This window comes from Carassius gibelio, chromosome B16, assembly GCF_023724105.1.
Source record: "Carassius gibelio isolate Cgi1373 ecotype wild population from Czech Republic chromosome B16, carGib1.2-hapl.c, whole genome shotgun sequence".
NCBI classification, from domain to species: Eukaryota; Metazoa; Chordata; class Actinopteri; order Cypriniformes; family Cyprinidae; genus Carassius; species Carassius gibelio.
This window is the reverse complement of record NC_068411.1, coordinates 2504281-2576369: the sequence shown is the minus strand read 5'-3', so window position 1 is coordinate 2576369 and position 72089 is coordinate 2504281.

Here is a 72089-nt window from a genome sequence, read left to right as displayed (position 1 = left end):
CTGAAACAAGCTTATGTCTTATGAAGTACAATGTTTTCTGCAATGCTGTAAGACAGTTTTTAATGTGTTAGAAGTTATATGCACAAAAACTTATGTTAGGACTTCAATGATCAAGATTGTCAGTTTACAGCTTTCTGAGTCCAGTAATGCTGAAATAGTGTTTCTGTTGAAATGAAGTGAAATCAAGCCCAAATCTGCTCAAAAGCTTTTCTCTCTATTAGATAAAGCTGTTTCATTCAGTATTCAGTGCAAATCTTGCCAAACTGAAACAAGCTTATGTCTTATGAAGTACAATGTTTTCTGCAATGCTGTAAGACAGTTTTTAATGTGTTAGAAGTTATATGCACAAAAACTTATGTTAGGACTTCAATGATCAAGATTGTCAGTTTACAGCTTTCTGAGTCCAGTAATGCTGAAATAGTGTTTCTGTTGAAATGAAGTGAAATCAAGCCCAAATCTGCTCAAAAGCTTTTCTCTCTATTAGATAAAGCTGTTTCATTCAGTATTCAGTGCAAATCTTGCCAAACTGAAACAAGCTTATGCCTTATGAAGTACAATGTTTTCTGCAATGCTGTAAGACAGTTTTTAATGTGTTAGAAGTTATATGCACAAAAACTTATGTTAGGACTTCAATGATCAAGATTGTCAGTTTACAGCTTTCTGAGTCCAGTAATGCTGAAATAGTGTTTCTGTTCAAATGAAGTGAAATCAAGCCCAAATCTGCTCAAAAGCTTTTCTCTCTAATAGAGAATGCGGTTTCATTGAGTATTCAGTGCAAATCTTGCCAAACTGAAACAAGCTTATGTCTTATGAAATGAAATGTTTTTTGCAATGCTGTAAGACAGTTTTTAATGTGTTAGAAGTTATATGCACAAAAACTAATGTTAGGACTTCAATGATCAAGATTGTCAGTTTACAGCTTTCTGAGTCCAGTAATGCTGAAATAGTGTTTCTGTTGAAATGAAGTAAAATCAAGCCCAAATCTGCTCAAAAGCTTTTCTCTCTATTAGATAAAGCTGTTTCATTCAGTATTCAGTGCAAATCTTGCCAAACTGAAACAAGCTTATGTCTTATGAAGTACAATGTTTTCTGCAATGCTGTAAGACAGTTTTTAATGTGTTAGAAGTTATATGCACAAAAACTAATGTTAGGACTTCAATGATCAGGATTGTCAGTTTACAGCTTTCTGAGTCCAGTAATGCTGAAATAGTGTTTCTGTTGAAATGAAGTGAAATCAAGCCCAAATCTGCTCAAAAGCTTTTCTCTCTATTAGATAAAGCTGTTTCATTCAGTATTCAGTGCAAATCTTGCCAAACTGAAACAAGCTTATGTCTTATGAAGTACAATGTTTTCTGCAATGCTGTAAGACAGCTTTTAATGTGTTAGAAGTTATATGCACAAAAACTTATGTTAGGACTTCAATGATCAAGATTGTCAGTTTACAGCTTTCTGAGTCCAGTAATGCTGAAATAGTGTTTCTGTTGAAATGAAGTGAAATCAAGCCCAAATCTGCTCAAAAGCTTTTCTCTCTATTAGATAAAGCTGTTTCATTCAGTATTCAGTGCAAATCTTGCCAAACTGAAACAAGCTTATGCCTTATGAAGTACAATGTTTTCTGCAATGCTGTAAGACAGTTTTTAATGTGTTAGAAGTTATATGCACAAAAACTAATGTTAGGACTTCAATGATCAAGATTGTCAGTTTACAGCTTTCTGAGTCCAGTAATGCTGAAATAGTGTTTCTGTTCAAATGAAGTGAAATCAAGCCCAAATCTGCTCAAAAGCTTTTCTCTCTATTAGAGAAAGCTGTTTCATTCAGTATTCAGTGCAAATCTTGCCAAACTGAAACATGCTTATGTCTTATGAAATAAAATGTTTTCTGCAATGCTGTAAGACAGTTTTTAATGTGTTAGAAGTTATATACACAAAAACTAATGTTAGGACTGCAATGATCAAGATTGTCAGTTTACAGCTTTCTGAGTCCAGTAATGTTGAAATAGTGTTTCTGTTCAAATGAAGTGAAATCAAGCCCAAATCTGCTCAAAAGCTTTTCTCTCTATTAGAGAAAGCTGTTTCATTCAGTATTCAGTGCAAATCTTGCCAAACTGAAACATGCTTATGTCTTATGAAATAAAATGTTTTCTGCAATGCTGTAAGACAGTTTTTAATGTGTTAGAAGTTATATACACAAAAACTAATGTTAGGACTGCAATGATCAAGATTGTCAGTTTACAGCTTTCTGAGTCCAGTAATGTTGAAATAGTGTTTCTGTTCAAATGAAGTGAAATCAAGCCCAAATCTGCTCAAAAGCTTTTCTCTCTATTAGATAAAGCTGTTTCATTCAGTATTCAGTGCAAATCTTGCCAAACTGAAACAAGCTTATGTCTTATGAAGTACAATGTTTTCTGCAATGCTGTTAGACAGTTTTTAATGTGTTAGAAGTTATATGCACAAAAACTTATGTTAGGACTTCAATGATCAAGATTGTCAGTTTACAGCTTTCTGAGTCCAGTAATGCTGAAATAGTGTTTCTGTTGAAATGAAGTGAAATCAAGCCCAAATCTGCTCAAAAGCTTTTCTCTCTATTAGATAAAGCTGTTTCATTCAGTATTCAGTGCAAATCTTGCCAAACTGAAACAAGCTTATGTCTTATGAAGTACAATGTTTTCTGCAATGCTGTAAGACAGTTTTTAATGTGTTAGAAGTTATATGCACAAAAACTAATGTTAGGACTTCAATGATCAAGATTGTCAGTTTACAGCTTTCTGAGTCCAGTAATGCTGAAATAGTGTTTCTGTTGAAATGAAGTGAAATCAAGCCCAAATCTGCTCAAAAGCTTTTCTCTCTATTAGATAAAGCTGTTTCATTCAGTATTCAGTGCAAATCTTGCCAAACTGAAACAAGCTTATGTCTTATGAAGTACAATGTTTTCTGCAATGCTGTAAGACAGTTTTTAATGTGTTAGAAGTTATATGCACAAAAACTTATGTTAGGACTTCAATGATCAAGATTGTCAGTTTACAGCTTTCTGAGTCCAGTAATGCTGAAATAGTGTTTCTGTTGAAATGAAGTGAAATCAAGCCCAAATCTGCTCAAAAGCTTTTCTCTCTATTAGATAAAGCTGTTTCATTCAGTATTCAGTGCAAATCTTGCCAAACTGAAACAAGCTTATGTCTTATGAAGTACAATGTTTTCTGCAATGCTGTAAGACAGTTTTTAATGTGTTAGAAGTTATATGCACAAAAACTAATGTTAGGACTTCAATGATCAAGATTGTCAGTTTACAGCTTTCTGAGTCCAGTAATGCTGAAATAGTGTTTCTGTTGAAATGAAGTGAAATCAAGCCCAAATCTGCTCAAAAGCTTTTCTCTCTATTAGATAAAGCTGTTTCATTCAGTATTCAGTGCAAATCTTGCCAAACTGAAACTAGCTTATGCCTTATGAAGTACAATGTTTTCTGCAATGCTGTAAGACAGTTTTTAATGTGTTAGAAGTTATATGCACAAAAACTTATGTTAGGACTTCAATGATCAAGATTGTCAGTTTACAGCTTTCTGAGTCCAGTAATGCTGAAATAGTGTTTCTGTTCAAATGAAGTGAAATCAAGCCCAAATCTGCTCAAAAGCTTTTCTCTCTAATAGAGAATGCGGTTTCATTGAGTATTCAGTGCAAATCTTGCCAAACTGAAACAAGCTTATGTCTTATGAAATGAAATGTTTTTTGCAATGCTGTAAGACAGTTTTTAATGTGTTAGAAGTTATATGCACAAAAACTAATGTTAGGACTTCAATGATCAAGATTGTCAGTTTACAGCTTTCTGAGTCCAGTAATGCTGAAATAGTGTTTCTGTTGAAATGAAGTGAAATCAAGCCCAAATCTGCTCAAAAGCTTTTCTCTCTATTAGATAAAGCTGTTTCATTCAGTATTCAGTGCAAATCTTGCCAAACTGAAACAAGCTTATGTCTTATGAAGTACAATGTTTTCTGCAATGCTGTAAGACAGTTTTTAATGTGTTAGAAGTTATATGCACAAAATCTTATGTTAGGACTTCAATGATCAAGATTGTCAGTTTACAGCTTTCTGAGTCCAGTAATGCTGAAATAGTGTTTCTGTTGAAATGAAGTGAAATCAAGCCCAAATCTGCTCAAAAGCTTTTCTCTCTATTAGATAAAGCTGTTTCATTCAGTATTCAGTGCAAATCTTGCCAAACTGAAACAAGCTTATGTCTTATGAAGTACAATGTTTTCTGCAATGCTGTAAGACAGTTTTTAATGTGTTAGAAGTTATATGCACAAAAACTTATGTTAGGACTTCAATGATCAAGATTGTCAGTTTACAGCTTTCTGAGTCCAGTAATGCTGAAATAGTGTTTCTGTTGAAATGAAGTGAAATCAAGCCCAAATCTGCTCAAAAGCTTTTCTCTCTATTAGATAAAGCTGTTTCATTCAGTATTCAGTGCAAATCTTGCCAAACTGAAACAAGCTTATGTCTTATGAAGTACAATGTTTTCTGCAATGCTGTAAGACAGTTTTTAATGTGTTAGAAGTTATATGCACAAAAACTTATGTTAGGACTTCAATGATCAAGATTGTCAGTTTACAGCTTTCTGAGTCCAGTAATGCTGAAATAGTGTTTCTGTTGAAATGAAGTGAAATCAAGCCCAAATCTGCTCAAAAGCTTTTCTCTCTATTAGATAAAGCTGTTTCATTCAGTATTCAGTGCAAATCTTGCCAAACTGAAACAAGCTTATGTCTTATGAAGTACAATGTTTTCTGCAATGCTGTAAGACAGTTTTTAATGTGTTAGAAGTTATATGCACAAAAACTAATGTTAGGACTTCAATGATCAAGATTGTCAGTTTACAGCTTTCTGAGTCCAGTAATGCTGAAATAGTGTTTCTGTTGAAATGAAGTGAAATCAAGCCCAAATCTGCTCAAAAGCTTTTCTCTCTATTAGATAAAGCTGTTTCATTCAGTATTCAGTGCAAATCTTGCCAAACTGAAACAAGCTTATGTCTTATGAAGTACAATGTTTTCTGCAATGCTGTAAGACAGTTTTTAATGTGTTAGAAGTTATATGCACAAAATCTTATGTTAGGACTTCAATGATCAAGATTGTCAGTTTACAGCTTTCTGAGTCCAGTAATGCTGAAATAGTGTTTCTGTTGAAATGAAGTGAAATCAAGCCCAAATCTGCTCAAAAGCTTTTCTCTCTATTAGATAAAGCTGTTTCATTCAGTATTCAGTGCAAATCTTGCCAAACTGAAACAAGCTTATGTCTTATGAAGTACAATGTTTTCTGCAATGCTGTAAGACAGTTTTTAATGTGTTAGAAGTTATATGCACAAAAACTAATGTTAGGACTTCAATGATCAAGATTGTCAGTTTACAGCTTTCTGAGTCCAGTAATGCTGAAATAGTGTTTCTGTTGAAATGAAGTGAAATCAAGCCCAAATCTGCTCAAAAGCTTTTCTCTCTATTAGATAAAGCTGTTTCATTCAGTATTCAGTGCAAATCTTGCCAAACTGAAACAAGCTTATGTCTCATGAAGTACAATGTTTTCTGCAATGCTGTAAGACAGTTTTTAATGTGTTAGAAGTTATATGCACAAAATCTTATGTTAGGACTTCAATGATCAAGATTGTCAGTTTACAGCTTTCTGAGTCCAGTAATGCTGAAATAGTGTTTCTGTTGAAATGAAGTGAAATCAAGCCCAAATCTGCTCAAAAGCTTTTCTCTCTATTAGATAAAGCTGTTTCATTCAGTATTCAGTGCAAATCTTGCCAAACTGAAACAAGCTTATGTCTTATGAAGTACAATGTTTTCTGCAATGCTGTAAGACAGTTTTTAATGTGTTAGAAGTTATATGCACAAAAACTAATGTTAGGACTTCAATGATCAAGATTGTCAGTTTACAGCTTTCTGAGTCCAGTAATGCTGAAATAGTGTTTCTGTTGAAATGAAGTGAAATCAAGCCCAAATCTGCTCAAAAGCTTTTCTCTCTATTAGATAAAGCTGTTTCATTCAGTATTCAGTGCAAATCTTGCCAAACTGAAACAAGCTTATGTCTTATGAAATGAAATGTTTTTTGCAATGCTGTAAGACAGTTTTTAATGTGTTAGAAGTTATATGCACAAAAACTAATGTTAGGACTGCAATGATCAAGATTGTCAGTTTACAGCTTTCTGAGTCCAGTAATGCTGAAATAGTGTTTCTGTTGAAATGAAGTGAAATCAAGCCCAAATCTGCTCAAAAGCTTTTCTCTCTATTAGAGAAAGCTGTTTCATTCAATATTCAGTGCAAATCTTGCCAAACTGAAACAAGCTTATGTCTTATGAAGTACAATGTTTTCTGCAATGCTGTAAGACAGTTTTTAATGTGTTAGAAGTTATATGCACAAAATCTTATGTTAGGACTTCAATGATCAAGATTGTCAGTTTACAGCTTTCTGAGTCCAGTAATGCTGAAATAGTGTTTCTGTTGAAATGAAGTGAAATCAAGCCCAAATCTGCTCAAAAGCTTTTCTCTCTATTAGATAAAGCTGTTTCATTCAGTATTCAGTGCAAATCTTGCCAAACTGAAACAAGCTTATGTCTTATGAAGTACAATGTTTTCTGCAATGCTGTAAGACAGTTTTTAATGTGTTAGAAGTTATATGCACAAAAACTTATGTTAGGACTTCAATGATCAAGATTGTCAGTTTACAGCTTTCTGAGTCCAGTAATGCTGAAATAGTGTTTCTGTTGAAATGAAGTGAAATCAAGCCCAAATCTGCTCAAAAGCTTTTCTCTCTATTAGATAAAGCTGTTTCATTCAGTATTCAGTGCAAATCTTGCCAAACTGAAACAAGCTTATGTCTTATGAAGTACAATGTTTTCTGCAATGCTGTAAGACAGCTTTTAATGTGTTAGAAGTTATATGCACAAAAACTTATGTTAGGACTTCAATGATCAAGATTGTCAGTTTACAGCTTTCTGAGTCCAGTAATGCTGAAATAGTGTTTCTGTTGAAATGAAGTGAAATCAAGCCCAAATCTGCTCAAAAGCTTTTCTCTCTATTAGATAAAGCTGTTTCATTCAGTATTCAGTGCAAATCTTGCCAAACTGAAACAAGCTTATGCCTTATGAAGTACAATGTTTTCTGCAATGCTGTAAGACAGTTTTTAATGTGTTAGAAGTTATATGCACAAAAACTAATGTTAGGACTTCAATGATCAAGATTGTCAGTTTACAGCTTTCTGAGTCCAGTAATGCTGAAATAGTGTTTCTGTTCAAATGAAGTGAAATCAAGCCCAAATCTGCTCAAAAGCTTTTCTCTCTATTAGAGAAAGCTGTTTCATTCAGTATTCAGTGCAAATCTTGCCAAACTGAAACATGCTTATGTCTTATGAAATAAAATGTTTTCTGCAATGCTGTAAGACAGTTTTTAATGTGTTAGAAGTTATATACACAAAAACTAATGTTAGGACTGCAATGATCAAGATTGTCAGTTTACAGCTTTCTGAGTCCAGTAATGTTGAAATAGTGTTTCTGTTCAAATGAAGTGAAATCAAGCCCAAATCTGCTCAAAAGCTTTTCTCTCCATTAGAGAAAGCTGTTTCATTCAGTATTCAGTGCAAATCTTGCCAAACTGAAACATGCTTATGTCTTATGAAATAAAATGTTTTCTGCAATGCTGTAAGACAGTTTTTAATGTGTTAGAAGTTATATACACAAAAACTAATGTTAGGACTGCAATGATCAAGATTGTCAGTTTACAGCTTTCTGAGTCCAGTAATGTTGAAATAGTGTTTCTGTTCAAATGAAGTGAAATCAAGCCCAAATCTGCTCAAAAGCTTTTCTCTCTATTAGAGAAAGCTGTTTCATTCAATATTCAGTGCAAATCTTGCCAAACTGAAACAAGCGTATGCCTTATGAAGTACAATGTTTTCTGCAATGCTGTAAGACAGTTTTTAATGTGTTAGAAGTTATATGCACAAAAACTAATGTTAGGACTGCAATGATCAAGATTGTCAGTTTACAGCTTTCTGAGTCCAGTAATGTTGAAATAGTGTTTCTGTTGAAATGAAGTGAAATCAAGCCCAAATCTGCTCAAAAGCTTTTCTCTCTATTAGAGAAAGCTGTTTCATTCAATATTCAGTGCAAATCTTGCCAAACTGAAACAAGCTTATACCTTATGAAGTACAATGTTTTCTGCAATGCTGTAAGACAGTTTTTAATGTGTTAGATGTTATATGCACAAAAACTAATGTTAGGACTTCAATGATCAAGATTGTCAGTTTACAGCTTTCTGAGTCCAGTAATGCTGAAATAGTGTTTCTTTTCAAATGAAGTGAAATCAAGCCCAAATCTGCTCAAAAGCTTTTCTCTCTATTAGATAAAGCTGTTTCATTCAGTATTCAGTGCAAATCTTGCCAAACTGAAACAAGCTTATGTCTTATGAAGTACAATGTTTTCTGCAATGCTGTTAGGCAGTTTTTAATGTGTTAGAAGTTATATGCACAAAAACTTATGTTAGGACTTCAATGATCAAGATTGTCAGTTTACAGCTTTCTGAGTCCAGTAATGCTGAAATAGTGTTTCTGTTGAAATGAAGTGAAATCAAGCCCAAATCTGCTCAAAAGCTTTTCTCTCTATTAGATAAAGCTGTTTCATTCAGTATTCAGTGCAAATCTTGCCAAACTGAAACAAGCTTATGTCTTATGAAGTACAATGTTTTCTGCAATGCTGTAAGACAGTTTTTAATGTGTTAGAAGTTATATACACAAAAACTAATGTTAGGACTGCAATGATCAAGATTGTCAGTTTACAGCTTTCTGAGTCCAGTAATGTTGAAATAGTGTTTCTGTTCAAATGAAGTGAAATCAAGCCCAAATCTGCTCAAAAGCTTTTCTCTCTATTAGAGAAAGCTGTTTCATTCAATATTCAGTGCAAATCTTGCCAAACTGAAACAAGCGTATGCCTTATGAAGTACAATGTTTTCTGCAATGCTGTAAGACAGTTTTTAATGTGTTAGAAGTTATATGCACAAAAACTAATGTTAGGACTGCAATGATCAAGATTGTCAGTTTACAGCTTTCTGAGTCCAGTAATGTTGAAATAGTGTTTCTGTTGAAATGAAGTGAAATCAAGCCCAAATCTGCTCAAAAGCTTTTCTCTCTATTAGAGAAAGCTGTTTCATTCAATATTCAGTGCAAATCTTGCCAAACTGAAACAAGCTTATACCTTATGAAGTACAATGTTTTCTGCAATGCTGTAAGACAGTTTTTAATGTGTTAGATGTTATATGCACAAAAACTAATGTTAGGACTTCAATGATCAAGATTGTCAGTTTACAGCTTTCTGAGTCCAGTAATGCTGAAATAGTGTTTCTTTTCAAATGAAGTGAAATCAAGCCCAAATCTGCTCAAAAGCTTTTCTCTCTATTAGATAAAGCTGTTTCATTCAGTATTCAGTGCAAATCTTGCCAAACTGAAACAAGCTTATGTCTTATGAAGTACAATGTTTTCTGCAATGCTGTTAGGCAGTTTTTAATGTGTTAGAAGTTATATGCACAAAAACTTATGTTAGGACTTCAATGATCAAGATTGTCAGTTTACAGCTTTCTGAGTCCAGTAATGCTGAAATAGTGTTTCTGTTGAAATGAAGTGAAATCAAGCCCAAATCTGCTCAAAAGCTTTTCTCTCTATTAGATAAAGCTGTTTCATTCAGTATTCAGTGCAAATCTTGCCAAACTGAAACAAGCTTATGTCTTATGAAGTACAATGTTTTCTGCAATGCTGTAAGACAGTTTTTAATGTGTTAGAAGTTATATGCACAAAAACTAATGTTAGGACTTCAATGATCAAGATTGTCAGTTTACAGCTTTCTGAGTCCAGTAATGCTGAAATAGTGTTTCTGTTGAAATGAAGTGAAATCAAGCCCAAATCTGCTCAAAAGCTTTTCTCTCTATTAGATAAAGCTGTTTCATTCAGTATTCAGTGCAAATCTTGCCAAACTGAAACAAGCTTATGTCTTATGAAGTACAATGTTTTCTGCAATGCTGTAAGACAGTTTTTAATGTGTTAGAAGTTATATGCACAAAAACTTATGTTAGGACTTCAATGATCAAGATTGTCAGTTTACAGCTTTCTGAGTCCAGTAATGCTGAAATAGTGTTTCTGTTGAAATGAAGTAAAATCAAGCCCAAATCTGCTCAAAAGCTTTTCTCTCTATTAGATAAAGCTGTTTCATTCAGTATTCAGTGCAAATCTTGCCAAACTGAAACAAGCTTATGTCTTATGAAGTACAATGTTTTCTGCAATGCTGTAAGACAGTTTTTAATGTGTTAGAAGTTATATGCACAAAAACTAATGTTAGGACTTCAATGATCAAGATTGTCAGTTTACAGCTTTCTGAGTCCAGTAATGCTGAAATAGTGTTTCTGTTGAAATGAAGTGAAATCAAGCCCAAATCTGCTCAAAAGCTTTTCTCTCTATTAGATAAAGCTGTTTCATTCAGTATTCAGTGCAAATCTTGCCAAACTGAAACAAGCTTATGCCTTATGAAGTACAATGTTTTCTGCAATGCTGTAAGACAGTTTTTAATGTGTTAGAAGTTATATGCACAAAAACTTATGTTAGGACTTCAATGATCAAGATTGTCAGTTTACAGCTTTCTGAGTCCAGTAATGCTGAAATAGTGTTTCTGTTCAAATGAAGTGAAATCAAGCCCAAATCTGCTCAAAAGCTTTTCTCTCTAATAGAGAATGCGGTTTCATTGAGTATTCAGTGCAAATCTTGCCAAACTGAAACAAGCTTATGTCTTATGAAATGAAATGTTTTTTGCAATGCTGTAAGACAGTTTTTAATGTGTTAGAAGTTATATGCACAAAAACTAATGTTAGGACTTCAATGATCAAGATTGTCAGTTTACAGCTTTCTGAGTCCAGTAATGCTGAAATAGTGTTTCTGTTGAAATGAAGTGAAATCAAGCCCAAATCTGCTCAAAAGCTTTTCTCTCTATTAGATAAAGCTGTTTCATTCAGTATTCAGTGCAAATCTTGCCAAACTGAAACAAGCTTATGTCTTATGAAGTACAATGTTTTCTGCAATGCTGTAAGACAGTTTTTAATGTGTTAGAAGTTATATGCACAAAAACTTATGTTAGGACTTCAATGATCAAGATTGTCAGTTTACAGCTTTCTGAGTCCAGTAATGCTGAAATAGTGTTTCTGTTGAAATGAAGTAAAATCAAGCCCAAATCTGCTCAAAAGCTTTTCTCTCTATTAGATAAAGCTGTTTCATTCAGTATTCAGTGCAAATCTTGCCAAACTGAAACAAGCTTATGTCTTATGAAGTACAATGTTTTCTGCAATGCTGTAAGACAGTTTTTAATGTGTTAGAAGTTATATGCACAAAAACTAATGTTAGGACTTCAATGATCAAGATTGTCAGTTTACAGCTTTCTGAGTCTAGTAATGCTGAAATAGTGTTTCTGTTGAAATGAAGTGAAATCAAGCCCAAATCTGCTCAAAAGCTTTTCTCTCTATTAGATAAAGCTGTTTCATTCAGTATTCAGTGCAAATCTTGCCAAACTGAAACAAGCTTATGCCTTATGAAGTACAATGTTTTCTGCAATGCTGTAAGACAGTTTTTAATGTGTTAGAAGTTATATGCACAAAAACTTATGTTAGGACTTCAATGATCAAGATTGTCAGTTTACAGCTTTCTGAGTCCAGTAATGCTGAAATAGTGTTTCTGTTCAAATGAAGTGAAATCAAGCCCAAATCTGCTCAAAAGCTTTTCTCTCTAATAGAGAATGCGGTTTCATTGAGTATTCAGTGCAAATCTTGCCAAACTGAAACAAGCTTATGTCTTATGAAATGAAATGTTTTTTGCAATGCTGTAAGACAGTTTTTAATGTGTTAGAAGTTATATGCACAAAAACTAATGTTAGGACTGCAATGATCAAGATTGTCAGTTTACAGCTTTCTGAGTCCAGTAATGCTGAAATAGTGTTTCTGTTGAAATGAAGTGAAATCAAGCCCAAATCTGCTCAAAAGCTTTTCTCTCTATTAGAGAAAGCTGTTTCATTCAATATTCAGTGCAAATCTTGCCAAACTGAAACAAGCTTATGTCTTATGAAGTACAATGTTTTCTGCAATGCTGTAAGACAGTTTTTAATGTGTTAGAAGTTATATGCACAAAATCTTATGTTAGGACTTCAATGATCAAGATTGTCAGTTTACAGCTTTCTGAGTCCAGTAATGCTGAAATAGTGTTTCTGTTGAAATGAAGTGAAATCAAGCCCAAATCTGCTCAAAAGCTTTTCTCTCTATTAGATAAAGCTGTTTCATTCAGTATTCAGTGCAAATCTTGCCAAACTGAAACAAGCTTATGTCTTATGAAGTACAATGTTTTCTGCAATGCTGTAAGACAGTTTTTAATGTGTTAGAAGTTATATGCACAAAAACTTATGTTAGGACTTCAATGATCAAGATTGTCAGTTTACAGCTTTCTGAGTCCAGTAATGCTGAAATAGTGTTTCTGTTGAAATGAAGTGAAATCAAGCCCAAATCTGCTCAAAAGCTTTTCTCTCTATTAGATAAAGCTGTTTCATTCAGTATTCAGTGCAAATCTTGCCAAACTGAAACAAGCTTATGCCTTATGAAGTACAATGTTTTCTGCAATGCTGTAAGACAGTTTTTAATGTGTTAGAAGTTATATGCACAAAAACTAATGTTAGGACTTCAATGATCAAGATTGTCAGTTTACAGCTTTCTGAGTCCAGTAATGCTGAAATAGTGTTTCTGTTCAAATGAAGTGAAATCAAGCCCAAATCTGCTCAAAAGCTTTTCTCTCTATTAGAGAAAGCTGTTTCATTCAGTATTCAGTGCAAATCTTGCCAAACTGAAACATGCTTATGTCTTATGAAATAAAATGTTTTCTGCAATGCTGTAAGACAGTTTTTAATGTGTTAGAAGTTATATACACAAAAACTAATGTTAGGACTGCAATGATCAAGATTGTCAGTTTACAGCTTTCTGAGTCCAGTAATGTTGAAATAGTGTTTCTGTTCAAATGAAGTGAAATCAAGCCCAAATCTGCTCAAAAGCTTTTCTCTCTATTAGAGAAAGCTGTTTCATTCAGTATTCAGTGCAAATCTTGCCAAACTGAAACATGCTTATGTCTTATGAAATAAAATGTTTTCTGCAATGCTGTAAGACAGTTTTTAATGTGTTAGAAGTTATATACACAAAAACTAATGTTAGGACTGCAATGATCAAGATTGTCAGTTTACAGCTTTCTGAGTCCAGTAATGTTGAAATAGTGTTTCTGTTCAAATGAAGTGAAATCAAGCCCAAATCTGCTCAAAAGCTTTTCTCTCTATTAGAGAAAGCTGTTTCATTCAATATTCAGTGCAAATCTTGCCAAACTGAAACAAGCGTATGCCTTATGAAGTACAATGTTTTCTGCAATGCTGTAAGACAGTTTTTAATGTGTTAGAAGTTATATGCACAAAAACTAATGTTAGGACTGCAATGATCAAGATTGTCAGTTTACAGCTTTCTGAGTCCAGTAATGTTGAAATAGTGTTTCTGTTCAAATGAAGTGAAATCATGCCCAAATCTGCTCAAAAGCTTTTCTCTCTATTAGAGAAAGCTGTTTCATTCAATATTCAGTGCAAATCTTGCCAAACTGAAACAAGCTTATGCCTTATGAAGTACAATGTTTTCTGCAATGCTGTAAGACAGTTTTTAATGTGTTAGATGTTATATGCACAAAAACTAATGTTAGGACTTCAATGATCAAGATTGTCAGTTTACAGCTTTCTGAGTCCAGTAATGCTGAAATAGTGTTTCTGTTGAAATGAAGTGAAATCAAGCCCAAATCTGCTCAAAAGCTTTTCTCTCTATTAGATAAAGCTGTTTCATTCAGTATTCAGTGCAAATCTTGCCAAACTGAAACAAGCTTATGTCTTATGAAGTACAATGTTTTCTGCAATGCTGTTAGACAGTTTTTAATGTGTTAGAAGTTATATGCACAAAAACTTATGTTAGGACTTCAATGATCAAGATTGTCAGTTTACAGCTTTCTGAGTCCAGTAATGCTGAAATAGTGTTTCTGTTGAAATGAAGTGAAATCAAGCCCAAATCTGCTCAAAAGCTTTTCTCTCTATTAGATAAAGCTGTTTCATTCAGTATTCAGTGCAAATCTTGCCAAACTGAAACAAGCTTATGCCTTATGAAGTACAATGTTTTCTGCAATGCTGTAAGACAGTTTTTAATGTGTTAGAAGTTATATGCACAAAAACTTATGTTAGGACTTCAATGATCAAGATTGTCAGTTTACAGCTTTCTGAGTCCAGTAATGCTGAAATAGTGTTTCTGTTCAAATGAAGTGAAATCAAGCCCAAATCTGCTCAAAAGCTTTTCTCTCTAATAGAGAATGCGGTTTCATTGAGTATTCAGTGCAAATCTTGCCAAACTGAAACAAGCTTATGTCTTATGAAATGAAATGTTTTTTGCAATGCTGTAAGACAGTTTTTAATGTGTTAGAAGTTATATGCACAAAAACTAATGTTAGGACTTCAATGATCAAGATTGTCAGTTTACAGCTTTCTGAGTCCAGTAATGCTGAAATAGTGTTTCTGTTGAAATGAAGTGAAATCAAGACCAAATCTGCTCAAAAGCTTTTCTCTCTATTAGATAAAGCTGTTTCATTCAGTATTCAGTGCAAATCTTGCCAAACTGAAACAAGCTTATGTCTTATGAAGTACAATGTTTTCTGCAATGCTGTAAGACAGTTTTTAATGTGTTAGAAGTTATATGCACAAAAACTAATGTTAGGACTTCAATGATCAAGATTGTCAGTTTACAGCTTTCTGAGTCCAGTAATGCTGAAATAGTGTTTCTGTTGAAATGAAGTGAAATCAAGCCCAAATCTGCTCAAAAGCTTTTCTCTCTATTAGATAAAGCTGTTTCATTCAGTATTCAGTGCAAATCTTGCCAAACTGAAACAAGCTTATGTCTTATGAAGTACAATGTTTTCTGCAATGCTGTAAGACAGTTTTTAATGTGTTAGAAGTTATATGCACAAAAACTTATGTTAGGACTTCAATGATCAAGATTGTCAGTTTACAGCTTTCTGAGTCCAGTAATGCTGAAATAGTGTTTCTGTTGAAATGAAGTGAAATCAAGCCCAAATCTGCTCAAAAGCTTTTCTCTCTATTAGATAAAGCTGTTTCATTCAGTATTCAGTGCAAATCTTGCCAAACTGAAACAAGCTTATGTCTTATGAAGTACAATGTTTTCTGCAATGCTGTAAGACAGTTTTTAATGTGTTAGAAGTTATATGCACAAAAACTAATGTTAGGACTTCAATGATCAAGATTGTCAGTTTACAGCTTTCTGAGTCCAGTAATGCTGAAATAGTGTTTCTGTTGAAATGAAGTGAAATCAAGCCCAAATCTGCTCAAAAGCTTTTCTCTCTATTAGATAAAGCTGTTTCATTCAGTATTCAGTGCAAATCTTGCCAAACTGAAACAAGCTTATGCCTTATGAAGTACAATGTTTTCTGCAATGCTGTAAGACAGTTTTTAATGTGTTAGAAGTTATATGCACAAAAACTTATGTTAGGACTTCAATGATCAAGATTGTCAGTTTACAGCTTTCTGAGTCCAGTAATGCTGAAATAGTGTTTCTGTTCAAATGAAGTGAAATCAAGCCCAAATCTGCTCAAAAGCTTTTCTCTCTAATAGAGAATGCGGTTTCATTGAGTATTCAGTGCAAATCTTGCCAAACTGAAACAAGCTTATGTCTTATGAAATGAAATGTTTTTTGCAATGCTGTAAGACAGTTTTTAATGTGTTAGAAGTTATATGCACAAAAACTAATGTTAGGACTTCAATGATCAAGATTGTCAGTTTACAGCTTTCTGAGTCCAGTAATGCTGAAATAGTGTTTCTGTTGAAATGAAGTGATATCAAGCCCAAATCTGCTCAAAAGCTTTTCTCTCTATTAGATAAAGCTGTTTCATTCAGTATTCAGTGCAAATCTTGCCAAACTGAAACAAGCTTATGTCTTATGAAGTACAATGTTTTCTGCAATGCTGTAAGACAGTTTTTAATGTGTTAGAAGTTATATGCACAAAATCTTATGTTAGGACTTCAATGATCAAGATTGTCAGTTTACAGCTTTCTGAGTCCAGTAATGCTGAAATAGTGTTTCTGTTGAAATGAAGTGAAATCAAGCCCAAATCTGCTCAAAAGCTTTTCTCTCTATTAGATAAAGCTGTTTCATTCAGTATTCAGTGCAAATCTTGCCAAACTGAAACAAGCTTATGTCTTATGAAGTACAATGTTTTCTCCAATGCTGTAAGACAGTTTTTAATGTGTTAGAAGTTATATGCACAAAAACTAATGTTAGGACTTCAATGATCAAGATTGTCAGTTTACAGCTTTCTGAGTCCAGTAATGCTGAAATAGTGTTTCTGTTGAAATGAAGTGAAATCAAGCCCAAATCTGCTCAAAAGCTTTTCTCTCTATTAGATAAAGCTGTTTCATTCAGTATTCAGTGCAAATCTTGCCAAACTGAAACAAGCTTATGTCTTATGAAGTACAATGTTTTCTGCAATGCTGTAAGACAGTTTTTAATGTGTTAGAAGTTATATGCACAAAAACTTATGTTAGGACTTCAATGATCAAGATTGTCAGTTTACAGCTTTCTGAGTCCAGTAATGCTGAAATAGTGTTTCTGTTGAAATGAAGTGAAATCAAGCCCAAATCTGCTCAAAAGCTTTTCTCTCTATTAGATAAAGCTGTTTCATTCAGTATTCAGTGCAAATCTTGCCAAACTGAAACAAGCTTATGTCTTATGAAGTACAATGTTTTCTGCAATGCTGTAAGACAGTTTTTAATGTGTTAGAAGTTATATGCACAAAAACTAATGTTAGGACTTCAATGATCAAGATTGTCAGTTTACAGCTTTCTGAGTCCAGTAATGCTGAAATAGTGTTTCTGTTGAAATGAAGTGAAATCAAGCCCAAATCTGCTCAAAAGCTTTTCTCTCTATTAGATAAAGCTGTTTCATTCAGTATTCAGTGCAAATCTTGCCAAACTGAAACAAGCTTATGTCATATGAAGTACAATGTTTTCTGCAATGCTGTAAGACAGTTTTTAATGTGTTAGAAGTTATATGCACAAAATCTTATGTTAGGACTTCAATGATCAAGATTGTCAGTTTACAGCTTTCTGAGTCCAGTAATGCTGAAATAGTGTTTCTGTTGAAATGAAGTGAAATCAAGCCCAAATCTGCTCAAAAGCTTTTCTCTCTATTAGATAAAGCTGTTTCATTCAGTATTCAGTGCAAATCTTGCCAAACTGAAACAAGCTTATGTCTTATGAAGTACAATGTTTTCTGCAATGCTGTAAGACAGTTTTTAATGTGTTAGAAGTTATATGCACAAAAACTAATGTTAGGACTTCAATGATCAAGATTGTCAGTTTACAGCTTTCTGAGTCCAGTAATGCTGAAATAGTGTTTCTGTTGAAATGAAGTGAAATCAAGCCCAAATCTGCTCAAAAGCTTTTCTCTCTATTAGATAAAGCTGTTTCATTCAGTATTCAGTGCAAATCTTGCCAAACTGAAACAAGCTTATGTCTTATGAAGTACAATGTTTTCTGCAATGCTGTAAGACAGTTTTTAATGTGTTAGAAGTTATATGCACAAAAACTTATGTTAGGACTTCAATGATCAAGATTGTCAGTTTACAGCTTTCTGAGTCCAGTAATGCTGAAATAGTGTTTCTGTTGAAATGAAGTGAAATCAAGCCCAAATCTGCTCAAAAGCTTTTCTCTCTATTAGATAAAGCTGTTTCATTCAGTATTCAGTGCAAATCTTGCCAAACTGAAACAAGCTTATGTCTTATGAAGTACAATGTTTTCTGCAATGCTGTAAGACAGTTTTTAATGTGTTAGAAGTTATATGCACAAAAACTTATGTTAGGACTTCAATGATCAAGATTGTCAGTTTACAGCTTTCTGAGTCCAGTAATGCTGAAATAGTGTTTCTGTTGAAATGAAGTGAAATCAAGCCCAAATCTGCTCAAAAGCTTTTCTCTCTATTAGATAAAGCTGTTTCATTCAGTATTCAGTGCAAATCTTGCCAAACTGAAACAAGCTTATGTCTTATGAAGTACAATGTTTTCTGCAATGCTGTAAGACAGTTTTTAATGTGTTAGAAGTTATATGCACAAAAACTAATGTTAGGACTTCAATGATCAAGATTGTCAGTTTACAGCTTTCTGAGTCCAGTAATGCTGAAATAGTGTTTCTGTTGAAATGAAGTGAAATCAAGCCCAAATCTGCTCAAAAGCTTTTCTCTCTATTAGATAAAGCTGTTTCATTCAGTATTCAGTGCAAATCTTGCCAAACTGAAACAAGCTTATGTCTTATGAAGTACAATGTTTTCTGCAATGCTGTAAGACAGTTTTTAATGTGTTAGAAGTTATATGCACAAAAACTAATGTTAGGACTTCAATGATCAAGATTGTCAGTTTACAGCTTTCTGAGTCCAGTAATGCTGAAATAGTGTTTCTGTTGAAATGAAGTGAAATCAAGCCCAAATCTGCTCAAAAGCTTTTCTCTCTATTAGATAAAGCTGTTTCATTCAGTATTCAGTGCAAATCTTGCCAAACTGAAACAAGCTTATGTCTTATGAAGTACAATGTTTTCTGCAATGCTGTAAGACAGTTTTTAATGTGTTAGAAGTTATATGCACAAAAACTTATGTTAGGACTTCAATGATCAAGATTGTCAGTTTACAGCTTTCTGAGTCCAGTAATGCTGAAATAGTGTTTCTGTTGAAATGAAGTAAAATCAAGCCCAAATCTGCTCAAAAGCTTTTCTCTCTATTAGATAAAGCTGTTTCATTCAGTATTCAGTGCAAATCTTGCCAAACTGAAACAAGCTTATGTCTTATGAAGTACAATGTTTTCTGCAATGCTGTAAGACAGTTTTTAATGTGTTAGAAGTTATGTGCACAAAAACTAATGTTAGGACTTCAATGATCAAGATTGTCAGTTTACAGCTTTCTGAGTCCAGTAATGCTGAAATAGTGTTTCTGTTGAAATGAAGTGAAATCAAGCCCAAATCTGCTCAAAAGCTTTTCTCTCTATTAGATAAAGCTGTTTCATTCAGTATTCAGTGCAAATCTTGCCAAACTGAAACAAGCTTATGCCTTATGAAGTACAATGTTTTCTGCAATGCTGTAAGACAGTTTTTAATGTGTTAGAAGTTATATGCACAAAAACTTATGTTAGGACTTCAATGATCAAGATTGTCAGTTTACAGCTTTCTGAGTCCAGTAATGCTGAAATAGTGTTTCTGTTCAAATGAAGTGAAATCAAGCCCAAATCTGCTCAAAAGCTTTTCTCTCTAATAGAGAATGCGGTTTCATTGAGTATTCAGTGCAAATCTTGCCAAACTAAAACAAGCTTATGTCTTATGAAATGAAATGTTTTTTGCAATGCTGTAAGACAGTTTTTAATGTGTTAGAAGTTATATGCACAAAAACTAATGTTAGGACTGCAATGATCAAGATTGTCAGTTTACAGCTTTCTGAGTCCAGTAATGCTGAAATAGTGTTTCTGTTGAAATGAAGTGAAATCAAGCCCAAATCTGCTCAAAAGCTTTTCTCTCTATTAGAGAAAGCTGTTTCATTCAATATTCAGTGCAAATCTTGCCAAACTGAAACAAGCTTATGTCTTATGAAGTACAATGTTTTCTGCAATGCTGTAAGACAGTTTTTAATGTGTTAGAAGTTATATGCACAAAATCTTATGTTAGGACTTCAATGATCAAGATTGTCAGTTTACAGCTTTCTGAGTCCAGTAATGCTGAAATAGTGTTTCTGTTGAAATGAAGTGAAATCAAGCCCAAATCTGCTCAAAAGCTTTTCTCTCTATTAGATAAAGCTGTTTCATTCAGTATTCAGTGCAAATCTTGCCAAACTGAAACAAGCTTATGTCTTATGAAGTACAATGTTTTCTGCAATGCTGTAAGACAGTTTTTAATGTGTTAGAAGTTATATGCACAAAAACTTATGTTAGGACTTCAATGATCAAGATTGTCAGTTTACAGCTTTCTGAGTCCAGTAATGCTGAAATAGTGTTTCTGTTGAAATGAAGTGAAATCAAGCCCAAATCTGCTCAAAAGCTTTTCTCTCTATTAGATAAAGCTGTTTCATTCAGTATTCAGTGCAAATCTTGCCAAACTGAAACAAGCTTATGTCTTATGAAGTACAATGTTTTCTGCAATGCTGTAAGACAGCTTTTAATGTGTTAGAAGTTATATGCACAAAAACTTATGTTAGGACTTCAATGATCAAGATTGTCAGTTTACAGCTTTCTGAGTCCAGTAATGCTGAAATAGTGTTTCTGTTGAAATGAAGTGAAATCAAGCCCAAATCTGCTCAAAAGCTTTTCTCTCTATTAGATAAAGCTGTTTCATTCAGTATTCAGTGCAAATCTTGCCAAACTGAAACAAGCTTATGCCTTATGAAGTACAATGTTTTCTGCAATGCTGTAAGACAGTTTTTAATGTGTTAGAAGTTATATGCACAAAAACTAATGTTAGGACTTCAATGATCAAGATTGTCAGTTTACAGCTTTCTGAGTCCAGTAATGCTGAAATAGTGTTTCTGTTGAAATGAAGTGAAATCAAGCCCAAATCTGCTCAAAAGCTTTTCTCTCTATTAGAGAAAGCTGTTTCATTCAGTATTCAGTGCAAATCTTGCCAAACTGAAACATGCTTATGTCTTATGAAATAAAATGTTTTCTGCAATGCTGTAAGACAGTTTTTAATGTGTTAGAAGTTATATACACAAAAACTAATGTTAGGACTGCAATGATCAAGATTGTCAGTTTACAGCTTTCTGAGTCCAGTAATGTTGAAATAGTGTTTCTGTTCAAATGAAGTGAAATCAAGCCCAAATCTGCTCAAAAGCTTTTCTCTCTATTAGAGAAAGCTGTTTCATTCAGTATTCAGTGCAAATCTTGCCAAACTGAAACATGCTTATGTCTTATGAAATAAAATGTTTTCTGCAATGCTGTAAGACAGTTTTTAATGTGTTAGAAGTTATATACACAAAAACTAATGTTAGGACTGCAATGATCAAGATTGTCAGTTTACAGCTTTCTGAGTCCAGTAATGTTGAAATAGTGTTTCTGTTCAAATGAAGTGAAATCAAGCCCAAATCTGCTCAAAAGCTTTTCTCTCTATTAGAGAAAGCTGTTTCATTCAATATTCAGTGCAAATATTGCCAAACTGAAACAAGCGTATGCCTTATGAAGTACAATGTTTTCTGCAATGCTGTAAGACAGTTTTTAATGTGTTAGAAGTTATATGCACAAAAACTAATGTTAGGACTGCAATGATCAAGATTGTCAGTTTACAGCTTTCTGAGTCCAGTAATGTTGAAATAGTGTTTCTGTTCAAATGAAGTGAAATCATGCCCAAATCTGCTCAAAAGCTTTTCTCTCTATTAGAGAAAGCTGTTTCATTCAATATTCAGTGCAAATCTTGCCAAACTGAAACAAGCTTATGCCTTATGAAGTACAATGTTTTCTGCAATGCTGTAAGACAGTTTTTAATGTGTTAGATGTTATATGCACAAAAACTAATGTTAGGACTTCAATGATCAAGATTGTCAGTTTACAGCTTTCTGAGTCCAGTAATGCTGAAATAGTGTTTCTGTTGAAATGAAGTGAAATCAAGCCCAAATCTGCTCAAAAGCTTTTCTCTCTATTAGATAAAGCTGTTTCATTCAGTATTCAGTGCAAATCTTGCCAAACTGAAACAAGCTTATGTCTTATGAAGTACAATGTTTTCTGCAATGCTGTTAGACAGTTTTTAATGTGTTAGAAGTTATATGCACAAAAACTTATGTTAGGACTTCAATGATCAAGATTGTCAGTTTACAGCTTTCTGAGTCCAGTAATGCTGAAATAGTGTTTCTGTTGAAATGAAGTGAAATCAAGCCCAAATCTGCTCAAAAGCTTTTCTCTCTATTAGATAAAGCTGTTTCATTCAGTATTCAGTGCAAATCTTGCCAAACTGAAACAAGCTTATGCCTTATGAAGTACAATGTTTTCTGCAATGCTGTAAGACAGTTTTTAATGTGTTAGAAGTTATATGCACAAAAACTTATGTTAGGACTTCAATGATCAAGATTGTCAGTTTACAGCTTTCTGAGTCCAGTAATGCTGAAATAGTGTTTCTGTTCAAATGAAGTGAAATCAAGCCCAAATCTGCTCAAAAGCTTTTCTCTCTAATAGAGAATGCGGTTTCATTGAGTATTCAGTGCAAATCTTGCCAAACTGAAACAAGCTTATGTCTTATGAAATGAAATGTTTTTTGCAATGCTGTAAGACAGTTTTTAATGTGTTAGAAGTTATATGCACAAAAACTAATGTTAGGACTTCAATGATCAAGATTGTCAGTTTACAGCTTTCTGAGTCCAGTAATGCTGAAATAGTGTTTCTGTTGAAATGAAGTGAAATCAAGACCAAATCTGCTCAAAAGCTTTTCTCTCTATTAGATAAAGCTGTTTCATTCAGTATTCAGTGCAAATCTTGCCAAACTGAAACAAGCTTATGTCTTATGAAGTACAATGTTTTCTGCAATGCTGTAAGACAGTTTTTAATGTGTTAGAAGTTATATGCACAAAAACTAATGTTAGGACTTCAATGATCAAGATTGTCAGTTTACAGCTTTCTGAGTCCAGTAATGCTGAAATAGTGTTTCTGTTGAAATGAAGTGAAATCAAGCCCAAATCTGCTCAAAAGCTTTTCTCTCTATTAGATAAAGCTGTTTCATTCAGTATTCAGTGCAAATCTTGCCAAACTGAAACAAGCTTATGTCTTATGAAGTACAATGTTTTCTGCAATGCTGTAAGACAGTTTTTAATGTGTTAGAAGTTATATGCACAAAAACTTATGTTAGGACTTCAATGATCAAGATTGTCAGTTTACAGCTTTCTGAGTCCAGTAATGCTGAAATAGTGTTTCTGTTGAAATGAAGTGAAATCAAGCCCAAATCTGCTCAAAAGCTTTTCTCTCTATTAGATAAAGCTGTTTCATTCAGTATTCAGTGCAAATCTTGCCAAACTGAAACAAGCTTATGTCTTATGAAGTACAATGTTTTCTGCAATGCTGTAAGACAGTTTTTAATGTGTTAGAAGTTATATGCACAAAAACTAATGTTAGGACTTCAATGATCAAGATTGTCAGTTTACAGCTTTCTGAGTCCAGTAATGCTGAAATAGTGTTTCTGTTGAAATGAAGTGAAATCAAGCCCAAATCTGCTCAAAAGCTTTTCTCTCTATTAGATAAAGCTGTTTCATTCAGTATTCAGTGCAAATCTTGCCAAACTGAAACAAGCTTATGCCTTATGAAGTACAATGTTTTCTGCAATGCTGTAAGACAGTTTTTAATGTGTTAGAAGTTATATGCACAAAAACTTATGTTAGGACTTCAATGATCAAGATTGTCAGTTTACAGCTTTCTGAGTCCAGTAATGCTGAAATAGTGTTTCTGTTCAAATGAAGTGAAATCAAGCCCAAATCTGCTCAAAAGCTTTTCTCTCTAATAGAGAATGCGGTTTCATTGAGTATTCAGTGCAAATCTTGCCAAACTGAAACAAGCTTATGTCTTATGAAATGAAATGTTTTTTGCAATGCTGTAAGACAGTTTTTAATGTGTTAGAAGTTATATGCACAAAAACTAATGTTAGGACTTCAATGATCAAGATTGTCAGTTTACAGCTTTCTGAGTCCAGTAATGCTGAAATAGTGTTTCTGTTGAAATGAAGTGATATCAAGCCCAAATCTGCTCAAAAGCTTTTCTCTCTATTAGATAAAGCTGTTTCATTCAGTATTCAGTGCAAATCTTGCCAAACTGAAACAAGCTTATGTCTTATGAAGTACAATGTTTTCTGCAATGCTGTAAGACAGTTTTTAATGTGTTAGAAGTTATATGCACAAAATCTTATGTTAGGACTTCAATGATCAAGATTGTCAGTTTACAGCTTTCTGAGTCCAGTAATGCTGAAATAGTGTTTCTGTTGAAATGAAGTGAAATCAAGCCCAAATCTGCTCAAAAGCTTTTCTCTCTATTAGATAAAGCTGTTTCATTCAGTATTCAGTGCAAATCTTGCCAAACTGAAACAAGCTTATGTCTTATGAAGTACAATGTTTTCTGCAATGCTGTAAGACAGTTTTTAATGTGTTAGAAGTTATATGCACAAAATCTTATGTTAGGACTTCAATGATCAAGATTGTCAGTTTACAGCTTTCTGAGTCCAGTAATGCTGAAATAGTGTTTCTGTTTAAATGAAGTGAAATCAAGCCCAAATCTGCTCAAAAGCTTTTCTCTCTATTAGATAAAGCTGTTTCATTCAGTATTCAGTGCAAATCTTGCCAAACTGAAACAAGCTTATGTCTTATGAAGTACAATGTTTTCTCCAATGCTGTAAGACAGTTTTTAATGTGTTAGAAGTTATATGCACAAAAACTAATGTTAGGACTTCAATGATCAAGATTGTCAGTTTACAGCTTTCTGAGTCCAGTAATGCTGAAATAGTGTTTCTGTTGAAATGAAGTGAAATCAAGCCCAAATCTGCTCAAAAGCTTTTCTCTCTATTAGATAAAGCTGTTTCATTCAGTATTCAGTGCAAATCTTGCCAAACTGAAACAAGCTTATGTCTTATGAAGTACAATGTTTTCTGCAATGCTGTAAGACAGTTTTTAATGTGTTAGAAGTTATATGCACAAAAACTTATGTTAGGACTTCAATGATCAAGATTGTCAGTTTACAGCTTTCTGAGTCCAGTAATGCTGAAATAGTGTTTCTGTTGAAATGAAGTGAAATCAAGCCCAAATCTGCTCAAAAGCTTTTCTCTCTATTAGATAAAGCTGTTTCATTCAGTATTCAGTGCAAATCTTGCCAAACTGAAACAAGCTTATGTCTTATGAAGTACAATGTTTTCTGCAATGCTGTAAGACAGTTTTTAATGTGTTAGAAGTTATATGCACAAAAACTTATGTTAGGACTTCAATGATCAAGATTGTCAGTTTACAGCTTTCTGAGTCCAGTAATGCTGAAATAGTGTTTCTGTTGAAATGAAGTGAAATCAAGCCCAAATCTGCTCAAAAGCTTTTCTCTCTATTAGATAAAGCTGTTTCATTCAGTATTCAGTGCAAATCTTGCCAAACTGAAACAAGCTTATGTCTTATGAAGTACAATGTTTTCTGCAATGCTGTAAGACAGTTTTTAATGTGTTAGAAGTTATATGCACAAAAACTAATGTTAGGACTTCAATGATCAAGATTGTCAGTTTACAGCTTTCTGAGTCCAGTAATGCTGAAATAGTGTTTCTGTTGAAATGAAGTGAAATCAAGCCCAAATCTGCTCAAAAGCTTTTCTCTCTATTAGATAAAGCTGTTTCATTCAGTATTCAGTGCAAATCTTGCCAAACTGAAACAAGCTTATGTCTTATGAAGTACAATGTTTTCTGCAATGCTGTAAGACAGTTTTTAATGTGTTAGAAGTTATATGCACAAAAACTAATGTTAGGACTTCAATGATCAAGATTGTCAGTTTACAGCTTTCTGAGTCCAGTAATGCTGAAATAGTGTTTCTGTTGAAATGAAGTGAAATCAAGCCCAAATCTGCTCAAAAGCTTTTCTCTCTATTAGATAAAGCTGTTTCATTCAGTATTCAGTGCAAATCTTGCCAAACTGAAACAAGCTTATGTCTTATGAAGTACAATGTTTTCTGCAATGCTGTAAGACAGTTTTTAATGTGTTAGAAGTTATATGCACAAAAACTAATGTTAGGACTTCAATGATCAAGATTGTCAGTTTACAGCTTTCTGAGTCCAGTAATGCTGAAATAGTGTTTCTGTTGAAATGAAGTGAAATCAAGCCCAAATCTGCTCAAAAGCTTTTCTCTCTATTAGATAAAGCTGTTTCATTCAGTATTCAGTGCAAATCTTGCCAAACTGAAACAAGCTTATGTCTTATGAAGTACAATGTTTTCTGCAATGCTGTAAGACAGTTTTTAATGTGTTAGAAGTTATATGCACAAAAACTTATGTTAGGACTTCAATGATCAAGATTGTCAGTTTACAGCTTTCTGAGTCCAGTAATGCTGAAATAGTGTTTCTGTTGAAATGAAGTAAAATCAAGCCCAAATCTGCTCAAAAGCTTTTCTCTCTATTAGATAAAGCTGTTTCATTCAGTATTCAGTGCAAATCTTGCCAAACTGAAACAAGCTTATGTCTTATGAAGTACAATGTTTTCTGCAATGCTGTAAGACAGTTTTTAATGTGTTAGAAGTTATATGCACAAAAACTAATGTTAGGACTTCAATGATCAAGATTGTCAGTTTACAGCTTTCTGAGTCCAGTAATGCTGAAATAGTGTTTCTGTTGAAATGAAGTGAAATCAAGCCCAAATCTGCTCAAAAGCTTTTCTCTCTATTAGAGAAAGCTGTTTCATTCAGTATTCAGTGCAAATCTTGCCAAACTGAAACATGCTTATGTCTTATGAAATAAAATGTTTTCTGCAATGCTGTAAGACAGTTTTTAATGTGTTAGAAGTTATATACACAAAAACTAATGTTAGGACTGCAATGATCAAGATTGTCAGTTTACAGCTTTCTGAGTCCAGTAATGTTGAAATAGTGTTTCTGTTCAAATGAAGTGAAATCAAGCCCAAATCTGCTCAAAAGCTTTTCTCTCTATTAGAGAAAGCTGTTTCATTCAATATTCAGTGCAAATCTTGCCAAACTGAAACAAGCGTATGCCTTATGAAGTACAATGTTTTCTGCAATGCTGTAAGACAGTTTTTAATGTGTTAGAAGTTATATGCACAAAAACTAATGTTAGGACTGCAATGATCAAGATTGTCAGTTTACAGCTTTCTGAGTCCAGTAATGTTGAAATAGTGTTTCTGTTCAAATGAAGTGAAATCATGCCCAAATCTGCTCAAAAGCTTTTCTCTCTATTAGAGAAAGCTGTTTCATTCAATATTCAGTGGAAATCTTGCCAAACTGAAACAAGCTTATGCCTTATGAAGTACAATGTTTTCTGCAATGCTGTAAGACAGTTTTTAATGTGTTAGATGTTATATGCACAAAAACTAATGTTAGGACTTCAATGATCAAGATTGTCAGTTTACAGCTTTCTGAGTCCAGTAATGCTGAAATAGTGTTTCTGTTGAAATGAAGTGAAATCAAGCCCAAATCTGCTCAAAAGCTTTTCTCTCTATTAGATAAAGCTGTTTCATTCAGTATTCAGTGCAAATCTTGCCAAACTGAAACAAGCTTATGTCTTATGAAGTACAATGTTTTCTGCAATGCTGTTAGACAGTTTTTAATGTGTTAGAAGTTATATGCACAAAAACTTATGTTAGGACTTCAATGATCAAGATTGTCAGTTTACAGCTTTCTGAGTCCAGTAATGCTGAAATAGTGTTTCTGTTGAAATGAAGTGAAATCAAGCCCAAATCTGCTCAAAAGCTTTTCTCTCTATTAGATAAAGCTGTTTCATTCAGTATTCAGTGCAAATCTTGCCAAACTGAAACAAGCTTATGCCTTATGAAGTACAATGTTTTCTGCAATGCTGTAAGACAGTTTTTAATGTGTTAGAAGTTATATGCACAAAAACTTATGTTAGGACTTCAATGATCAAGATTGTCAGTTTACAGCTTTCTGAGTCCAGTAATGCTGAAATAGTGTTTCTGTTCAAATGAAGTGAAATCAAGCCCAAATCTGCTCAAAAGCTTTTCTCTCTAATAGAGAATGCGGTTTCATTGAGTATTCAGTGCAAATCTTGCCAAACTGAAACAAGCTTATGTCTTATGAAATGAAATGTTTTTTGCAATGCTGTAAGACAGTTTTTAATGTGTTAGAAGTTATATGCACAAAAACTAATGTTAGGACTTCAATGATCAAGATTGTCAGTTTACAGCTTTCTGAGTCCAGTAATGCTGAAATAGTGTTTCTGTTGAAATGAAGTGAAATCAAGACCAAATCTGCTCAAAAGCTTTTCTCTCTATTAGATAAAGCTGTTTCATTCAGTATTCAGTGCAAATCTTGCCAAACTGAAACAAGCTTATGCCTTATGAAGTACAATGTTTTCTGCAATGCTGTAAGACAGTTTTTAATGTGTTAGATGTTATATGCACAAAAACTAATGTTAGGACTTCAATGATCAAGATTGTCAGTTTACAGCTTTCTGAGTCCAGTAATGCTGAAATAGTGTTTCTGTTGAAATGAAGTGAAATCAAGCCCAAATCTGCTCAAAAGCTTTTCTCTCTATTAGATAAAGCTGTTTCATTCAGTATTCAGTGCAAATCTTGCCAAACTGAAACAAGCTTATGTCTTATGAAGTACAATGTTTTCTGCAATGCTGTTAGACAGTTTTTAATGTGTTAGAAGTTATATGCACAAAAACTTATGTTAGGACTTCAATGATCAAGATTGTCAGTTTACAGCTTTCTGAGTCCAGTAATGCTGAAATAGTGTTTCTGTTGAAATGAAGTGAAATCAAGCCCAAATCTGCTCAAAAGCTTTTCTCTCTATTAGATAAAGCTGTTTCATTCAGTATTCAGTGCAAATCTTGCCAAACTGAAACAAGCTTATGCCTTATGAAGTACAATGTTTTCTGCAATGCTGTAAGACAGTTTTTAATGTGTTAGAAGTTATATGCACAAAAACTTATGTTAGGACTTCAATGATCAAGATTGTCAGTTTACAGCTTTCTGAGTCCAGTAATGCTGAAATAGTGTTTCTGTTCAAATGAAGTGAAATCAAGCCCAAATCTGCTCAAAAGCTTTTCTCTCTAATAGAGAATGCGGTTTCATTGAGTATTCAGTGCAAATCTTGCCAAACTGAAACAAGCTTATGTCTTATGAAATGAAATGTTTTTTGCAATGCTGTAAGACAGTTTTTAATGTGTTAGAAGTTATATGCACAAAAACTAATGTTAGGACTTCAATGATCAAGATTGTCAGTTTACAGCTTTCTGAGTCCAGTAATGCTGAAATAGTGTTTCTGTTGAAATGAAGTGAAATCAAGACCAAATCTGCTCAAAAGCTTTTCTCTCTATTAGATAAAGCTGTTTCATTCAGTATTCAGTGCAAATCTTGCCAAACTGAAACAAGCTTATGTCTTATGAAGTACAATGTTTTCTGCAATGCTGTAAGACAGTTTTTAATGTGTTAGAAGTTATATGCACAAAAACTAATGTTAGGACTTCAATGATCAAGATTGTCAGTTTACAGCTTTCTGAGTCCAGTAATGCTGAAATAGTGTTTCTGTTGAAATGAAGTGAAATCAAGCCCAAATCTGCTCAAAAGCTTTTCTCTCTATTAGATAAAGCTGTTTCATTCAGTATTCAGTGCAAATCTTGCCAAACTGAAACAAGCTTATGTCTTATGAAGTACAATGTTTTCTGCAATGCTGTAAGACAGTTTTTAATGTGTTAGAAGTTATATGCACAAAAACTTATGTTAGGACTTCAATGATCAAGATTGTCAGTTTACAGCTTTCTGAGTCCAGTAATGCTGAAATAGTGTTTCTGTTGAAATGAAGTGAAATCAAGCCCAAATCTGCTCAAAAGCTTTTCTCTCTATTAGATAAAGCTGTTTCATTCAGTATTCAGTGCAAATCTTGCCAAACTGAAACAAGCTTATGTCTTATGAAGTACAATGTTTTCTGCAATGCTGTAAGACAGTTTTTAATGTGTTAGAAGTTATATGCACAAAAACTAATGTTAGGACTTCAATGATCAAGATTGTCAGTTTACAGCTTTCTGAGTCCAGTAATGCTGAAATAGTGTTTCTGTTGAAATGAAGTGAAATCAAGCCCAAATCTGCTCAAAAGCTTTTCTCTCTATTAGATAAAGCTGTTTCATTCAGTATTCAGTGCAAATCTTGCCAAACTGAAACAAGCTTATGCCTTATGAAGTACAATGTTTTCTGCAATGCTGTAAGACAGTTTTTAATGTGTTAGAAGTTATATGCACAAAAACTTATGTTAGGACTGCAATGATCAAGATTGTCAGTTTACAGCTTTCTGAGTCCAGTAATGTTGAAATAGTGTTTCTGTTCAAATGAAGTGAAATCATGCCCAAATCTGCTCAAAAGCTTTTCTCTCTATTAGAGAAAGCTGTTTCATTCAATATTCAGTGGAAATCTTGCCAAACTGAAACAAGCTTATGCCTTATGAAGTACAATGTTTTCTGCAATGCTGTAAGACAGTTTTTAATGTGTTAGATGTTATATGCACAAAAACTAATGTTAGGACTTCAATGATCAAGATTGTCAGTTTACAGCTTTCTGAGTCCAGTAATGCTGAAATAGTGTTTCTGTTGAAATGAAGTGAAATCAAGCCCAAATCTGCTCAAAAGCTTTTCTCTCTATTAGATAAAGCTGTTTCATTCAGTATTCAGTGCAAATCTTGCCAAACTGAAACAAGCTTATGTCTTATGAAGTACAATGTTTTCTGCAATGCTGTTAGACAGTTTTTAATGTGTTAGAAGTTATATGCACAAAAACTTATGTTAGGACTTCAATGATCAAGATTGTCAGTTTACAGCTTTCTGAGTCCAGTAATGCTGAAATAGTGTTTCTGTTGAAATGAAGTGAAATCAAGCCCAAATCTGCTCAAAAGCTTTTCTCTCTATTAGATAAAGCTGTTTCATTCAGTATTCAGTGCAAATCTTGCCAAACTGAAACAAGCTTATGCCTTATGAAGTACAATGTTTTCTGCAATGCTGTAAGACAGTTTTTAATGTGTTAGAAGTTATATGCACAAAAACTTATGTTAGGACTTCAATGATCAAGATTGTCAGTTTACAGCTTTCTGAGTCCAGTAATGCTGAAATAGTGTTTCTGTTCAAATGAAGTGAAATCAAGCCCAAATCTGCTCAAAAGCTTTTCTCTCTAATAGAGAATGCGGTTTCATTGAGTATTCAGTGCAAATCTTGCCAAACTGAAACAAGCTTATGTCTTATGAAATGAAATGTTTTTTGCAATGCTGTAAGACAGTTTTTAATGTGTTAGAAGTTATATGCACAAAAACTAATGTTAGGACTTCAATGATCAAGATTGTCAGTTTACAGCTTTCTGAGTCCAGTAATGCTGAAATAGTGTTTCTGTTGAAATGAAGTGAAATCAAGACCAAATCTGCTCAAAAGCTTTTCTCTCTATTAGATAAAGCTGTTTCATTCAGTATTCAGTGCAAATCTTGCCAAACTGAAACAAGCTTATGTCTTATGAAGTACAATGTTTTCTGCAATGCTGTAAGACAGTTTTTAATGTGTTAGAAGTTATATGCACAAAAACTAATGTTAGGACTTCAATGATCAAGATTGTCAGTTTACAGCTTTCTGAGTCCAGTAATGCTGAAATAGTGTTTCTGTTGAAATGAAGTGAAATCAAGCCCAAATCTGCTCAAAAGCTTTTCTCTCTATTAGATAAAGCTGTTTCATTCAGTATTCAGTGCAAATCTTGCCAAACTGAAACAAGCTTATGTCTTATGAAGTACAATGTTTTCTGCAATGCTGTAAGACAGTTTTTAATGTGTTAGAAGTTATATGCACAAAAACTTATGTTAGGACTTCAATGATCAAGATTGTCAGTTTACAGCTTTCTGAGTCCAGTAATGCTGAAATAGTGTTTCTGTTGAAATGAAGTGAAATCAAGCCCAAATCTGCTCAAAAGCTTTTCTCTCTATTAGATAAAGCTGTTTCATTCAGTATTCAGTGCAAATCTTGCCAAACTGAAACAAGCTTATGTCTTATGAAGTACAATGTTTTCTGCAATGCTGTAAGACAGTTTTTAATGTGTTAGAAGTTATATGCACAAAAACTAATGTTAGGACTTCAATGATCAAGATTGTCAGTTTACAGCTTTCTGAGTCCAGTAATGCTGAAATAGTGTTTCTGTTGAAATGAAGTGAAATCAAGCCCAAATCTGCTCAAAAGCTTTTCTCTCTATTAGATAAAGCTGTTTCATTCAGTATTCAGTGCAAATCTTGCCAAACTGAAACAAGCTTATGTCTTATGAAGTACAATGTTTTCTGCAATGCTGTAAGACAGTTTTTAATGTGTTAGAAGTTATATGCACAAAAACTAATGTTAGGACTTCAATGATCAAGATTGTCAGTTTACAGCTTTCTGAGTCCAGTAATGCTGAAATAGTGTTTCTGTTGAAATGAAGTGAAATCAAGCCCAAATCTGCTCAAAAGCTTTTCTCTCTATTAGATAAAGCTGTTTCATTCAGTATTCAGTGCAAATCTTGCCAAACTGAAACAAGCTTATGTCTTATGAAGTACAATGTTTTCTGCAATGCTGTAAGACAGTTTTTAATGTGTTAGAAGTTATATGCACAAAAACTTATGTTAGGACTTCAATGATCAAGATTGTCAGTTTACAGCTTTCTGAGTCCAGTAATGCTGAAATAGTGTTTCTGTTGAAATGAAGTGAAATCAAGCCCAAATCTGCTCAAAAGCTTTTCTCTCTATTAGATAAAGCTGTTTCATTCAGTATTCAGTGCAAATCTTGCCAAACTGAAACAAGCTTATGTCTTATGAAGTACAATGTTTTCTGCAATGCTGTAAGACAGTTTTTAATGTGTTAGAAGTTATATGCACAAAAACTAATGTTAGGACTTCAATGATCAAGATTGTCAGTTTACAGCTTTCTGAGTCCAGTAATGCTGAAATAGTGTTTCTGTTGAAATGAAGTGAAATCAAGCCCAAATCTGCTCAAAAGCTTTTCTCTCTATTAGATAAAGCTGTTTCATTCAGTATTCAGTGCAAATCTTGCCAAACTGAAACAAGCTTATGCCTTATGAAGTACAATGTTTTCTGCAATGCTGTAAGACAGTTTTTAATGTGTTAGAAGTTATATGCACAAAAACTTATGTTAGGACTGCAATGATCAAGATTGTCAGTTTACAGCTTTCTGAGTCCAGTAATGTTGAAATAGTGTTTCTGTTCAAATGAAGTGAAATCATGCCCAAATCTGCTCAAAAGCTTTTCTCTCTATTAGAGAAAGCTGTTTCATTCAATATTCAGTGGAAATCTTGCCAAACTGAAACAAGCTTATGCCTTATGAAGTACAATGTTTTCTGCAATGCTGTAAGACAGTTTTTAATGTGTTAGATGTTATATGCACAAAAACTAATGTTAGGACTTCAATGATCAAGATTGTCAGTTTACAGCTTTCTGAGTCCAGTAATGCTGAAATAGTGTTTCTGTTGAAATGAAGTGAAATCAAGCCCAAATCTGCTCAAAAGCTTTTCTCTCTATTAGATAAAGCTGTTTCATTCAGTATTCAGTGCAAATCTTGCCAAACTGAAACAAGCTTATGTCTTATGAAGTACAATGTTTTCTGCAATGCTGTTAGACAGTTTTTAATGTGTTAGAAGTTATATGCACAAAAACTTATGTTAGGACTTCAATGATCAAGATTGTCAGTTTACAGCTTTCTGAGTCCAGTAATGCTGAAATAGTGTTTCTGTTGAAATGAAGTGAAATCAAGCCCAAATCTGCTCAAAAGCTTTTCTCTCTATTAGATAAAGCTGTTTCATTCAGTATTCAGTGCAAATCTTGCCAAACTGAAACAAGCTTATGCCTTATGAAGTACAATGTTTTCTGCAATGCTGTAAGACAGTTTTTAATGTGTTAGAAGTTATATGCACAAAAACTTATGTTAGGACTTCAATGATCAAGATTGTCAGTTTACAGCTTTCTGAGTCCAGTAATGCTGAAATAGTGTTTCTGTTCAAATGAAGTGAAATCAAGCCCAAATCTGCTCAAAAGCTTTTCTCTCTAATAGAGAATGCGGTTTCATTGAGTATTCAGTGCAAATCTTGCCAAACTGAAACAAGCTTATGTCTTATGAAATGAAATGTTTTTTGCAATGCTGTAAGACAGTTTTTAATGTGTTAGAAGTTATATGCACAAAAACTAATGTTAGGACTTCAATGATCAAGATTGTCAGTTTACAGCTTTCTGAGTCCAGTAATGCTGAAATAGTGTTTCTGTTGAAATGAAGTGAAATCAAGACCAAATCTGCTCAAAAGCTTTTCTCTCTATTAGATAAAGCTGTTTCATTCAGTATTCAGTGCAAATCTTGCCAAACTGAAACAAGCTTATGTCTTATGAAGTACAATGTTTTCTGCAATGCTGTAAGACAGTTTTTAATGTGTTAGAAGTTATATGCACAAAAACTAATGTTAGGACTTCAATGATCAAGATTGTCAGTTTACAGCTTTCTGAGTCCAGTAATGCTGAAATAGTGTTTCTGTTGAAATGAAGTGAAATCAAGCCCAAATCTGCTCAAAAGCTTTTCTCTCTATTAGATAAAGCTGTTTCATTCAGTATTCAGTGCAAATCTTGCCAAACTGAAACAAGCTTATGTCTTATGAAGTACAATGTTTTCTGCAATGCTGTAAGACAGTTTTTAATGTGTTAGAAGTTATATGCACAAAAACTTATGTTAGGACTTCAATGATCAAGATTGTCAGTTTACAGCTTTCTGAGTCCAGTAATGCTGAAATAGTGTTTCTGTTGAAATGAAGTGAAATCAAGCCCAAATCTGCTCAAAAGCTTTTCTCTCTATTAGATAAAGCTGTTTCATTCAGTATTCAGTGCAAATCTTGCCAAACTGAAACAAGCTTATGTCTTATGAAGTACAATGTTTTCTGCAATGCTGTAAGACAGTTTTTAATGTGTTAGAAGTTATATGCACAAAAACTAATGTTAGGACTTCAATGATCAAGATTGTCAGTTTACAGCTTTCTGAGTCCAGTAATGCTGAAATAGTGTTTCTGTTGAAATGAAGTGAAATCAAGCCCAAATCTGCTCAAAAGCTTTTCTCTCTATTAGATAAAGCTGTTTCATTCAGTATTCAGTGCAAATCTTGCCAAACTGAAACAAGCTTATGCCTTATGAAGTACAATGTTTTCTGCAATGCTGTAAGACAGTTTTTAATGTGTTAGAAGTTATATGCACAAAAACTTATGTTAGGACTTCAATGATCAAGATTGTCAGTTTACAGCTTTCTGAGTCCAGTAATGCTGAAATAGTGTTTCTGTTCAAATGAAGTGAAATCAAGCCCAAATCTGCTCAAAAGCTTTTCTCTCTAATAGAGAATGCGGTTTCATTGAGTATTCAGTGCAAATCTTGCCAAACTGAAACAAGCTTATGTCTTATGAAATGAAATGTTTTTTGCAATGCTGTAAGACAGTTTTTAATGTGTTAGAAGTTATATGCACAAAAACTAATGTTAGGACTTCAATGATCAAGATTGTCAGTTTACAGCTTTCTGAGTCCAGTAATGCTGAAATAGTGTTTCTGTTGAAATGAAGTGATATCAAGCCCAAATCTGCTCAAAAGCTTTTCTCTCTATTAGATAAAGCTGTTTCATTCAGTATTCAGTGCAAATCTTGCCAAACTGAAACAAGCTTATGTCTTATGAAGTACAATGTTTTCTGCAATGCTGTAAGACAGTTTTTAATGTGTTAGAAGTTATATGCACAAAATCTTATGTTAGGACTTCAATGATCAAGATTGTCAGTTTACAGCTTTCTGAGTCCAGTAATGCTGAAATAGTGTTTCTGTTGAAATGAAGTGAAATCAAGCCCAAATCTGCTCAAAAGCTTTTCTCTCTATTAGATAAAGCTGTTTCATTCAGTATTCAGTGCAAATCTTGCCAAACTGAAACAAGCTTATGTCTTATGAAGTACAATGTTTTCTCCAATGCTGTAAGACAGTTTTTAATGTGTTAGAAGTTATATGCACAAAAACTAATGTTAGGACTTCAATGATCAAGATTGTCAGTTTACAGCTTTCTGAGTCCAGTAATGCTGAAATAGTGTTTCTGTTGAAATGAAGTGAAATCAAGCCCAAATCTGCTCAAAAGCTTTTCTCTCTATTAGATAAAGCTGTTTCATTCAGTATTCAGTGCAAATCTTGCCAAACTGAAACAAGCTTATGTCTTATGAAGTACAATGTTTTCTGCAATGCTGTAAGACAGTTTTTAATGTGTTAGAAGTTATATGCACAAAAACTTATGTTAGGACTTCAATGATCAAGATTGTCAGTTTACAGCTTTCTGAGTCCAGTAATGCTGAAATAGTGTTTCTGTTGAAATGAAGTGAAATCAAGCCCAAATCTGCTCAAAAGCTTTTCTCTCTATTAGATAAAGCTGTTTCATTCAGTATTCAGTGCAAATCTTGCCAAACTGAAACAAGCTTATGTCTTGTGAAGTACAATGTTTTCTGCAATGCTGTAAGACAGTTTTTAATGTGTTAGAAATTATATGCACAAAAACTAATGTTAGGACTTCAATGATCAAGATTGTCAGTTTACAGCTTTCTGAGTCCAGTAATGCTGAAATAGTGTTTCTGTTGAAATGAAGTGAAATCAAGCCCAAATCTGCTCAAAAGCTTTTCTCTCTATTAGATAAAGCTGTTTCATTCAGTATTCAGTGCAAATCTTGCCAAACTGAAACAAGCTTATGTCATATGAAGTACAATGTTTTCTGCAATGCTGTAAGACAGTTTTTAATGTGTTAGAAGTTATATGCACAAAATCTTATGTTAGGACTTCAATGATCAAGATTGTCAGTTTACAGCTTTCTGAGTCCAGTAATGCTGAAATAGTGTTTCTGTTGAAATGAAGTGAAATCAAGCCCAAATCTGCTCAAAAGCTTTTCTCTCTATTAGATAAAGCTGTTTCATTCAGTATTCAGTGCAAATCTTGCCAAACTGAAACAAGCTTATGTCTTATGAAGTACAATGTTTTCTGCAATGCTGTAAGACAGTTTTTAATGTGTTAGAAGTTATATGCACAAAAACTAATGTTAGGACTTCAATGATCAAGATTGTCAGTTTACAGCTTTCTGAGTCCAGTAATGCTGAAATAGTGTTTCTGTTGAAATGAAGTGAAATCAAGCCCAAATCTGCTCAAAAGCTTTTCTCTCTATTAGATAAAGCTGTTTCATTCAGTATTCAGTGCAAATCTTGCCAAACTGAAACAAGCTTATGTCTTATGAAGTACAATGTTTTCTGCAATGCTGTAAGACAGTTTTTAATGTGTTAGAAGTTATATGCACAAAAACTTATGTTAGGACTTCAATGATCAAGATTGTCAGTTTACAGCTTTCTGAGTCCAGTAATGCTGAAATAGTGTTTCTGTTGAAATGAAGTGAAATCAAGCCCAAATCTGCTCAAAAGCTTTTCTCTCTATTAGATAAAGCTGTTTCATTCAGTATTCAGTGCAAATCTTGCCAAACTGAAACAAGCTTATGTCTTATGAAGTACAATGTTTTCTGCAATGCTGTAAGACAGTTTTTAATGTGTTAGAAGTTATATGCACAAAAACTAATGTTAGGACTTCAATGATCAAGATTGTCAGTTTACAGCTTTCTGAGTCCAGTAATGCTGAAATAGTGTTTCTGTTGAAATGAAGTGAAATCAAGCCCAAATCTGCTCAAAAGCTTTTCTCTCTATTAGATAAAGCTGTTTCATTCAGTATTCAGTGCAAATCTTGCCAAACTGAAACAAGCTTATGTCTTATGAAGTACAATGTTTTCTGCAATGCTGTAAGACAGTTTTTAATGTGTTAGAAGTTATATGCACAAAAACTAATGTTAGGACTTCAATGATCAAGATTGTCAGTTTACAGCTTTCTGAGTCCAGTAATGCTGAAATAGTGTTTCTGTTGAAATGAAGTGAAATCAAGCCCAAATCTGCTCAAAAGCTTTTCTCTCTATTAGATAAAGCTGTTTCATTCAGTATTCAGTGCAAATCTTGCCAAACTGAAACAAGCTTATGTCTTATGAAGTACAATGTTTTCTGCAATGCTGTAAGACAGTTTTTAATGTGTTAGAAGTTATATGCACAAAAACTAATGTTAGGACTTCAATGATCAAGATTGTCAGTTTACAGCTTTCTGAGTCCAGTAATGCTGAAATAGTGTTTCTGTTGAAATGAAGTGAAATCAAGCCCAAATCTGCTCAAAAGCTTTTCTCTCTATTAGATAAAGCTGTTTCATTCAGTATTCAGTGCAAATCTTGCCAAACTGAAACAAGCTTATGTCTTATGAAGTACAATGTTTTCTGCAATGCTGTAAGACAGTTTTTAATGTGTTAGAAGTTATATGCACAAAAACTTATGTTAGGACTTCAATGATCAAGATTGTCAGTTTACAGCTTTCTGAGTCCAGTAATGCTGAAATAGTGTTTCTGTTGAAATGAAGTAAAATCAAGCCCAAATCTGCTCAAAAGCTTTTCTCTCTATTAGAGAATGCGGTTTCATTGAGTATTCAGTGCAAATCTTGCCAAACTGAAACAAGCTTATGTCTTATGAAGTACAATGTTTTCTGCAATGCTGTAAGACAGTTTTTAATGTGTTAGAAGTTATATGCACAAAAACTAATGTTAGGACTTCAATGATCAAGATTGTCAGTTTACAGCTTTCTGAGTCCAGTAATGCTGAAATAGTGTTTCTGTTGAAATGAAGTGAAATCAAGCCCAAATCTGCTCAAAAGCTTTTCTCTCTATTAGAGAAATCTGTTTCATTCAATATTCAGTGCAAATCTTGCCAAACTGAAACAAGCTTATGTCTTATGAAGTACAATGTTTTCTGCAATGCTGTAAGACAGTTTTTAATGTGTTAGAAGTTATATGCACAAAATCTTATGTTAGGACTTCAATGATCAAGATTGTCAGTTTACAGCTTTCTGAGTCCAGTAATGCTGAAATAGTGTTTCTGTTGAAATGAAGTGAAATCAAGCCCAAATCTGCTCAAAAGCTTTTCTCTCTATTAGATAAAGCTGTTTCATTCAGTATTCAGTGCAAATCTTGCCAAACTGAAACAAGCTTATGTCTTATGAAGTACAATGTTTTCTGCAATGCTGTAAGACAGTTTTTAATGTGTTAGAAGTTATATGCACAAAAACTTATGTTAGGACTTCAATGATCAAGATTGTCAGTTTACAGCTTTCTGAGTCCAGTAATGCTGAAATAGTGTTTCTGTTGAAATGAAGTGAAATCAAGCCCAAATCTGCTCAAAAGCTTTTCTCTCTATTAGATAAAGCTGTTTCATTCAGTATTCAGTGCAAATCTTGCCAAACTGAAACAAGCTTATGCCTTATGAAGTACAATGTTTTCTGCAATGCTGTAAGACAGTTTTTAATGTGTTAGAAGTTATATGCACAAAAACTAATGTTAGGACTTCAATGATCAAGATTGTCAGTTTACAGCTTTCTGAGTCCAGTAATGCTGAAATAGTGTTTCTGTTCAAATGAAGTGAAATCAAGCCCAAATCTGCTCAAAAGCTTTTCTCTCTATTAGAGAAAGCTGTTTCATTCAGTATTCAGTGCAAATCTTGCCAAACTGAAACAAGCGTATGCCTTATGAAGTACAATGTTTTCTGCAATGCTGTAAGACAGTTTTTAATGTGTTAGAAGTTATATGCACAAAAACTAATGTTAGGACTGCAATGATCAAGATTGTCAGTTTACAGCTTTCTGAGTCCAGTAATGTTGAAATAGTGTTTCTGTTCAAATGAAGTGAAATCAAGCCCAAATCTGCTCAAAAGCTTTTCTCTCTATTAGATAAAGCTGTTTCATTCAATATTCAGTGCAAATCTTGCCAAACTGAAACAAGCGTATGCCTTATGAAGTACAATGTTTTCTGCAATGCTGTAAGACAGTTTTTAATGTGTTAGAAGTTATATGCACAAAAACTAATGTTAGGACTACAATGATCAAGATTGTCAGTTTACAGCTTTCTGAGTCCAGTAATGTTGAAATAGTGTTTCTGTTGAAATGAAGTGAAATCAAGCCCAAATCTGCTCAAAAGCTTTTCTCTCTATTAGATAAAGCTGTTTCATTCAGTATTCAGTGCAAATCTTGCCAAACTGAAACAAGCTTATGTCTTATGAAGTACAATGTTTTCTGCAATGCTGTAAGACAGTTTTTAATGTGTTAGAAGTTATATGCACAAAAACTTATGTTAGGACTTCAATGATCAAGATTGTCAGTTTACAGCTTTCTGAGTCCAGTAATGCTGAAATAGTGTTTCTGTTCAAATGAAGTGAAATCAAGCCCAAATCTGCTCAAAAGCTTTTCTCTCTATTAGATAAAGCTGTTTCATTCAGTATTCAGTGCAAATCTTGCCAAACTGAAACAAGCTTATGTCTTATGAAGTACAATGTTTTCTGCAATGCTGTAAGACAGCTTTTAATGTGTTAGAAGTTATATGCACAAAAACTTATGTTAGGACTTCAATGATCAAGATTGTCAGTTTACAGCTTTCTGAGTCCAGTAATGCTGAAATAGTGTTTCTGTTGAAATGAAGTGAAATCAAGCCCAAATCTGCTCAAAAGCTTTTCTCTCTATTAGATAAAGCTGTTTCATTCAGTATTCAGTGCAAATCTTGCCAAACTGAAACAAGCTTATGCCTTATGAAGTACAATGTTTTCTGCAATGCTGTAAGACAGTTTTTAATGTGTTAGAAGTTATATGCACAAAAACTAATGTTAGGACTTCAATGATCAAGATTGTCAGTTTACAGCTTTCTGAGTCCAGTAATGCTGAAATAGTGTTTCTGTTCAAATGAAGTGAAATCAAGCCCAAATCTGCTCAAAAGCTTTTCTCTCTATTAGAGAAAGCTGTTTCATTCAGTATTCAGTGCAAATCTTGCCAAACTGAAACATGCTTATGTCTTATGAAATAAAATGTTTTCTGCAATGCTGTAAGACAGTTTTTAATGTGTTAGAAGTTATATACACAAAAACTAATGTTAGGACTGCAATGATCAAGATTGTCAGTTTACAGCTTTCTGAGTCCAGTAATGTTGAAATAGTGTTTCTGTTCAAATGAAGTGAAATCAAGCCCAAATCTGCTCAAAAGCTTTTCTCTCTATTAGAGAAAGCTGTTTCATTCAGTATTCAGTGCAAATCTTGCCAAACTGAAACATGCTTATGTCTTATGAAATAAAATGTTTTCTGCAATGCTGTAAGACAGTTTTTAATGTGTTAGAAGTTATATACACAAAAACTAATGTTAGGACTGCAATGATCAAGATTGTCAGTTTACAGCTTTCTGAGTCCAGTAATGTTGAAATAGTGTTTCTGTTCAAATGAAGTGAAATCAAGCCCAAATCTGCTCAAAAGCTTTTCTCTCTATTAGAGAAAGCTGTTTCATTCAATATTCAGTGCAAATCTTGCCAAACTGAAACAAGCGTATGCCTTATGAAGTACAATGTTTTCTGCAATGCTGTAAGACAGTTTTTAATGTGTTAGAAGTTATATGCACAAAAACTAATGTTAGGACTGCAATGATCAAGATTGTCAGTTTACAGCTTTCTGAGTCCAGTAATGTTGAAATAGTGTTTCTGTTCAAATGAAGTGAAATCATGCCCAAATCTGCTCAAAAGCTTTTCTCTCTATTAGAGAAAGCTGTTTCATTCAATATTCAGTGCAAATCTTGCCAAACTGAAACAAGCTTATGCCTTATGAAGTACAATGTTTTCTGCAATGCTGTAAGACAGTTTTTAATGTGTTAGATGTTATATGCACAAAAACTAATGTTAGGACTTCAATGATCAAGATTGTCAGTTTACAGCTTTCTGAGTCCAGTAATGCTGAAATAGTGTTTCTGTTGAAATGAAGTGAAATCAAGCCCAAATCTGCTCAAAAGCTTTTCTCTCTATTAGATAAAGCTGTTTCATTCAGTATTCAGTGCAAATCTTGCCAAACTGAAACAAGCTTATGTCTTATGAAGTACAATGTTTTCTGCAATGCTGTTAGACAGTTTTTAATGTGTTAGAAGTTATATGCACAAAAACTTATGTTAGGACTTCAATGATCAAGATTGTCAGTTTACAGTTTTCTGAGTCCAGTAATGTTGAAATAGTGTTTCTGTTCAAATGAAGTGAAATCAAGCCCAAATCTGCTCAAAAGCTTTTCTCTCTATTAGAGAAAGCTGTTTCATTCAGTATTCAGTGCAAATCTTGCCAAACTGAAACATGCTTATGTCTTATGAAATAAAATGTTTTCTGCAATGCTGTAAGACAGTTTTTAATGTGTTAGAAGTTATATACACAAAAACTAATGTTAGGACTGCAATGATCAAGATTGTCAGTTTACAGCTTTCTGAGTCCAGTAATGTTGAAATAGTGTTTCTGTTCAAATGAAGTGAAATCAAGCCCAAATCTGCTCAAAAGCTTTTCTCTCTATTAGAGAAAGCTGTTTCATTCAATATTCAGTGCAAATCTTGCCAAACTGAAACAAGCGTATGCCTTATGAAGTACAATGTTTTCTGCAATGCTGTAAGACAGTTTTTAATGTGTTAGAAGTTATATGCACAAAAACTAATGTTAGGACTGCAATGATCAAGATTGTCAGTTTACAGCTTTCTGAGTCCAGTAATGTTGAAATAGTGTTTCTGTTCAAATGAAGTGAAATCATGCCCAAATCTGCTCAAAAGCTTTTCTCTCTATTAGAGAAAGCTGTTTCATTCAATATTCAGTGCAAATCTTGCCAAACTGAAACAAGCTTATGCCTTATGAAGTACAATGTTTTCTGCAATGCTGTAAGACAGTTTTTAATGTGTTAGATGTTATATGCACAAAAACTAATGTTAGGACTTCAATGATCAAGATTGTCAGTTTACAGCTTTCTGAGTCCAGTAATGCTGAAATAGTGTTTCTGTTGAAATGAAGTGAAATCAAGCCCAAATCTGCTCAAAAGCTTTTCTCTCTATTAGATAAAGCTGTTTCATTCAGTATTCAGTGCAAATCTTGCCAAACTGAAACAAGCTTATGTCTTATGAAGTACAATGTTTTCTGCAATGCTGTTAGACAGTTTTTAATGTGTTAGAAGTTATATGCACAAAAACTTATGTTAGGACTTCAATGATCAAGATTGTCAGTTTACAGCTTTCTGAGTCCAGTAATGCTGAAATAGTGTTTCTGTTGAAATGAAGTGAAATCAAGCCCAAATCTGCTCAAAAGCTTTTCTCTCTATTAGATAAAGCTGTTTCATTCAGTATTCAGTGCAAATCTTGCCAAACTGAAACAAGCTTATGCCTTATGAAGTACAATGTTTTCTGCAATGCTGTAAGACAGTTTTTAATGTGTTAGAAGTTATATGCACAAAAACTTATGTTAGGACTTCAATGATCAAGATTGTCAGTTTACAGCTTTCTGAGTCCAGTAATGCTGAAATAGTGTTTCTGTTCAAATGAAGTGAAATCAAGCCCAAATCTGCTCAAAAGCTTTTCTCTCTAATAGAGAATGCGGTTTCATTGAGTATTCAGTGCAAATCTTGCCAAACTGAAACAAGCTTATGTCTTATGAAATGAAATGTTTTTTGCAATGCTGTAAGACAGTTTTTAATGTGTTAGAAGTTATATGCACAAAAACTAATGTTAGGACTTCAATGATCAAGATTGTCAGTTTACAGCTTTCTGAGTCCAGTAATGCTGAAATAGTGTTTCTGTTGAAATGAAGTGAAATCAAGACCAAATCTGCTCAAAAGCTTTTCTCTCTATTAGATAAAGCTGTTTCATTCAGTATTCAGTGCAAATCTTGCCAAACTGAAACAAGCTTATGTCTTATGAAGTACAATGTTTTCTGCAATGCTGTAAGACAGTTTTTAATGTGTTAGAAGTTATATGCACAAAAACTAATGTTAGGACTTCAATGATCAAGATTGTCAGTTTACAGCTTTCTGAGTCCAGTAATGCTGAAATAGTGTTTCTGTTGAAATGAAGTGAAATCAAGCCCAAATCTGCTCAAAAGCTTTTCTCTCTATTAGATAAAGCTGTTTCATTCAGTATTCAGTGCAAATCTTGCCAAACTGAAACAAGCTTATGTCTTATGAAGTACAATGTTTTCTGCAATGCTGTAAGACAGTTTTTAATGTGTTAGAAGTTATATGCACAAAAACTTATGTTAGGACTTCAATGATCAAGATTGTCAGTTTACAGCTTTCTGAGTCCAGTAATGCTGAAATAGTGTTTCTGTTGAAATGAAGTGAAATCAAGCCCAAATCTGCTCAAAAGCTTTTCTCTCTATTAGATAAAGCTGTTTCATTCAGTATTCAGTGCAAATCTTGCCAAACTGAAACAAGCTTATGTCTTATGAAGTACAATGTTTTCTGCAATGCTGTAAGACAGTTTTTAATGTGTTAGAAGTTATATGCACAAAAACTAATGTTAGGACTTCAATGATCAAGATTGTCAGTTTACAGCTTTCTGAGTCCAGTAATGCTGAAATAGTGTTTCTGTTGAAATGAAGTGAAATCAAGCCCAAATCTGCTCAAAAGCTTTTCTCTCTATTAGATAAAGCTGTTTCATTCAGTATTCAGTGCAAATCTTGCCAAACTGAAACAAGCTTATGCCTTATGAAGTACAATGTTTTCTGCAATGCTGTAAGACAGTTTTTAATGTGTTAGAAGTTATATGCACAAAAACTTATGTTAGGACTTCAATGATCAAGATTGTCAGTTTACAGCTTTCTGAGTCCAGTAATGCTGAAATAGTGTTTCTGTTCAAATGAAGTGAAATCAAGCCCAAATCTGCTCAAAAGCTTTTCTCTCTAATAGAGAATGCGGTTTCATTGAGTATTCAGTGCAAATCTTGCCAAACTGAAACAAGCTTATGTCTTATGAAATGAAATGTTTTTTGCAATGCTGTAAGACAGTTTTTAATGTGTTAGAAGTTATATGCACAAAAACTAATGTTAGGACTTCAATGATCAAGATTGTCAGTTTACAGCTTTCTGAGTCCAGTAATGCTGAAATAGTGTTTCTGTTGAAATGAAGTGATATCAAGCCCAAATCTGCTCAAAAGCTTTTCTCTCTATTAGATAAAGCTGTTTCATTCAGTATTCAGTGCAAATCTTGCCAAACTGAAACAAGCTTATGTCTTATGAAGTACAATGTTTTCTGCAATGCTGTAAGACAGTTTTTAATGTGTTAGAAGTTATATGCACAAAATCTTATGTTAGGACTTCAATGATCAAGATTGTCAGTTTACAGCTTTCTGAGTCCAGTAATGCTGAAATAGTGTTTCTGTTGAAATGAAGTGAAATCAAGCCCAAATCTGCTCAAAAGCTTTTCTCTCTATTAGATAAAGCTGTTTCATTCAGTATTCAGTGCAAATCTTGCCAAACTGAAACAAGCTTATGTCTTATGAAGTACAATGTTTTCTCCAATGCTGTAAGACAGTTTTTAATGTGTTAGAAGTTATATGCACAAAAACTAATGTTAGGACTTCAATGATCAAGATTGTCAGTTTACAGCTTTCTGAGTCCAGTAATGCTGAAATAGTGTTTCTGTTGAAATGAAGTGAAATCAAGCCCAAATCTGCTCAAAAGCTTTTCTCTCTATTAGATAAAGCTGTTTCATTCAGTATTCAGTGCAAATCTTGCCAAACTGAAACAAGCTTATGTCTTATGAAGTACAATGTTTTCTGCAATGCTGTAAGACAGTTTTTAATGTGTTAGAAGTTATATGCACAAAAACTTATGTTAGGACTTCAATGATCAAGATTGTCAGTTTACAGCTTTCTGAGTCCAGTAATGCTGAAATAGTGTTTCTGTTGAAATGAAGTGAAATCAAGCCCAAATCTGCTCAAAAGCTTTTCTCTCTATTAGATAAAGCTGTTTCATTCAGTATTCAGTGCAAATCTTGCCAAACTGAAACAAGCTTATGTCTTATGAAGTACAATGTTTTCTGCAATGCTGTAAGACAGTTTTTAATGTGTTAGAAGTTATATGCACAAAAACTAATGTTAGGACTTCAATGATCAAGATTGTCAGTTTACAGCTTTCTGAGTCCAGTAATGCTGAAATAGTGTTTCTGTTGAAATGAAGTGAAATCAAGCCCAAATCTGCTCAAAAGCTTTTCTCTCTATTAGATAAAGCTGTTTCATTCAGTATTCAGTGCAAATCTTGCCAAACTGAAACAAGCTTATGTCATATGAAGTACAATGTTTTCTGCAATGCTGTAAGACAGTTTTTAATGTGTTAGAAGTTATATGCACAAAATCTTATGTTAGGACTTCAATGATCAAGATTGTCAGTTTACAGCTTTCTGAGTCCAGTAATGCTGAAATAGTGTTTCTGTTGAAATGAAGTGAAATCAAGCCCAAATCTGCTCAAAAGCTTTTCTCTCTATTAGATAAAGCTGTTTCATTCAGTATTCAGTGCAAATCTTGCCAAACTGAAACAAGCTTATGTCTTATGAAGTACAATGTTTTCTGCAATGCTGTAAGACAGTTTTTAATGTGTTAGAAGTTATATGCACAAAAACTAATGTTAGGACTTCAATGATCAAGATTGTCAGTTTACAGCTTTCTGAGTCCAGTAATGCTGAAATAGTGTTTCTGTTGAAATGAAGTGAAATCAAGCCCAAATCTGCTCAAAAGCTTTTCTCTCTATTAGATAAAGCTGTTTCATTCAGTATTCAGTGCAAATCTTGCCAAACTGAAACAAGCTTATGTCTTATGAAGTACAATGTTTTCTGCAATGCTGTAAGACAGTTTTTAATGTGTTAGAAGTTATATGCACAAAAACTTATGTTAGGACTTCAATGATCAAGATTGTCAGTTTACAGCTTTCTGAGTCCAGTAATGCTGAAATAGTGTTTCTGTTGAAATGAAGTGAAATCAAGCCCAAATCTGCTCAAAAGCTTTTCTCTCTATTAGATAAAGCTGTTTCATTCAGTATTCAGTGCAAATCTTGCCAAACTGAAACAAGCTTATGTCTTATGAAGTACAATGTTTTCTGCAATGCTGTAAGACAGTTTTTAATGTGTTAGAAGTTATATGCACAAAAACTAATGTTAGGACTTCAATGATCAAGATTGTCAGTTTACAGCTTTCTGAGTCCAGTAATGCTGAAATAGTGTTTCTGTTGAAATGAAGTGAAATCAAGCCCAAATCTGCTCAAAAGCTTTTCTCTCTATTAGATAAAGCTGTTTCATTCAGTATTCAGTGCAAATCTTGCCAAACTGAAACAAGCTTATGTCTTATGAAGTACAATGTTTTCTGCAATGCTGTAAGACAGTTTTTAATGTGTTAGAAGTTATATGCACAAAAACTAATGTTAGGACTTCAATGATCAAGATTGTCAGTTTACAGCTTTCTGAGTCCAGTAATGCTGAAATAGTGTTTCTGTTGAAATGAAGTGAAATCAAGCCCAAATCTGCTCAAAAGCTTTTCTCTCTATTAGATAAAGCTGTTTCATTCAGTATTCAGTGCAAATCTTGCCAAACTGAAACAAGCTTATGTCTTATGAAGTACAATGTTTTCTGCAATGCTGTAAGACAGTTTTTAATGTGTTAGAAGTTATATGCACAAAAACTTATGTTAGGACTTCAATGATCAAGATTGTCAGTTTACAGCTTTCTGAGTCCAGTAATGCTGAAATAGTGTTTCTGTTGAAATGAAGTGAAATCAAGCCCAAATCTGCTCAAAAGCTTTTCTCTCTATTAGATAAAGCTGTTTCATTCAGTATTCAGTGCAAATCTTGCCAAACTGAAACAAGCTTATGTCTTATGAAGTACAATGTTTTCTGCAATGCTGTAAGACAGCTTTTAATGTGTTAGAAGTTATATGCACAAAAACTTATGTTAGGACTTCAATGATCAAGATTGTCAGTTTACAGCTTTCTGAGTCCAGTAATGCTGAAATAGTGTTTCTGTTGAAATGAAGTGAAATCAAGCCCAAATCTGCTCAAAAGCTTTTCTCTCTATTAGATAAAGCTGTTTCATTCAGTATTCAGTGCAAATCTTGCCAAACTGAAACAAGCTTATGCCTTATGAAGTACAATGTTTTCTGCAATGCTGTAAGACAGTTTTTAATGTGTTAGAAGTTATATGCACAAAAACTAATGTTAGGACTTCAATGATCAAGATTGTCAGTTTACAGCTTTCTGAGTCCAGTAATGCTGAAATAGTGTTTCTGTTGAAATGAAGTGAAATCAAGCCCAAATCTGCTCAAAAGCTTTTCTCTCTATTAGAGAAAGCTGTTTCATTCAGTATTCAGTGCAAATCTTGCCAAACTGAAACATGCTTATGTCTTATGAAATAAAATGTTTTCTGCAATGCTGTAAGACAGTTTTTAATGTGTTAGAAGTTATATACACAAAAACTAATGTTAGGACTGCAATGATCAAGATTGTCAGTTTACAGCTTTCTGAGTCCAGTAATGTTGAAATAGTGTTTCTGTTCAAATGAAGTGAAATCAAGCCCAAATCTGCTCAAAAGCTTTTCTCTCTATTAGAGAAAGCTGTTTCATTCAGTATTCAGTGCAAATCTTGCCAAACTGAAACATGCTTATGTCTTATGAAATAAAATGTTTTCTGCAATGCTGTAAGACAGTTTTTAATGTGTTAGAAGTTATATACACAAAAACTAATGTTAGGACTGCAATGATCAAGATTGTCAGTTTACAGCTTTCTGAGTCCAGTAATGTTGAAATAGTGTTTCTGTTCAAATGAAGTGAAATCAAGCCCAAATCTGCTCAAAAGCTTTTCTCTCTATTAGAGAAAGCTGTTTCATTCAATATTCAGTGCAAATATTGCCAAACTGAAACAAGCGTATGCCTTATGAAGTACAATGTTTTCTGCAATGCTGTAAGACAGTTTTTAATGTGTTAGAAGTTATATGCACAAAAACTAATGTTAGGACTGCAATGATCAAGATTGTCAGTTTACAGCTTTCTGAGTCCAGTAATGTTGAAATAGTGTTTCTGTTCAAATGAAGTGAAATCATGCCCAAATCTGCTCAAAAGCTTTTCTCTCTATTAGAGAAAGCTGTTTCATTCAATATTCAGTGCAAATCTTGCCAAACTGAAACAAGCTTATGCCTTATGAAGTACAATGTTTTCTGCAATGCTGTAAGACAGTTTTTAATGTGTTAGATGTTATATGCACAAAAACTAATGTTAGGACTTCAATGATCAAGATTGTCAGTTTACAGCTTTCTGAGTCCAGTAATGCTGAAATAGTGTTTCTGTTGAAATGAAGTGAAATCAAGCCCAAATCTGCTCAAAAGCTTTTCTCTCTATTAGATAAAGCTGTTTCATTCAGTATTCAGTGCAAATCTTGCCAAACTGAAACAAGCTTATGTCTTATGAAGTACAATGTTTTCTGCAATGCTGTTAGACAGTTTTTAATGTGTTAGAAGTTATATGCACAAAAACTTATGTTAGGACTTCAATGATCAAGATTGTCAGTTTACAGCTTTCTGAGTCCAGTAATGCTGAAATAGTGTTTCTGTTGAAATGAAGTGAAATCAAGCCCAAATCTGCTCAAAAGCTTTTCTCTCTATTAGATAAAGCTGTTTCATTCAGTATTCAGTGCAAATCTTGCCAAACTGAAACAAGCTTATGCCTTATGAAGTACAATGTTTTCTGCAATGCTGTAAGACAGTTTTTAATGTGTTAGAAGTTATATGCACAAAAACTTATGTTAGGACTTCAATGATCAAGATTGTCAGTTTACAGCTTTCTGAGTCCAGTAATGCTGAAATAGTGTTTCTGTTCAAATGAAGTGAAATCAAGCCCAAATCTGCTCAAAAGCTTTTCTCTCTAATAGAGAATGCGGTTTCATTGAGTATTCAGTGCAAATCTTGCCAAACTGAAACAAGCTTATGTCTTATGAAATGAAATGTTTTTTGCAATGCTGTAAGACAGTTTTTAATGTGTTAGAAGTTATATGCACAAAAACTAATGTTAGGACTTCAATGATCAAGATTGTCAGTTTACAGCTTTCTGAGTCCAGTAATGCTGAAATAGTGTTTCTGTTGAAATGAAGTGAAATCAAGACCAAATCTGCTCAAAAGCTTTTCTCTCTATTAGATAAAGCTGTTTCATTCAGTATTCAGTGCAAATCTTGCCAAACTGAAACAAGCTTATGTCTTATGAAGTACAATGTTTTCTGCAATGCTGTAAGACAGTTTTTAATGTGTTAGAAGTTATATGCACAAAAACTAATGTTAGGACTTCAATGATCAAGATTGTCAGTTTACAGCTTTCTGAGTCCAGTAATGCTGAAATAGTGTTTCTGTTGAAATGAAGTGAAATCAAGCCCAAATCTGCTCAAAAGCTTTTCTCTCTATTAGATAAAGCTGTTTCATTCAGTATTCAGTGCAAATCTTGCCAAACTGAAACAAGCTTATGTCTTATGAAGTACAATGTTTTCTGCAATGCTGTAAGACAGTTTTTAATGTGTTAGAAGTTATATGCACAAAAACTTATGTTAGGACTTCAATGATCAAGATTGTCAGTTTACAGCTTTCTGAGTCCAGTAATGCTGAAATAGTGTTTCTGTTGAAATGAAGTGAAATCAAGCCCAAATCTGCTCAAAAGCTTTTCTCTCTATTAGATAAAGCTGTTTCATTCAGTATTCAGTGCAAATCTTGCCAAACTGAAACAAGCTTATGTCTTATGAAGTACAATGTTTTCTGCAATGCTGTAAGACAGTTTTTAATGTGTTAGAAGTTATATGCACAAAAACTAATGTTAGGACTTCAATGATCAAGATTGTCAGTTTACAGCTTTCTGAGTCCAGTAATGCTGAAATAGTGTTTCTGTTGAAATGAAGTGAAATCAAGCCCAAATCTGCTCAAAAGCTTTTCTCTCTATTAGATAAAGCTGTTTCATTCAGTATTCAGTGCAAATCTTGCCAAACTGAAACAAGCTTATGCCTTATGAAGTACAATGTTTTCTGCAATGCTGTAAGACAGTTTTTAATGTGTTAGAAGTTATATGCACAAAAACTTATGTTAGGACTTCAATGATCAAGATTGTCAGTTTACAGCTTTCTGAGTCCAGTAATGCTGAAATAGTGTTTCTGTTCAAATGAAGTGAAATCAAGCCCAAATCTGCTCAAAAGCTTTTCTCTCTAATAGAGAATGCGGTTTCATTGAGTATTCAGTGCAAATCTTGCCAAACTGAAACAAGCTTATGTCTTATGAAATGAAATGTTTTTTGCAATGCTGTAAGACAGTTTTTAATGTGTTAGAAGTTATATGCACAAAAACTAATGTTAGGACTTCAATGATCAAGATTGTCAGTTTACAGCTTTCTGAGTCCAGTAATGCTGAAATAGTGTTTCTGTTGAAATGAAGTGATATCAAGCCCAAATCTGCTCAAAAGCTTTTCTCTCTATTAGATAAAGCTGTTTCATTCAGTATTCAGTGCAAATCTTGCCAAACTGAAACAAGCTTATGTCTTATGAAGTACAATGTTTTCTGCAATGCTGTAAGACAGTTTTTAATGTGTTAGAAGTTATATGCACAAAATCTTATGTTAGGACTTCAATGATCAAGATTGTCAGTTTACAGCTTTCTGAGTCCAGTAATGCTGAAATAGTGTTTCTGTTGAAATGAAGTGAAATCAAGCCCAAATCTGCTCAAAAGCTTTTCTCTCTATTAGATAAAGCTGTTTCATTCAGTATTCAGTGCAAATCTTGCCAAACTGAAACAAGCTTATGTCTTATGAAGTACAATGTTTTCTCCAATGCTGTAAGACAGTTTTTAATGTGTTAGAAGTTATATGCACAAAAACTAATGTTAGGACTTCAATGATCAAGATTGTCAGTTTACAGCTTTCTGAGTCCAGTAATGCTGAAATAGTGTTTCTGTTGAAATGAAGTGAAATCAAGCCCAAATCTGCTCAAAAGCTTTTCTCTCTATTAGATAAAGCTGTTTCATTCAGTATTCAGTGCAAATCTTGCCAAACTGAAACAAGCTTATGTCTTATGAAGTACAATGTTTTCTGCAATGCTGTAAGACAGTTTTTAATGTGTTAGAAGTTATATGCACAAAAACTTATGTTAGGACTTCAATGATCAAGATTGTCAGTTTACAGCTTTCTGAGTCCAGTAATGCTGAAATAGTGTTTCTGTTGAAATGAAGTGAAATCAAGCCCAAATCTGCTCAAAAGCTTTTCTCTCTATTAGATAAAGCTGTTTCATTCAGTATTCAGTGCAAATCTTGCCAAACTGAAACAAGCTTATGTCTTATGAAGTACAATGTTTTCTGCAATGCTGTAAGACAGTTTTTAATGTGTTAGAAGTTATATGCACAAAAACTAATGTTAGGACTTCAATGATCAAGATTGTCAGTTTACAGCTTTCTGAGTCCAGTAATGCTGAAATAGTGTTTCTGTTGAAATGAAGTGAAATCAAGCCCAAATCTGCTCAAAAGCTTTTCTCTCTATTAGATAAAGCTGTTTCATTCAGTATTCAGTGCAAATCTTGCCAAACTGAAACAAGCTTATGTCATATGAAGTACAATGTTTTCTGCAATGCTGTAAGACAGTTTTTAATGTGTTAGAAGTTATATGCACAAAATCTTATGTTAGGACTTCAATGATCAAGATTGTCAGTTTACAGCTTTCTGAGTCCAGTAATGCTGAAATAGTGTTTCTGTTGAAATGAAGTGAAATCAAGCCCAAATCTGCTCAAAAGCTTTTCTCTCTATTAGATAAAGCTGTTTCATTCAGTATTCAGTGCAAATCTTGCCAAACTGAAACAAGCTTATGTCTTATGAAGTACAATGTTTTCTGCAATGCTGTAAGACAGTTTTTAATGTGTTAGAAGTTATATGCACAAAAACTAATGTTAGGACTTCAATGATCAAGATTGTCAGTTTACAGCTTTCTGAGTCCAGTAATGCTGAAATAGTGTTTCTGTTGAAATGAAGTGAAATCAAGCCCAAATCTGCTCAAAAGCTTTTCTCTCTATTAGATAAAGCTGTTTCATTCAGTATTCAGTGCAAATCTTGCCAAACTGAAACAAGCTTATGTCTTATGAAGTACAATGTTTTCTGCAATGCTGTAAGACAGTTTTTAATGTGTTAGAAGTTATATGCACAAAAACTTATGTTAGGACTTCAATGATCAAGATTGTCAGTTTACAGCTTTCTGAGTCCAGTAATGCTGAAATAGTGTTTCTGTTGAAATGAAGTGAAATCAAGCCCAAATCTGCTCAAAAGCTTTTCTCTCTATTAGATAAAGCTGTTTCATTCAGTATTCAGTGCAAATCTTGCCAAACTGAAACAAGCTTATGTCTTATGAAGTACAATGTTTTCTGCAATGCTGTAAGACAGTTTTTAATGTGTTAGAAGTTATATGCACAAAAACTAATGTTAGGACTTCAATGATCAAGATTGTCAGTTTACAGCTTTCTGAGTCCAGTAATGCTGAAATAGTGTTTCTGTTGAAATGAAGTGAAATCAAGCCCAAATCTGCTCAAAAGCTTTTCTCTCTATTAGATAAAGCTGTTTCATTCAGTATTCAGTGCAAATCTTGCCAAACTGAAACAAGCTTATGTCTTATGAAGTACAATGTTTTCTGCAATGCTGTAAGACAGTTTTTAATGTGTTAGAAGTTATATGCACAAAAACTAATGTTAGGACTTCAATGATCAAGATTGTCAGTTTACAGCTTTCTGAGTCCAGTAATGCTGAAATAGTGTTTCTGTTGAAATGAAGTGAAATCAAGCCCAAATCTGCTCAAAAGCTTTTCTCTCTATTAGATAAAGCTGTTTCATTCAGTATTCAGTGCAAATCTTGCCAAACTGAAACAAGCTTATGTCTTATGAAGTACAATGTTTTCTGCAATGCTGTAAGACAGTTTTTAATGTGTTAGAAGTTATATGCACAAAAACTAATGTTAGGACTTCAATGATCAAGATTGTCAGTTTACAGCTTTCTGAGTCCAGTAATGCTGAAATAGTGTTTCTGTTGAAATGAAGTGAAATCAAGCCCAAATCTGCTCAAAAGCTTTTCTCTCTATTAGATAAAGCTGTTTCATTCAGTATTCAGTGCAAATCTTGCCAAACTGAAACAAGCTTATGTCTTATGAAGTACAATGTTTTCTGCAATGCTGTAAGACAGTTTTTAATGTGTTAGAAGTTATATGCACAAAAACTTATGTTAGGACTTCAATGATCAAGATTGTCAGTTTACAGCTTTCTGAGTCCAGTAATGCTGAAATAGTGTTTCTGTTGAAATGAAGTAAAATCAAGCCCAAATCTGCTCAAAAGCTTTTCTCTCTATTAGATAAAGCTGTTTCATTCAGTATTCAGTGCAAATCTTGCCAAACTGAAACAAGCTTATGTCTTATGAAGTACAATGTTTTCTGCAATGCTGTAAGACAGTTTTTAATGTGTTAGAAGTTATATGCACAAAAACTAATGTTAGGACTTCAATGATCAAGATTGTCAGTTTACAGCTTTCTGAGTCCAGTAATGCTGAAATAGTGTTTCTGTTGAAATGAAGTGAAATCAAGCCCAAATCTGCTCAAAAGCTTTTCTCTCTATTAGATAAAGCTGTTTCATTCAGTATTCAGTGCAAATCTTGCCAAACTGAAACAAGCTTATGCCTTATGAAGTACAATGTTTTCTGCAGTGCTGTAAGACAGTTTTTAATGTGTTAGAAGTTATATGCACAAAAACTTATGTTAGGACTTCAATGATCAAGATTGTCAGTTTACAGCTTTCTGAGTCCAGTAATGCTGAAATAGTGTTTCTGTTCAAATGAAGTGAAATCAAGCCCAAATCTGCTCAAAAGCTTTTCTCTCTAATAGAGAATGCGGTTTCATTGAGTATTCAGTGCAAATCTTGCCAAACTGAAACAAGCTTATGTCTTATGAAATGAAATGTTTTTTGCAATGCTGTAAGACAGTTTTTAATGTGTTAGAAGTTATATGCACAAAAACTAATGTTAGGACTGCAATGATCAAGATTGTCAGTTTACAGCTTTCTGAGTCCAGTAATGCTGAAATAGTGTTTCTGTTGAAATGAAGTGAAATCAAGCCCAAATCTGCTCAAAAGCTTTTCTCTCTATTAGAGAAATCTGTTTCATTCAATATTCAGTGCAAATCTTGCCAAACTGAAACAAGCTTATGTCTTATGAAGTACAATGTTTTCTGCAATGCTGTAAGACAGTTTTTAATGTGTTAGAAGTTATATGCACAAAATCTTATGTTAGGACTTCAATGATCAAGATTGTCAGTTTACAGCTTTCTGAGTCCAGTAATGCTGAAATAGTGTTTCTGTTGAAATGAAGTGAAATCAAGCCCAAATCTGCTCAAAAGCTTATCTCTCTATTAGATAAAGCTGTTTCATTCAGTATTCAGTGCAAATCTTGCCAAACTGAAACAAGCTTATGTCTTATGAAGTACAATGTTTTCTGCAATGCTGTAAGACAGTTTTTAATGTGTTAGAAGTTATATGCACAAAAACTTATGTTAGGACTTCAATGATCAAGATTGTCAGTTTACAGCTTTCTGAGTCCAGTAATGCTGAAATAGTGTTTCTGTTGAAATGAAGTGAAATCAAGCCCAAATCTGCTCAAAAGCTTTTCTCTCTATTAGATAAAGCTGTTTCATTCAGTATTCAGTGCAAATCTTGCCAAACTGAAACAAGCTTATGTCTTATGAAGTACAATGTTTTCTGCAATGCTGTAAGACAGCTTTTAATGTGTTAGAAGTTATATGCACAAAAACTTATGTTAGGACTTCAATGATCAAGATTGTCAGTTTACAGCTTTCTGAGTCCAGTAATGCTGAAATAGTGTTTCTGTTGAAATGAAGTGAAATCAAGCCCAAATCTGCTCAAAAGCTTTTCTCTCTATTAGATAAAGCTGTTTCATTCAGTATTCAGTGCAAATCTTGCCAAACTGAAACAAGCTTATGCCTTATGAAGTACAATGTTTTCTGCAATGCTGTAAGACAGTTTTTAATGTGTTAGAAGTTATATGCACAAAAACTAATGTTAGGACTTCAATGATCAAGATTGTCAGTTTACAGCTTTCTGAGTCCAGTAATGCTGAAATAGTGTTTCTGTTCAAATGAAGTGAAATCAAGCCCAAATCTGCTCAAAAGCTTTTCTCTCTATTAGAGAAAGCTGTTTCATTCAGTATTCAGTGCAAATCTTGCCAAACTGAAACAAGCGTATGCCTTATGAAGTACAATGTTTTCTGCAATGCTGTAAGACAGTTTTTAATGTGTTAGAAGTTATATGCACAAAAACTAATGTTAGGACTGCAATGATCAAGATTGTCAGTTTACAGCTTTCTGAGTCCAGTAATGTTGAAATAGTGTTTCTGTTCAAATGAAGTGAAATCAAGCCCAAATCTGCTCAAAAGCTTTTCTCTCTATTAGATAAAGCTGTTTCATTCAATATTCAGTGCAAATCTTGCCAAACTGAAACAAGCGTATGCCTTATGAAGTACAATGTTTTCTGCAATGCTGTAAGACAGTTTTTAATGTGTTAGAAGTTATATGCACAAAAACTAATGTTAGGACTGCAATGATCAAGATTGTCAGTTTACAGCTTTCTGAGTCCAGTAATGTTGAAATAGTGTTTCTGTTGAAATGAAGTGAAATCAAGCCCAAATCTGCTCAAAAGCTTTTCCCTCTATTAGATAAAGCTCTTTCATTCAGTATTCAGTGCAAATCTTGCCAAACTGAAACAAGCTTATGCCTTATGAAGTACAATGTTTTCTGCAATGCTGTAAGACAGTTTTTAATGTGTTAGAAGTTATATGCACAAAAACTTATGTTAGGACTTCAATGATCAAGATTGTCAGTTTACAGCTTTCTGAGTCCAGTAATGCTGAAATAGTGTTTCTGTTCAAATGAAGTGAAATCAAGCCCAAATCTGCTCAAAAGCTTTTCTCTCTAATAGAGAATGCGGTTTCATTGAGTATTCAGTGCAAATCTTGCCAAACTGAAACAAGCTTATGTCTTATGAAATGAAATGTTTTTTGCAATGCTGTAAGACAGTTTTTAATGTGTTAGAAGTTATATGCACAAAAACTAATGTTAGGACTTCAATGATCAAGATTGTCAGTTTACAGCTTTCTGAGTCCAGTAATGCTGAAATAGTGTTTCTGTTGAAATGAAGTGAAATCAAGCCCAAGTCTGCTCAAAAGCTTTTCTCTCTATTAGATAAAGCTGTTTCATTCAGTATTCAGTGCAAATCTTGCCAAACTGAAACAAGCTTATGCCTTATGAAGTACAATGTTTTCTGCAATGCTGTAAGACAGTTTTTAATGTGTTAGAAGTTATATGCACAAAAACTTATGTTAGGACTTCAATGATCAAGATTGTCAGTTTACAGCTTTCTGAGTCCAGTAATGCTGAAATAGTGTTTCTGTTCAAATGAAGTAAAATCAAGCCCAAATCTGCTCAAAAGCTTTTCTCTCTATTAGAGAAAGCTGTTTCATTCAGTATTCAGTGCAAATCTTGCCAAACTGAAACATGCTTATGTCTTATGAAATAAAATGTTTTCTGCAATGCTGTAAGACAGTTTTTAATGTGTTAGAAGTTATATACACAAAAACTAATGTTAGGACTGCAATGATCAAGATTGTCAGTTTACAGCTTTCTGAGTCCAGTAATGTTGAAATAGTGTTTCTGTTCAAATGAAGTGAAATCAAGCCCAAATCTGCTCAAAAGCTTTTCTCTCTATTAGATAAAGCTGTTTCATTCAGTATTCAGTGCAAATCTTGCCAAACTGAAACAAGCTTATGTCTTATGAAGTACAATGTTTTCTGCAATGCTGTAAGACAGTTTTTAATGTGTTAGAAGTTATATGCACAAAAACTTATGTTAGGACTTCAATGATCAAGATTGTCAGTTTACAGCTTTCTGAGTCCAGTAATGCTGAAATAGTGTTTCTGTTGAAATGAAGTGAAATGAAGACCAAATCTGCTCAAAAGCTTTTCTCTCTATTAGATAAAGCTGTTTCATTCAGTATTCAGTGCAAATCTTGCCAAACTGAAACAAGCTTATGTCTTATGAAGTACAATGTTTTCTGCAATGCTGTAAGACAGTTTTTAATGTGTTAGAAGTTATATGCACAAAAACTAATGTTAGGACTTCAATGATCAAGATTGTCAGTTTACAGCTTTCTGAGTCCAGTAATGCTGAAATAGTGTTTCTGTTGAAATGAAGTGAAATCAAGCCCAAATCTGCTCAAAAGCTTTTCTCTCTATTAGATAAAGCTGTTTCATTCAGTATTCAGTGCAAATCTTGCCAAACTGAAACAAGCTTATGTCTTATGAAGTACAATGTTTTCTGCAATGCTGTAAGACAGTTTTTAATGTGTTAGAAGTTATATGCACAAAAACTTATGTTAGGACTTCAATGATCAAGATTGTCAGTTTACAGCTTTCTGAGTCCAGTAATGCTGAAATAGTGTTTCTGTTGAAATGAAGTGAAATCAAGCCCAAATCTGCTCAAAAGCTTTTCTCTCTATTAGATAAAGCTGTTTCATTCAGTATTCAGTGCAAATCTTGCCAAACTGAAACAAGCTTATGTCTTATGAAGTACAATGTTTTCTGCAATGCTGTAAGACAGTTTTTAATGTGTTAGAAGTTATATGCACAAAAACTAATGTTAGGACTTCAATGATCAAGATTGTCAGTTTACAGCTTTCTGAGTCCAGTAATGCTGAAATAGTGTTTCTGTTGAAATGAAGTGAAATCAAGCCCAAATCTGCTCAAAAGCTTTTCTCTCTAATAGAGAATGCGGTTTCATTGAGTATTCAGTGCAAATCTTGCCAAACTGAAACAAGCTTATGTCTTATGAAATGAAATGTTTTTTGCAATGCTGTAAGACAGTTTTTAATGTGTTAGAAGTTATATGCACGAAAACTAATGTTAGGACTGCAATGATCAAGATTGTTAGTTTACAGCTTTCTGAGTCCAGTAATGCTGAAATAGTGTTTCTGTTGAAATGAAGTGAAATCAAGCCCAAATCTGCTCAAAAGCTTTTCTCTCTATTAGAGAAAGCTGTTTCATTCAATATTCAGTGCAAATCTTGCCAAACTGAAACAAGCTTATGTCTTATGAAGTACAATGTTTTCTGCAATGCTGTAAGACAGTTTTTAATGTGTTAGAAGTTATATGCACAAAATCTTATGTTAGGACTTCAATGATCAAGATTGTCAGTTTACAGCTTTCTGAGTCCAGTAATGCTGAAATAGTGTTTCTGTTGAAATGAAGTGAAATCAAGCCCAAATCTGCTCAAAAGCTTTTCTCTCTATTAGATAAAGCTGTTTCATTCAGTATTCAGTGCAAATCTTGCCAAACTGAAACAAGCTTATGTCTTATGAAGTACAATGTTTTCTGCAATGCTGTAAGACAGTTTTTAATGTGTTAGAAGTTATATGCACAAAAACTTATGTTAGGACTTCAATGATCAAGATTGTCAGTTTACAGCTTTCTGAGTCCAGTAATGCTGAAATAGTGTTTCTGTTGAAATGAAGTGAAATCAAGCCCAAATCTGCTCAAAAGCTTTTCTCTCTATTAGATAAAGCTGTTTCATTCAGTATTCAGTGCAAATCTTGCCAAACTGAAACAAGCTTATGTCTTATGAAGTACAATGTTTTCTGCAATGCTGTAAGACAGCTTTTAATGTGTTAGAAGTTATATGCACAAAAACTTATGTTAGGACTTCAATGATCAAGATTGTCAGTTTACAGCTTTCTGAGTCCAGTAATGCTGAAATAGTGTTTCTGTTGAAATGAAGTGAAATCAAGCCCAAATCTGCTCAAAAGCTTTTCTCTCTATTAGATAAAGCTGTTTCATTCAGTATTCAGTGCAAATCTTGCCAAACTGAAACAAGCTTATGCCTTATGAAGTACAATGTTTTCTGCAATGCTGTAAGACAGTTTTTAATGTGTTAGAAGTTATATGCACAAAAACTAATGTTAGGACTTCAATGATCAAGATTGTCAGTTTACAGCTTTCTGAGTCCAGTAATGCTGAAATAGTGTTTCTGTTGAAATGAAGTGAAATCAAGCCCAAGTCTGCTCAAAAGCTTTTCTCTCTATTAGATAAAGCTGTTTCATTCAGTATTCAGTGCAAATCTTGCCAAACTGAAACAAGCTTATGCCTTATGAAGTACAATGTTTTCTGCAATGCTGTAAGACAGTTTTTAATGTGTTAGAAGTTATATGCACAAAAACTTATGTTAGGACTTCAATGATCAAGATTGTCAGTTTACAGCTTTCTGAGTCCAGTAATGCTGAAATAGTGTTTCTGTTCAAATGAAGTAAAATCAAGCCCAAATCTGCTCAAAAGCTTTTCTCTCTATTAGAGAAAGCTGTTTCATTCAGTATTCAGTGCAAATCTTGCCAAACTGAAACATGCTTATGTCTTATGAAATAAAATGTTTTCTGCAATGCTGTAAGACAGTTTTTAATGTGTTAGAAGTTATATACACAAAAACTAATGTTAGGACTGCAATGATCAAGATTGTCAGTTTACAGCTTTCTGAGTCCAGTAATGTTGAAATAGTGTTTCTGTTCAAATGAAGTGAAATCAAGCCCAAATCTGCTCAAAAGCTTTTCTCTCTATTAGATAAAGCTGTTTCATTCAGTATTCAGTGCAAATCTTGCCAAACTGAAACAAGCTTATGTCTTATGAAGTACAATGTTTTCTGCAATGCTGTAAGACAGTTTTTAATGTGTTAGAAGTTATATGCACAAAAACTTATGTTAGGACTTCAATGATCAAGATTGTCAGTTTACAGCTTTCTGAGTCCAGTAATGCTGAAATAGTGTTTCTGTTGAAATGAAGTGAAATGAAGACCAAATCTGCTCAAAAGCTTTTCTCTCTATTAGAGAAAGCTGTTTCATTCAGTATTCAGTGCAAATCTTGCCAAACTGAAACATGCTTATGTCTTATGAAATAAAATGTTTTCTGCAATGCTGTAAGACAGTTTTTAATGTGTTAGAAGTTATATGCACAAAATCTTATGTTAGGACTGCAATGATCAAGATTGTCAGTTTACAGCTTTCTGAGTCCAGTAATGCTGAAATAGTGTTTCTGTTGAAATGAAGTGAAATCAAGCCCAAATCTGCTCAAAAGCTTTTCTCTCTATTAGATAAAGCTGTTTCATTCAGTATTCAGTGCAAATCTTGCCAAACTGAAACAAGCTTATGTCTTATGAAGTACAATGTTTTCTGCAATGCTGTAAGACAGTTTTTAATGTGTTAGAAGTTATATGCACAAAAACTTATGTTAGGACTTCAATGATCAAGATTGTCAGTTTACAGCTTTCTGAGTCCAGTAATGCTGAAATAGTGTTTCTGTTGAAATGAAGTGAAATGAAGACCAAATCTGCTCAAAAGCTTTTCTCTCTATTAGATAAAGCTGTTTCATTCAGTATTCAGTGCAAATCTTGCCAAACTGAAACAAGCTTATGTCTTATGAAGTACAATGTTTTCTGCAATGCTGTAAGACAGTTTTTAATGTGTTAGAAGTTATATGCACAAAAACTAATGTTAGGACTTCAATGATCAAGATTGTCAGTTTACAGCTTTCTGAGTCCAGTAATGCTGAAATAGTGTTTCTGTTGAAATGAAGTGAAATCAAGCCCAAATCTGCTCAAAAGCTTTTCTCTCTATTAGATAAAGCTGTTTCATTCAGTATTCAGTGCAAATCTTGCCAAACTGAAACAAGCTTATGTCTTATGAAGTACAATGTTTTCTGCAATGCTGTAAGACAGTTTTTAATGTGTTAGAAGTTATATGCACAAAAACTTATGTTAGGACTTCAATGATCAAGATTGTCAGTTTACAGCTTTCTGAGTCCAGTAATGCTGAAATAGTGTTTCTGTTGAAATGAAGTGAAATCAAGCCCAAATCTGCTCAAAAGCTTTTCTCTCTATTAGATAAAGCTGTTTCATTCAGTATTCAGTGCAAATCTTGCCAAACTGAAACAAGCTTATGTCTTATGAAGTACAATGTTTTCTGCAATGCTGTAAGACAGTTTTTAATGTGTTAGAAGTTATATGCACAAAAACTAATGTTAGGACTTCAATGATCAAGATTGTCAGTTTACAGCTTTCTGAGTCCAGTAATGCTGAAATAGTGTTTCTGTTGAAATGAAGTGAAATCAAGCCCAAATCTGCTCAAAAGCTTTTCTCTCTAATAGAGAATGCGGTTTCATTGAGTATTCAGTGCAAATCTTGCCAAACTGAAACAAGCTTATGTCTTATGAAATGAAATGTTTTTTGCAATGCTGTAAGACAGTTTTTAATGTGTTAGAAGTTATATGCACGAAAACTAATGTTAGGACTGCAATGATCAAGATTGTTAGTTTACAGCTTTCTGAGTCCAGTAATGCTGAAATAGTGTTTCTGTTGAAATGAAGTGAAATCAAGCCCAAATCTGCTCAAAAGCTTTTCTCTCTATTAGAGAAAGCTGTTTCATTCAATATTCAGTGCAAATCTTGCCAAACTGAAACAAACTTATGTCTTATGAAGTACAATGTTTTCTGCAATGCTGTAAGACAGTTTTTAATGTGTTAGAAGTTATATGCACAAAATCTTATGTTAGGACTTCAATGATCAAGATTGTCAGTTTACAGCTTTCTGAGTCCAGTAATGCTGAAATAGTGTTTCTGTTGAAATGAAGTGAAATCAAGCCCAAATCTGCTCAAAAGCTTTTCTCTCTATTAGATAAAGCTGTTTCATTCAGTATTCAGTGCAAATCTTGCCAAACTGAAACAAGCTTATGTCTTATGAAGTACAATGTTTTCTGCAATGCTGTAAGACAGTTTTTAATGTGTTAGAAGTTATATGCACAAAAACTTATGTTAGGACTTCAATGATCAAGATTGTCAGTTTACAGCTTTCTGAGTCCAGTAATGCTGAAATAGTGTTTCTGTTGAAATGAAGTGAAATCAAGCCCAAATCTGCTCAAAAGCTTTTCTCTCTATTAGATAAAGCTGTTTCATTCAGTATTCAGTGCAAATCTTGCCAAACTGAAACAAGCTTATGTCTTATGAAGTACAATGTTTTCTGCAATGCTGTAAGACAGCTTTTAATGTGTTAGAAGTTATATGCACAAAAACTTATGTTAGGACTTCAATGATCAAGATTGTCAGTTTACAGCTTTCTGAGTCCAGTAATGCTGAAATAGTGTTTCTGTTGAAATGAAGTGAAATCAAGCCCAAATCTGCTCAAAAGCTTTTCTCTCTATTAGATAAAGCTGTTTCATTCAGTATTCAGTGCAAATCTTGCCAAACTGAAACAAGCTTATGCCTTATGAAGTACAATGTTTTCTGCAATGCTGTAAGACAGTTTTTAATGTGTTAGAAGTTATATGCACAAAAACTAATGTTAGGACTTCAATGATCAAGATTGTCAGTTTACAGCTTTCTGAGTCCAGTAATGCTGAAATAGTGTTTCTGTTGAAATGAAGTGAAATCAAGCCCAAGTCTGCTCAAAAGCTTTTCTCTCTATTAGATAAAGCTGTTTCATTCAGTATTCAGTGCAAATCTTGCCAAACTGAAACAAGCTTATGCCTTATGAAGTACAATGTTTTCTGCAATGCTGTAAGACAGTTTTTAATGTGTTAGAAGTTATATGCACAAAAACTTATGTTAGGACTTCAATGATCAAGATTGTCAGTTTACAGCTTTCTGAGTCCAGTAATGCTGAAATAGTGTTTCTGTTCAAATGAAGTAAAATCAAGCCCAAATCTGCTCAAAAGCTTTTCTCTCTATTAGAGAAAGCTGTTTCATTCAGTATTCAGTGCAAATCTTGCCAAACTGAAACAAGCTTATGTCTTATGAAATAAAATGTTTTCTGCAATGCTGTAAGACAGTTTTTAATGTGTTAGAAGTTATATACACAAAAACTAATGTTAGGACTGCAATGATCAAGATTGTCAGTTTACAGCTTTCTGAGTCCAGTAATGTTGAAATAGTGTTTCTGTTCAAATGAAGTGAAATCAAGCCCAAATCTGCTCAAAAGCTTTTCTCTCTATTAGATAAAGCTGTTTCATTCAGTATTCAGTGCAAATCTTGCCAAACTGAAACAAGCTTATGTCTTATGAAGTACAATGTTTTCTGCAATGCTGTAAGACAGTTTTTAATGTGTTAGAAGTTATATGCACAAAAACTTATGTTAGGACTTCAATGATCAAGATTGTCAGTTTACAGCTTTCTGAGTCCAGTAATGCTGAAATAGTGTTTCTGTTGAAATGAAGTGAAATGAAGACCAAATCTGCTCAAAAGCTTTTCTCTCTATTAGAGAAAGCTGTTTCATTCAGTATTCAGTGCAAATCTTGCCAAACTGAAACATGCTTATGTCTTATGAAATAAAATGTTTTCTGCAATGCTGTAAGACAGTTTTTAATGTGTTAGAAGTTATATGCACAAAATCTTATGTTAGGACTGCAATGATCAAGATTGTCAGTTTACAGCTTTCTGAGTCCAGTAATGCTGAAATAGTGTTTCTGTTGAAATGAAGTGAAATCAAGCCCAAATCTGCTCAAAAGCTTTTCTCTCTATTAGATAAAGCTGTTTCATTCAGTATTCAGTGCAAATCTTGCCAAACTGAAACAAGCTTATGTCTTATGAAGTACAATGTTTTCTGCAATGCTGTAAGACAGTTTTTAATGTGTTAGAAGTTATATGCACAAAAACTTATGTTAGGACTTCAATGATCAAGATTGTCAGTTTACAGCTTTCTGAGTCCAGTAATGCTGAAATAGTGTTTCTGTTGAAATGAAGTGAAATGAAGACCAAATCTGCTCAAAAGCTTTTCTCTCTATTAGATAAAGCTGTTTCATTCAGTATTCAGTGCAAATCTTGCCAAACTGAAACAAGCTTATGTCTTATGAAGTACAATGTTTTCTGCAATGCTGTAAGACAGTTTTTAATGTGTTAGAAGTTATATGCACAAAAACTAATGTTAGGACTTCAATGATCAAGATTGTCAGTTTACAGCTTTCTGAGTCCAGTAATGCTGAAATAGTGTTTCTGTTGAAATGAAGTGAAATCAAGCCCAAATCTGCTCAAAAGCTTTTCTCTCTATTAGATAAAGCTGTTTCATTCAGTATTCAGTGCAAATCTTGCCAAACTGAAACAAGCTTATGTCTTATGAAGTACAATGTTTTCTGCAATGCTGTAAGACAGTTTTTAATGTGTTAGAAGTTATATGCACAAAAACTTATGTTAGGACTTCAATGATCAAGATTGTCAGTTTACAGCTTTCTGAGTCCAGTAATGCTGAAATAGTGTTTCTGTTGAAATGAAGTGAAATCAAGCCCAAGTCTGCTCAAAAGCTTTTCTCTCTATTAGATAAAGCTGTTTCATTCAGTATTCAGTGCAAATCTTGCCAAACTGAAACAAGCTCATGCCTTATGAAGTACAATGTTTTCTGCAATGCTGTAAGACAGTTTTTAATGTGTTAGAAGTTATATGCACAAAAACTTATGTTAGGACTTCAATGATCAAGATTGTCAGTTTACAGCTTTCTGAGTCCAGTAATGCTGAAATAGTGTTTCTGTTCAAATGAAGTAAAATCAAGCCCAAATCTGCTCAAAAGCTTTTCTCTCTATTAGAGAAAGCTGTTTCATTCAGTATTCAGTGCAAATCTTGCCAAACTGAAACATGCTTATGTCTTATGAAATAAAATGTTTTCTGCAATGCTGTAAGACAGTTTTTAATGTGTTAGAAGTTATATACACAAAAACTAATGTTAGGACTTCAATGATCAAGATTGTCAGTTTACAGCTTTCTGAGTCCAGTAATGCTGAAATAGTGTTTCTGTTGAAATGAAGTGAAATGAAGACCAAATCTGCTCAAAAGCTTTTCTCTCTATTAGATAAAGCTGTTTCATTCAGTATTCAGTGCAAATCTTGCCAAACTGAAACAAGCTTATGTCTTATGAAGTACAATGTTTTCTGCAATGCTGTAAGACAGTTTTTAATGTGTTAGAAGTTATATGCACAAAAACTAATGTTAGGACTTCAATGATCAAGATTGTCAGTTTACAGCTTTCTGAGTCCAGTAATGCTGAAATAGTGTTTCTGTTGAAATGAAGTGAAATCAAGCCCAAATCTGCTCAAAAGCTTTTCTCTCTATTAGATAAAGCTGTTTCATTCAGTATTCAGTGCAAATCTTGCCAAACTGAAACAAGCTTATGTCTTATGAAGTACAATGTTTTCTGCAATGCTGTAAGACAGTTTTTAATGTGTTAGAAGTTATATGCACAAAATCTTATGTTAGGACTTCAATGATCAAGATTGTCAGTTTACAGCTTTCTGAGTCCAGTAATGCTGAAATAGTGTTTCTGTTGAAATGAAGTGAAATCAAGCCCAAATCTGCTCAAAAGCTTTTCTCTCTATTAGATAAAGCTGTTTCATTCAGTATTCAGTGCAAATCTTGCCAAACTGAAACAAGCTTATGTCTTATGAAGTACAATGTTTTCTGCAATGCTGTAAGACAGTTTTTAATGTGTTAGAAGTTATATGCACAAAAACTTATGTTAGGACTTCAATGATCAAGATTGTCAGTTTACAGCTTTCTGAGTCCAGTAATGCTGAAATAGTGTTTCTGTTGAAATGAAGTGAAATCAAGCCCAAATCTGCTCAAAAGCTTTTCTCTCTATTAGATAAAGCTGTTTCATTCAGTATTCAGTGCAAATCTTGCCAAACTGAAACAAGCTTATGTCTTATGAAGTACAATGTTTTCTGCAATGCTGTAAGACAGCTTTTAATGTGTTAGAAGTTATATGCACAAAAACTTATGTTAGGACTTCAATGATCAAGATTGTCAGTTTACAGCTTTCTGAGTCCAGTAATGCTGAAATAGTGTTTCTGTTGAAATGAAGTGAAATCAAGCCCAAATCTGCTCAAAAGCTTTTCTCTCTATTAGATAAAGCTGTTTCATTCAGTATTCAGTGCAAATCTTGCCAAACTGAAACAAGCTTATGCCTTATGAAGTACAATGTTTTCTGCAATGCTGTAAGACAGTTTTTAATGTGTTAGAAGTTATATGCACAAAAACTAATGTTAGGACTTCAATGATCAAGATTGTCAGTTTACAGCTTTCTGAGTCCAGTAATGCTGAAATAGTGTTTCTGTTGAAATGAAGTGAAATCAAGCCCAAGTCTGCTCAAAAGCTTTTCTCTCTATTAGATAAAGCTGTTTCATTCAGTATTCAGTGCAAATCTTGCCAAACTGAAACAAGCTTATGCCTTATGAAGTACAATGTTTTCTGCAATGCTGTAAGACAGTTTTTAATGTGTTAGAAGTTATATGCACAAAAACTTATGTTAGGACTTCAATGATCAAGATTGTCAGTTTACAGCTTTCTGAGTCCAGTAATGCTGAAATAGTGTTTCTGTTCAAATGAAGTAAAATCAAGCCCAAATCTGCTCAAAAGCTTTTCTCTCTATTAGAGAAAGCTGTTTCATTCAGTATTCAGTGCAAATCTTGCCAAACTGAAACATGCTTATGTCTTATGAAATAAAATGTTTTCTGCAATGCTGTAAGACAGTTTTTAATGTGTTAGAAGTTATATACACAAAAACTAATGTTAGGACTGCAATGATCAAGATTGTCAGTTTACAGCTTTCTGAGTCCAGTAATGTTGAAATAGTGTTTCTGTTCAAATGAAGTGAAATCAAGCCCAAATCTGCTCAAAAGCTTTTCTCTCTATTAGATAAAGCTGTTTCATTCAGTATTCAGTGCAAATCTTGCCAAACTGAAACAAGCTTATGTCTTATGAAGTACAATGTTTTCTGCAATGCTGTTAGACAGTTTTTAATGTGTTAGAAGTTATATGCACAAAAACTTATGTTAGGACTTCAATGATCAAGATTGTCAGTTTACAGCTTTCTGAGTCCAGTAATGCTGAAATAGTGTTTCTGTTGAAATGAAGTGAAATCAAGCCCAAATCTGCTCAAAAGCTTTTCTCTCTATTAGATAAAGCTGTTTCATTCAGTATTCAGTGCAAATCTTGCCAAACTGAAACAAGCTTATGCCTTATGAAGTACAATGTTTTCTGCAATGCTGTAAGACAGTTTTTAATGTGTTAGAAGTTATATGCACAAAAACTTATGTTAGGACTTCAATGATCAAGATTGTCAGTTTACAGCTTTCTGAGTCCAGTAATGCTGAAATAGTGTTTCTGTTCAAATGAAGTGAAATCAAGCCCAAATCTGCTCAAAAGCTTTTCTCTCTAATAGAGAATGCGGTTTCATTGAGTATTCAGTGCAAATCTTGCCAAACTGAAACAAGCTTATGTCTTATGAAATGAAATGTTTTTTGCAATGCTGTAAGACAGTTTTTAATGTGTTAGAAGTTATATGCACAAAAACTAATGTTAGGACTTCAATGATCAAGATTGTCAGTTTACAGCTTTCTGAGTCCAGTAATGCTGAAATAGTGTTCCTGTTGAAATGAAGTGAAATCAAGACCAAATCTGCTCAAAAGCTTTTCTCTCTATTAGATAAAGCTGTTTCATTCAGTATTCAGTGCAAATCTTGCCAAACTGAAACAAGCTTATGTCTTATGAAGTACAATGTTTTCTGCAATGCTGTAAGACAGTTTTTAATGTGTTAGAAGTTATATGCACAAAAACTAATGTTAGGACTTCAATGATCAAGATTGTCAGTTTACAGCTTTCTGAGTCCAGTAATGCTGAAATAGTGTTTCTGTTGAAATGAAGTGAAATCAAGCCCAAATCTGCTCAAAAGCTTTTCTCTCTATTAGATAAAGCTGTTTCATTCAGTATTCAGTGCAAATCTTGCCAAACTGAAACAAGCTTATGTCTTATGAAGTACAATGTTTTCTGCAATGCTGTAAGACAGTTTTTAATGTGTTAGAAGTTATATGCACAAAAACTAATGTTAGGACTTCAATGATCAAGATTGTCAGTTTACAGCTTTCTGAGTCCAGTAATGCTGAAATAGTGTTTCTGTTGAAATGAAGTGAAATCAAGCCCAAATCTGCTCAAAAGCTTTTCTCTCTATTAGATAAAGCTGTTTCATTCAGTATTCAGTGCAAATCTTGCCAAACTGAAACAAGCTTATGCCTTATGAAGTACAATGTTTTCTGCAATGCTGTAAGACAGTTTTTAATGTGTTAGAAGTTATATGCACAAAAACTTATGTTAGGACTTCAATGATCAAGATTGTCAGTTTACAGCTTTCTGAGTCCAGTAATGCTGAAATAGTGTTTCTGTTCAAATGAAGTGAAATCAAGCCCAAATCTGCTCAAAAGCTTTTCTCTCTAATAGAGAATGCGGTTTCATTGAGTATTCAGTGCAAATCTTGCCAAACTGAAACAAGCTTATGTCTTATGAAATGAAATGTTTTTTGCAATGCTGTAAGACAGTTTTTAATGTGTTAGAAGTTATATGCACAAAAACTAATGTTAGGACTTCAATGATCAAGATTGTCAGTTTACAGCTTTCTGAGTCCAGTAATGCTGAAATAGTGTTTCTGTTGAAATGAAGTGATATCAAGCCCAAATCTGCTCAAAAGCTTTTCTCTCTATTAGATAAAGCTGTTTCATTCAGTATTCAGTGCAAATCTTGCCAAACTGAAACAAGCTTATGTCTTATGAAGTACAATGTTTTCTGCAATGCTGTAAGACAGTTTTTAATGTGTTAGAAGTTATATGCACAAAATCTTATGTTAGGACTTCAATGATCAAGATTGTCAGTTTACAGCTTTCTGAGTCCAGTAATGCTGAAATAGTGTTTCTGTTGAAATGAAGTGAAATCAAGCCCAAATCTGCTCAAAAGCTTTTCTCTCTATTAGATAAAGCTGTTTCATTCAGTATTCAGTGCAAATCTTGCCAAACTGAAACAAGCTTATGTCTTATGAAGTACAATGTTTTCTCCAATGCTGTAAGACAGTTTTTAATGTGTTAGAAGTTATATGCACAAAAACTAATGTTAGGACTTCAATGATCAAGATTGTCAGTTTACAGCTTTCTGAGTCCAGTAATGCTGAAATAGTGTTTCTGTTGAAATGAAGTGAAATCAAGCCCAAATCTGCTCAAAAGCTTTTCTCTCTATTAGATAAAGCTGTTTCATTCAGTATTCAGTGCAAATCTTGCCAAACTGAAACAAGCTTATGTCTTATGAAGTACAATGTTTTCTGCAATGCTGTAAGACAGTTTTTAATGTGTTAGAAGTTATATGCACAAAAACTTATGTTAGGACTTCAATGATCAAGATTGTCAGTTTACAGCTTTCTGAGTCCAGTAATGCTGAAATAGTGTTTCTGTTGAAATGAAGTGAAATCAAGCCCAAATCTGCTCAAAAGCTTTTCTCTCTATTAGATAAAGCTGTTTCATTCAGTATTCAGTGCAAATCTTGCCAAACTGAAACAAGCTTATGTCTTATGAAGTACAATGTTTTCTGCAATGCTGTAAGACAGTTTTTAATGTGTTAGAAGTTATATGCACAAAAACTAATGTTAGGACTTCAATGATCAAGATTGTCAGTTTACAGCTTTCTGAGTCCAGTAATGCTGAAATAGTGTTTCTGTTGAAATGAAGTGAAATCAAGCCCAAATCTGCTCAAAAGCTTTTCTCTCTATTAGATAAAGCTGTTTCATTCAGTATTCAGTGCAAATCTTGCCAAACTGAAACAAGCTTATGTCTTATGAAGTACAATGTTTTCTGCAATGCTGTAAGACAGTTTTTAATGTGTTAGAAGTTATATGCACAAAAACTAATGTTAGGACTTCAATGATCAAGATTGTCAGTTTACAGCTTTCTGAGTCCAGTAATGCTGAAATAGTGTTTCTGTTGAAATGAAGTGAAATCAAGCCCAAATCTGCTCAAAAGCTTTTCTCTCTATTAGATAAAGCTGTTTCATTCAGTATTCAGTGCAAATCTTGCCAAACTGAAACAAGCTTATGTCTTATGAAGTACAATGTTTTCTGCAATGCTGTAAGACAGTTTTTAATGTGTTAGAAGTTATATGCACAAAAACTAATGTTAGGACTTCAATGATCAAGATTGTCAGTTTACAGCTTTCTGAGTCCAGTAATGCTGAAATAGTGTTTCTGTTGAAATGAAGTGAAATCAAGCCCAAATCTGCTCAAAAGCTTTTCTCTCTATTAGATAAAGCTGTTTCATTCAGTATTCAGTGCAAATCTTGCCAAACTGAAACAAGCTTATGTCTTATGAAGTACAATGTTTTCTGCAATGCTGTAAGACAGTTTTTAATGTGTTAGAAGTTATATGCACAAAAACTAATGTTAGGACTTCAATGATCAAGATTGTCAGTTTACAGCTTTCTGAGTCCAGTAATGCTGAAATAGTGTTTCTGTTGAAATGAAGTGAAATCAAGCCCAAATCTGCTCAAAAGCTTTTCTCTCTATTAGATAAAGCTGTTTCATTCAGTATTCAGTGCAAATCTTGCCAAACTGAAACAAGCTTATGTCTTATGAAGTACAATGTTTTCTGCAATGCTGTAAGACAGTTTTTAATGTGTTAGAAGTTATATGCACAAAAACTTATGTTAGGACTTCAATGATCAAGATTGTCAGTTTTCAGCTTTCTGAGTCCAGTAATGCTGAAATAGTGTTTCTGTTGAAATGAAGTAAAATCAAGCCCAAATCTGCTCAAAAGCTTTTCTCTCTATTAGAGAATGCGGTTTCATTGAGTATTCAGTGCAAATCTTGCCAAACTGAAACAAGCTTATGTCTTATGAAGTACAATGTTTTCTGCAATGCTGTAAGACAGTTTTTAATGTGTTAGAAGTTATATGCACAAAAACTAATGTTAGGACTTCAATGATCAAGATTGTCAGTTTACAGCTTTCTGAGTCCAGTAATGCTGAAATAGTGTTTCTGTTGAAATGAAGTGAAATCAAGCCCAAATCTGCTCAAAAGCTTTTCTCTCTATTAGATAAAGCTGTTTCATTCAGTATTCAGTGCAAATCTTGCCAAACTGAAACAAGCTTATGTCTTATGAAGTACAATGTTTTCTGCAATGCTGTAAGACAGTTTTTAATGTGTTAGAAGTTATATGCACAAAAACTTATGTTAGGACTTCAATGATCAAGATTGTCAGTTTACAGCTTTCTGAGTCCAGTAATGCTGAAATAGTGTTTCTGTTGAAATGAAGTGAAATCAAGCCCAAATCTGCTCAAAAGCTTTTCTCTCTATTAGATAAAGCTGTTTCATTCAGTATTCAGTGCAAATCTTGCCAAACTGAAACAAGCTTATGCCTTATGAAGT